Source organism: Salmo salar, chromosome 05 (assembly GCF_965601325.2).
Source record: "Salmo salar chromosome 05, fSalSal1, whole genome shotgun sequence".
NCBI classification, from domain to species: Eukaryota; Metazoa; Chordata; class Actinopteri; order Salmoniformes; family Salmonidae; genus Salmo; species Salmo salar.
Genome location: NC_138295.1, coordinates 69,141,083 through 69,212,723, shown reverse-complemented (window position 1 = coordinate 69,212,723; position 71,641 = coordinate 69,141,083). Strand labels below are relative to the sequence as shown.

The following is a 71,641-nucleotide window of genomic DNA, read 5'->3' as shown; positions in this document are numbered from 1 at the left end:
CCAAAGATCATCCTTGAGAGGTTTCTACAACTTGATTTCTACAACTTTACCTATGGTAAATTCAATTGATTGTACATAATTTGGAAAGGCACAAGCCTGTCTATACAAAATCCCACAGTTGACAGTGCATGTCAGAGCAAAAACCAAGCCATGAGATCGAAGGAATTGTTTGTAGAACTCCAAGACAGGATTGTGTCGAGGCACCGATCTGGGGAAGGGTACCAAAACGTTTCTGCAGTATTGAAGGTCCCCAAGAGCACAGTGGCCTCCATCATTCTTAAATGGAAGAAGTTTGGAACCACCAAGACTCTTCCTAGAGCTGGCCTCCCAGCCAAACTAAAAAATCGCGGGGAGAAGGGCCTTGGTCAGGGAGGTGACCAACAACCCGATGGTCACTCTGACAGAGATCCAGAGTTCCTCTGTGGCGTATGGAGAACCTTCCAGAAGGACAACCATCTCTGCAGCACTCCACCAATCAGGTCTTTATGGTAGAGGCCAGACGAAAGCCACTCCTCAGTAAAAGGTGCATGACAACCCGCCTGGAGCTTGCCAAAAGCCACCTAAAGGACTCTCAGACAATGAGAAACAAGATTCTCTAGTCTGATGAAACCAAGATTGAACTCTTTGGCCTGAATGCCAAGAGTAAAATCTGGAGGAAACCTGGCACCATCCATACGGTGAAGCATGGTAGTGGCAGCATCATGCTATGGTGATGTTTTTGAGCGCTGAGACTGGGAGACTAGTCAGGGTTGAGGAAAAGTTGAACTGAGCAAAGTACAGAGAGATCCTTGATGAAAACCTGCTCCAGAGTGCTCAGAAACTCAGACTGGGGTGAAGGTTCACATTCCAATAGGATAATGACCCTAAGCACACAGCCAAGACAATGTAGGAGTGGCTTCGGGACAAGTCTCTGAATGTCCTTGAGTGGCCCAGCCCGAGCTCAGACTTGAACCTGATCGATCATCTCTGGAGAGACCTGAAAATAGCTGTGCAGCGATGCTCCCCATCCAACCTGACAGAGCTTGAGAGGATCTGCAGAGAAGAATTGGACAAACTCCCCAAATACAGGTGTGCCAAGCTTGTAGTGTCATACCCAAGAAGACTCGAGGCTGTAATCACTGCCAATGGTGCTTCAACATAGTACTGAGTAAAGGGTCTGAATACTTATGTAAATGTGATATTCCAGTTCTTTATTTTTTATAAATTTGCTAAAAAATATAAACAGTTTTTGCTTTGTCATTATGGTATATTGTATGTAGATTGGAGAGGGAAAAAATGATTTAATCCATTTTAGATTAAGGCTGTAATGTAACAAAATGTGGAAAATATTTTCAGAAGGCACTGTATATGTCTTGTATTGTACTTGTAATGTACAGTATGTGTCTCAGGTGTGTCCATGAGCGTCCATTGCTTGTGCATGCTTCTATCTTGGTAAGACCTCTTAAGGATCAAACCCTTTTTAAATATTTTCATCTGAAATGACATACACAAATCTACCTGCCTGTAGCTCAGGACCTGAAGCAAGGATATGCATATTCTTGATACCATTTGAAAGGAAACACTTTGCAGTTTGTGGAAATGTGAAATTAATGTAGGAGAATATAACACTTTAGAAAGGCCATTTTCTGACTTAGGACTCTAGGCGCAATTAAGATTTTGGCCACTAGATGGCAGAAGTGTATGTGCAAAGTTTTAGACTGATCCAGCAAACTGAACAGAACTGTAAAGTCCTGTTCAAAATGTTCAAATGTCTGCCCAAATATGCCTAATTGGTCAATATATACATTTTATGGTACATAGCTGTGCGCTCTCTTCAAACAATAGCATGGGATGTTTTCACTGTAATAGCTACTGTAAATTGGACAGTGCAGTTAGATTAGCAATAATTTAAGCTTTCTGCCCATATAAGATATGTCTATGTCTGGGAAATGTTCTTTTTACTTACAAAGTCATGCTAATCACATTAGCGCACGTTAGCTCAACGGTCCCGAGGGTGGGACACCGATCTGTAGAGATCTTTAAGAGGTTTTAAATGAATGATTGATCCTGAAATTTCATTGGATGACAGTTTCTTTTTTTTGTTTGAGGTGCAGCCGCTGGGAGAAGGTGCTTGTAAAAGGGAAGTGGCCATGTGACTGGTTAAGTTTGTAACTATCTGACTAAGTTTGAGAGAATATTGTTAATTTATCTTGAATTGTAGTTGAATAAAATATTTTGTTAGATCTTCCCTCGACTGCACCAGAACCTGTAATTTTGGTTGTTTAGTTAGTTGGTTTTATTAATTATGTACTGTTATGACCTCCTTTTTTACCAGGCTGAGAGGGTCTCAGTAATCCAGTTTGTATTCACTAATGAAGGGGAATTATTATTTTTTGAACTTGCAACCTGTTGTTGACTTCTTTATTTTGCTACTCAACCCAAACTTGAAGAACCTGTGTATAATTTGTGATAGGCTTCCGAGTGGCGCAGCCGTCTAAGGCACTGCATCTCAGTGCAAAAGGTGTCACTACAGTCTCTGGTTTGAATCCAGGCTGAATCACATCAGGCTGTGATTGTGAGTCCCATAGGGCGGCGCACAGTTGGCCCAGCATCGTCCGGGTTTGGCTGGGGTAGACTGTCATTGTAAATATGTCATTGTTCCACCACTGGCCTGCTGGCCCCCCTACCTCTGAGGAAGCACAGTTCCCGCTCAGCCCAGTCAAAACTGTTCGCTGCTCTGGCACCCCAATGGTGGAACAAGCTCCCTCACGACGCCAGGACAGCGGAGTCAATCACCACCTTCCGGAGACACCTGAAACCCCACCTCTTTAAGGAATACCTAGGATAGGATAAAGTAATCCTTCTAACCCCCCCCCCCCCTTAAAAGATTTAGATGCACTATTGTAAAGTGGTTGTTCCACTGGATATCATAAGGTGAATGCACCATTTTGTAAGTCGCTCTGGATAAGAGCGTCTGCTAAATGACTTAAATGTAAATGTAAATGTAATGTAAATAAGAATTTGTTCTTAACTGACTTGCCTGGTTAAAAAAATTGCTTACACATCTCTTGTCTACTTTCAGATAATTCCAGTGAAGTACCAGTGTCCCTCAGTCCTGCTGGTGATGTTGTTGAGGGCAGCTCAGTGACGTTATACTGCTGTAGTACTGCCCACACTCCAGCGGAAAGCCCAATAAGACATACCAGACAGATAACAGGACAGGGCACATCAGATGATTTCTCTATTCCTGTTTTAAATGGAAATACACTGGAATGTCTATCCATATGTTTTGTTGTGTTTGTAGTGGTGGTTGTCTGGGCATTGATGTCAATCAAAGGACGATTCCATACTGACAGTCAAGACCATGTGGATTTAAAGGATTTAAAGTACAATAACTTCTTAGTACAATAGAGCTCTCAATGTTGTTGTCAACAGCTGGTACTGTACATACAAATATCAATATCACTGTCACTATTACTCAGAGTCTTTCACTAAGTTAACAGTTGATGTTGAGATGTGTCTGTTACTTCAACTCTGTGAAGCATTTATTTGGGCTGCAATTTCTGAGGCTGGTAACTGTAATTAACTTATCCTCTGCAGAAAAAGTAACTCTGGGTCTTCCTTCCCTGTGGCAGTCCTCATGAGAGCCAGTTTCATCATAGAGCTTGATGGTTTTTGCGACTGCACTTGAAGAAACGTTCAAAGTTCTTGAAACTTTCCGGATTGACTGACCTTCCTGTCTTAAAGTAATGATGGACTGTCGTTTCTCTTTGCTTATTTGAACTGTTCTTGCCATAATATGGACTTGGTCTTTTACCAAATAGGGCTATCTTCTGTACCACCCCTACCTTGTCACAACACAACTGATTGACTCCAACACAATAAGAAGGAAATAAATTCCCCAAATTAACTTTTAACAATGCACACCTGTTAATTGAAATGCATTCCAGGTGACTACCTCATGAAGCTGGTTGAGAAAATGCCAAGAGTGTGCAAACCTGTCATCAAGGCTGGCTACTTTGAAGAATCTCAAATATAAAATATATGTTTATGTTTAACATGATTCCATATGTGTTATTTCATAGTTTTGATGTTTTCACTATTATTCTACAATGTAGAAAATGGTAAACATAAAGAAAAACCCTTGAATGAATAGGTGTGTCCAAACTTTTGACTGGTACTGTACATTTAGTGTGTAACTATTTGACCTAAGAGAATAGGAGAGCTGTTGAAGTTGTGGTCAGCTTCCAGCTTGTCTTCACAGAGATCAGGTCTGACCACAAACCTCAGAGGTTCCACTGAAATTAATGTCACCGTAATTTCTGAGTCACTCTGAGAGGAGCCATTGCTTCCTCATTTCAGTATTATCACATGATTCAGAGAGACTCTCATAGTGTTCTTACACTTCCCCAGAAAGTGTGTCAATGTCTCAATAATTACTAATTTTCTCATTAATGAGCGAGCTAGGATGGACGTAGTCAATATAACTATTTGTTCAGCACTTTTGAAATGTACAGCGACAGAATTCAGAACATTGGCAGTATACATATCTCCCTGGCATATTACATCATTTATGCAGCAGCATACAATACATTTCTGAGCTCACCTTGTTGTGCTGTGCTCACTTGAACAGGAAGGTGGCGCGGCGGTCCTTCGTGGGCAAATTTTGTCATCGAACTTTGTCATCAAAGTCTGACATTCTCTGGATTTAAGGTGCTTTCAAGACAACTGTGTATGTAGTTCTGTCCTTGAGCTGTTCTTGTCTATTAATGTTAATGTATTATGTCATGTTTCAGGTTTTTTGTGGACCCCAGGAAGAGTAGCTGCTGCTTTTGCAACAGCTATTGAGATCTTAATAAAATACAGAAAATTCCAACTGGGATCTTAACAACAACAAAAAAGTTGAATCATGATGAGGTCAGTGATCTTCAGGTCGTAGCTCTAGAAAGAGGACCGAGTTCCGGATTTACAAAGCACAGAGCTAGGCCGAAACACCTGCATTTTGGAGCTGCCTTACTCAAGAAACACATGGTGTTTGTATGAGGCTTTTTGTCACGTCCTGACCAGTAGAGGGTGTAGTTGGGTCAGGACGTGGCATGTTTGTGTTGGTTAAATGTTGGGTGGATGATTGGGACTTCCAATTGAAGGCAGGTGTGTATAGTTGCCTTTGATTGGAAGTCCTATATAGGTGTGTGTGTTTTTCTTTGGGGTTGTGGGTGGTTGTTTTTGCACTGCGTTTCTAGCCTGCAGAACTGTAGCTGTTGTCACTTTGTTTGCATTGTTAAGTGGATGCTTTACTTCTTTATTTTAATTAAAGATGAGTATTCACATACCTGCTGCGCCTTGGTCCATTTCTACAGAAGACAGCCGTTACACTTTATTAACTCAATGCGGCTTTATTAACTCGCCACTGGTCAGTTGCTATCTACATATAATCATTGACCACAAGACATATTTACACAAAATACATGTAAAAAAAAACAACATATAATAAGCACTGTGGTCTTACCTGCCACTAGCAGGGTTACTCCAGGCTGTCCAGGAGGCTTCTCCACTGGGTGGTTGGTGATAAAATAGAAGACGTATGTCCCGCTTTCAGACCTCCTCAGATCAGAGATCCTCAGGGAGCAGTTCCTGGTTCCTTCCTTCCCCAGGTACTCCACTCTGCCCTGGGAGGCTGGCTCAGGGAAGATGCCCTGGCTATGGTACACGTACCTGGGGGTGATGCAGTGGCTCTGGTCCCGGCACCACATCTCAGACAACACCCTGGAGGGCTGAGGGTAGTTATAGGAGCAGAGGAGAACCACAGACGAGACGGCCACGGCACACAGGGGAGCGGAGGGGACACGCACAGCCCAGTCACTACATAGGACACCCACACAGCAGCCTGGGATACAAGGAATGCATGAATATGATTTACAATACAATACTTTGTATGTCTATCCACATACCATACTAAAAGTGTGTTCCGTATGATAATGATGAATATGATGTCAGTCTTACCTTGCAGGATAAGTGAGAGCAGCCTCCTCCAGCCAGTCTGGAAGACTCCCAAAGCCATCTCTGACGCTCCCCCACTCCCTATACACCTCGACAGTGTCTGTCTTTCCATCTGTCACTCACTTCTCTTTTTCCTAACTAGGAACTGGTCAAGGATATTGAGAAACAAAAATAGATGTGTAGAAAAGCATTGCCATTATAAGCCTGCAACAAAAAGCCAAGGCTCGATTGCTGGCTTATAATGTCACTAACAAGCCAGAGCCTGTTTTTGGTTCTGTCTATTGAGACCTTGTTTACAATGAGCATCCATTATATGCAGATCTATGCCTTCACCTCTGACCGTTCTGCCTACCGACCTGTCTAGTTCCAATCTTATCCCAACCCCCTGTTTGTACCCTATTGTTTAGACAATAATGTTGCACGGTCCATTAATAACGTTGCAAGGTCCGTTAAGCTCCTGTGGCATGGTTTAAGCCTAGGACTGGCCAACTCATGCCTCAACTTCAATGCACTTTGGTCTATTGCACCTGGAACATTACCTGAACTTAACACATAAATGTAAAACTAGGGAACGGTAAATCAATTGAAGGGGTTGTTAACAGTTACACTTGATTAGCCATGGTCTGAAAAAACAAAAGGGCTTTAAGCCTGTGCTCTGCTCTGCAGGTGCCATTTGAACGATAGCTCATGACGTCACCTGTACACTACCTTGACGGTTTCTAAAAGGCTATGAGCGCAGAACCGAGAGTTGAACAAGTCGAACTGCTGAGCAGTCTTGTTTTTACAGAAAAAAACAACTGTGTAAATACGTTGGTAGCTACACGTTTTATCTATAGGAAATTATATTTTATTTTCAGTTTTGAACGGAAAACTGTTTTCGTTCGCAGAAGGGGAGAAAGTGGGGAACGTTTTCTTTTCGTACTCTTTGTAGCCATCAACCACTTGTCGAAGTATTGGGAATATCCATGGTGGAGTTTACAGCCTATTCATACTGCTACCCCGGAGGGAACTACGAGCCTCGAGAGTAAACGCCGAGATTGTAACTTCATTTTTTTCCAGGCTTGACTTGACAAGCAGTCATACACCTGTTGCAAAAGAGAGGTGAGTGCTCTGAGAATGGTGTGGATTTTGAGTAACCTACTACTCTGTAATTTTAAAGCATTGAGTTGTTTTTGATCATGAACATAGCTATGGAAAAGTAACAGTTACATTCTGTCCAGTGTTCACATCTGAGGGTGATTGTTATGAGTTTCTCGATATAAAAGGTATGTAGGCCTAATCATTCTATGCTGGATGGTAGGCCTATTGGTAGCTAGCTAGTATGCATACTGGGGAGAAACAGCATATCCTAATTATGTGGTAAATTACAATATAGCTACCACTCATCAGTAGAGACATGTTTATTACACATTTATTCCATATAAACATAATTTCCCCTTCAGCCTAGTCTATTAGTCAAATCTGCTAAAAACAACTCACTTTGCCCTTTGGTTTATTTAACTTGTTTAACCCACCTCTCTCCAGCCAAAAAGTGTATTAACGTTTATGTTCTGTGCTGTCTATTTATACAGGCTGGGAATAAGACTGGGTGGCAAGTTGACCATCACAGGAGCTGTGAAGCAGGGCCACTCTGAACTTCAGCTACCTCTTTTCATTTTCTACTTTTGAGCGAGAAAAAATGACTGAGAAAAAGAATGGTGAGTGTTCCGCACACGTCCAGACATTGTGCTTGCCACATTTTTTCCCTCTGTATTTGAAATCAGAAGAACTGTGTTAAAGATTAATAGAACTGGCCACCGCTTGATGTTTGATGGGGTAAACTACCTTTTGTGGTGTCGAGTTTGTGATCTAGATTAGGAACCTTTTAAAAAAAAAATGTTTTTCTTCGTACAGTCTTGCAAAGAATTGAGCTTTTATTAAAGTACACACACACTTAGAAAAAATTGTGCTGTCCCCATAGGAGAACCCTTTGAAAAAAGTGTTCTACTTGGAACCAAAAAGGGTTCTACCTGGAACCAACAGTAGAAGGGTTATCCTATCAGGACAGCCAAAGAACCCTTTAGGAACCCATTTTTCTAAGAGTTCAGTGATACTTTATCCATGCATCTTTGATTCTGTTTAGAATTTTTTTTTGCATTTACAGTTGAAGTCGGACGTTTGCATACACTTAGGTTGGAGTCATTAAAAATAGTTTTTCAACCACTCCACAAATTTCTTGTTAACAAACTATAGTTTTGGCAAGTCAGTTAGGACATCTACTTTGTTCATGACTCAAGTAATTTTTCCAACAATTGTTTACAGACAGATTATTTCACTTATAATTCATTGTGTCACAATTCCAGTGGGTCAGAAGTTTACATACACTTAGTTGACTGTGCCTTCAAACAGCTTGGAAAATTCCAGAAAATGATGTCATGGCTTTAGAAGCTTCTGATAGGCGAATTTACATAATTTGAGTCAATTGGAGGTGTACCTGTGGATGAATTTCAAGGCCTACCTTCAAACTCAGTGCCTCTTTGCTTGACATCATGGGAATATCAAAAGAAATCAGCCAAGACCTCAGAAAAAAAATTGTAGACCTCCACAAGTCTGGTTCATCCTTGGGAGCAATTTCCAAACGCTTGAAGGTACCACATTCATCTGTACAAACAATAGTGAGCAAGTATAAACACCATGGGACCACGCAGCCGTCATACCGTTCAGGAAGGAGATGCGTTCTGTCTCTTAGAGATGAACGTACTTTGGTGCGAAAAGTGCAAATCAATCCTAGAAGAACAGCAAAGGACCTTGTGAAGTTGCTGGAGGAAACGGGTACAAAAATATCAAGATCCACAGTAAAACGAGTCCTATATCGACATAACCTGAAAGGCCGCTCAGCAAGGAAGAAGCCACTGCTCCAAAACCGCCATAAAAAAGCCAGACTACAGTTTGCAACTGCACATGGGGACAAAGATCATACTTTTTGGAGAAATGTCCTTTGGTCTGATGAAACAAAAATAGAACCTTTTGGCCATAATGACCATCATTGTGTTTGGAGGAAAAAGGGGGGAGGCTTGCAAGCCGAAGAACACCATCCCAACCGTGAAGCACAGGGGTGGCAGCATCATGTTGTGGTGGTGCTTTGCTGCAGGAGGGACTGGTGCACTTCACAAAATAGATGGCACCATGAGGAAGGAAAATTATGTGGATATATTGAAGCAACATCTCAAGACATCAGTCAGGAAGTTAAAGCTTGGTCGCAAATTGGTCTTCCAAAGGGACAATGACCCCAAGCATACTTCCAAAGATTAAGGACAACAAAGTCAAGGTATTGGAGTGGCCATCACAAAGCCCTGACCTCAATCCTATAGAAAATGTGTGGGCAGAACTGAAAAAGCATGTGCAACCAAGGAGGCCTACAATCCTGACTCAGTTACAGCAGCTCTGTCAGGAGGAATGGGCTGAAATTCACCCAACTTATTGTGGGAAGCTTGTGGAAGGCTACCCGAAACGTTTGACCCAAGTTAAACAATTTAAAGGCAATGTTACCAAATACTAATTAAGTGTATGTAAACTTCTGACCCACTGGGAATGTGATGAAAGAAATAAAAGCTGAACTAAATCATTCTCTCTGCTATTATTCTGACATTTCACATTCTTCAAATAAAGTGGTGATCCTAACTGATCTAAGACAGAGAATTTTTACTAGGATTAAATGTCAGGAATTGTGAAAAACTGAGTTTAAATGTATTTAGCTAAGGTGTATGAAAATTCCGACTTCAACTGTATTTTATCTTTAACACAAGGAACCTCTTTTATTATCTAATTGGGGCGTCCAGAGTTATTTCTGAACAGAGAACATTACCCTTCATCATTATCACTCATTTAACAATGTTTACTAAATCCATTGTGTTCTTGCATTCACTTCTCAGCTGTCTCTTCTTCAGTTGTAGTGGCAGACCATACACCTTATTTAACTGCTCTCTATTTATCTTTATGACACTGTAATGTCTTGTGTGATTATGTTCATGGAATGACAGATAAGATAAAGGCCCAAGTGTGCCTGGCTTGGAACCTCATCATCCTTGTGAAATGTTTTTTGACTGCTCATATCAGTATTTCTTTGTTATCTAATTATCACTAGTAGTAGGTGGTCCCAATCATGATCTTGACGCAATATTTGGAAAGCTATACCTGTATGTACTGGCAAATAATCAAAACAGTGGTAATAACAAGGGTACAGTAATCTTGAGTTTAACATATTTTTTAGACCACAGTTATACTGTTTGCTTTTTACCAGACATAGCATCATTTATTGGGTGGCTTTTAATTTTGAGAATTAAAAGTACTCCTAAGTTCTCAAGCATGGACACTTCCGTGTGTCTTGTAGAGAGATGCTCACCAGGACTCTCTGACAGATTCTATGTTTCAACGTAAAGCCATTGGCAAACCTGAGTCACAATCCAATGAACAACATCTCAGTCTCCTTCTGAGTTGATCCTGTACAGTGTAGCTGAAACAGTTACAGCATGACTGGTGATTGTTGTGTTGTCTGTTTTTTTTTTTGGTCTGGGTTGAGGTGTACAACACTGTGGTCTCTATCTGTGGTTTAGTTGCTGAAACTGCTGATCTGTGGCATTCCATGACTCATTGATTGTTGTGTGAGACATTTTAGTCACAGTTCTCAAACAGATGTAGCTTTATGAAATGATCTTTCTATTGTGAAATGAGGCAGAATGCAATCTTCCTGAGAGAGACACAAGGTAACTAGGCCTTTCACCTTATAGAAGTATGTATCTCTCTTCAGCAAAGGAGATGTGTATTTCCCACACACCGGGTGTACTCAAGTAGAGGCTAAAACAATAGCAGGGCTTGTTCTCCAGCTCCAGGCCTGTGACTCCAGGATCCACTGGAGTGGGTTTAGGAAATGTGGGGCTGGAATACTGGAAGGGAGACTGGCCTGAGATAAAGTCAGCCCTTAGACAAGATCTGGTTATGTCAATAGGATCTGTGGTCCCTTCCTCAGCCCTGTCATTACAGAGAGTCCTGGGCAGGAACAATAACACATTAATCTACTGATACGGCCTCACAGGACATACTGTAGGTGGATGGGTTAGGGATGGGTGTTGTGGTTGGAGAACGTTTTTGTTCGAAGTAGAATGTCTCCTGAAAGTCAACAAGGTTGAGAATCGCTTTTGTACAGAGAAGGAATGTTCTAATTTAAATCTGTAGTGCAGGGTTCTGCAATGCGACTGGGTATGAAGGGTTCTGCTCTCTAGACCGTACCTGTTTCAAACAATCAACTAATCATGGTCTTCATGCGAGTTAGTGCTGGGTTGGAACAAAAGCCAGCACACCCACGAGACAGAGAATCTTATGGCTCCAAACTGATATCTGGAAAAGCCCTTGTATCAGCAGCCTATAACTTGTGCTGAGTCAGGGTTCTCTGGGGTTGCCATAGGTGACTGCACCAAAACATCTGTTATTGTTTGAAAAGAGTCCATTTTATTATATAATGTACAGTCATCACACTACCAGAGCTTCACTGTATGTTATTACATTTACATTACATTTAAGTCATTTAGCAGACGCTCTTATCCAGAGCGACTTACAAAATGGTGCATTCACCTTATGATATCCAGTGGAACAACCACTTTACAATAGTGCATCTAAATCTTTTAAGGGGGGGGGGGGGGTTAGAAGGATTACTTTATCCTATCCTAGGTATTCCTTAAAGAGGTGGGGTTTCAGGTGTCTCCGGAAGGTGGTGATTGACTCCGCTGTCCTGGCGTCGTGAGGGAGCTTGTTCCACCATTGGGGTGCCAGAGCAGCGAACAGTTTTGACTGGGCTGAGCGGGAACTGTGCTTCCTCAGAGGTAGGGGGGCCAGCAGGCCAGTGGTGGATGAACGCAGTGCCCTTGTTTGGGTGTAGGGCCTGATCAGAGCCTGAAGGTATGGAGGTGCCGTTCCCTTCACAGCTCCGTAGGCAATCACCATGGTCTTGTAGCGAATGCGAGCTTCAACTGGAAGCCAGTGGAGAGAGCGGAGGAGCGGGGTGACGTGAGAGAACTTGGGAAGGTTGAACACCAGACGGGCTGCGGCGTTCTGGATGAGTTGTAGGGGTATAATGGCACAGGCAGGGAGCCCAGCCAACAGCGAGTTGCAGTAATCCAGATGGGAGATGACAAGTGCCTGGATTAGGACCTGCGCCGCTTCCTGTGTGAGGCAGGGTCGTACTCTGCGAATGTTGTAGAGCATGAACCTACAGGATCGGGTCACCGCCTTGATGTTAGTGGAGAACGACAGGGTGTTGTCCAGGATCACGCCAAGGTTCTTAGCACTCTGGGAGGAGGACACAAGGGAGTTGTCAACCGTGATGGCGAGATCATGGAACGGGCAGTCCTTCCCCGGGAGGAAGAGCAGCTCCGTCTTGCCGAGGTTCAGCTTGAGGTGGTGATCCGTCATCCACACTGATATGTCTGACAGACATGCAGAGATGCGATTCGCCGCCTGGTTATCAGAAGGGGGAAAGGAGAAGATTAATTGTGTGTCGTCTGCATAGCAATGATAGGAGAGACCATGTGAGGATATGACAGAGCCAAGTGACTTGGTGTATAGCGAGAATAGGAGAGGGCCTAGAACAGAGCCCTGGGGGACACCAGTGGTGAGAGCGCATGGTGCGGAGACAGATTCTCGCCACGCCACCTGGTAGGAGCGACCTGTCAGGTAGGACGCAATCCAAGCGTGGGCCGCGCCGGAGATGCCCAACTCGGAGAGGGTGGAGAGGAGGATCTGATGGTTCACAGTATCAAAGGCAGCAGATAGGTCTAGAAGGATGAGAGCAGAGGAGAGAGAGTTAGCTTTAGCAGTGCGGAGAGCCTCCGTGACACAGAGAAGAGCAGTCTCAGTTGAATGCCCAGTCTTGAAACCTGACTGATTAGGATCAAGAAGGTCATTCTGAGAGAGATAGCAGGAGAGCTGGCCAAGGACGGCACGTTCAAGAGTTTTGGAGAGAAAAGAAAGAAGGGATACTGGTCTGTAGTTGTTGACATCGGAGGGATCGAGTGTAGGTTTTTTCAGAAGGGGTGCAACTCTCGCTCTCTTGAAGACGGAAGGGACGTAGCCAGCGGTCAAGGATGAGTTGATGAGCGAGGTGAGGAAGGGGAGAAGGTCTCCGGAAATGGTCTGGAGAAGAGAGGAGGGGATAGGGTCAAGTGGGCAGGTTGTTGGGCGGCCGGCCGTCACAAGACGCGAGATTTCATCTGGAGAGAGAGGGGAGAAAGAGGTCAAAGCACAGGGTAGGGCAGTGTGAGCAGGACCAGCGGTGTCGTTTGACTTAGCAAACGAGGATCGGATATCGTCAACCTTCTTTTCAAAATGGTTGACGAAGTCATCCGCAGAGAGGGAGGGGGGGGGAGGGGGAGGAGGATTCAGGAGGGAGGAGAAGGTAGCAAAGAGCTTCCTAGGGTTAGAGGCAGATGCTTGGAATTTAGAGTGGTAGAAAGTGGCTTTAGCAGCAGAGACAGAAGAGGAGAATGTAGAGAGGAGTGAGTGAAAGGATGCCAGGTCCGCAGGGAGGCGAGTTTTCCTCCATTTCCGCTCGGCTGCCCGGAGCCTTGTTCTGTGAGCTCGTAGTGAGTCGTCGAGCCACGGAGCAGGAGGGGAGGACCGAGCCGGCCTGGAGGATAGGGGACAGAGAAAATCAAAGGATGCAGAAAGGGAGGAGAGGAGGGTTGAGGAGGCAGAATCAGGAGATAGGTTGGAGAAGGTTTGAGCAGAGGGAAGAGATGATAGGATGGAAGAGGAGAGAGTAGCGGGAGAGAGAGAGCGAAGGTTGGGACGGCGCAATACCATCCGAGTAGGGGCAGAGTGAGAAGTGTTGGATGAGAGCAAGAGGGAAAAGGATACAAGGTAGTGGTCGGAGATTTGGAGGGGAGTTGCAATGAGATTAGTGGAAGAACAGCATCTAGTAAAGATGAGGTCAAGCGTATTGCCTGCCTTGTGAGTAGGGGGGGAAGGTGAGAGGGTGAGGTCAAAAGAGGAGAGGAGTGGAAAGAAGGAGGCAGAGAGGAATGAGTCAAAGGTAGACGTGGGGAGGTTAAAGTCACCCAGAACTGTGAGAGGTGAGCCATCCTCAGGAAAGGAACTTATCAAGGCGTCAAGCTCATTGATGAACTCTCCAAGGGAACCTGGAGGGCGATAAATGATAAGGATGTTAAGCTTGAAAGGGCTGGTAACTGTGACAGCATGGAATTCAAATGAGGAGATAGACAGATGGGTCAGGGGAGAAAGAGAGAATGTCCACTTGGGAGAGATGAGGATTCCAGTGCCACCACCCCGCTGGCTCGATGCTCTAGGGGTATGCGAGAACACGTGGGCAGACGAAGAGAGAGCAGTAGGAGTAGCAGTGTTATCTGTGGTAATCCATGTTATGTAGGTCAACTGTGTGTTTTAAAAACCGCACATTATACAAAAGCCTTCAAATACATTTGTACATCTTAATTTTCACTGTGTTATAGAGCAACAGTATTTGATGTTTTTCTTTTAATGCCCTCTCAGTAGAAACCCATGTATCTTATTGTTGATGCATGGTCCACACTGATTGACAGTGGTGAGTAAGGGAGAAAGAAGTGGAGGATTTCCCCATCACTCTCTGAAGAGCCATCAGCTGCCTGTCAACTGTGCCCATATCCTGAGGTAATGAGTACAGACGGCAGACCCCATGGCCTTACAGGACCCCAGTGTTTTCTCACTGAATTCCAGTCTCCCTCCTTTGTGTGCGATGTTGATTTTCCTCTCTTTTAATTGGCTGAGTATCAGGTTGATGCTCGTTTCCCTGCATAAGGCACAATGGGAAACAGTGTTATGTTGTTGATAATAGACATGCTCATCCGGCAGACTCTACTTGTACAGGCAGCTAGGGTGATCCAGGTAGTGGGTGGCAGGTAGCCTAGCGGTTAAGAGCGTTGGTAACCAAAAGGTCGCTAGTTCGAATCCCCGAGCCGACTAAGTAATACATCTGTCTGTGTCTTTGAGCAAGGCATTTAACCCTAATTGCTCCTGTAAGTTGCTCTGGATAAGAGCGGCTGCTAAATGACTAAAATGTGAAATATAGTGCAACTGTTTGTGTTGTTGGTGTCGAATGGTTGAATGATGTCCTCACTATCGGGCATGTATTGATGCCCAATAGGAGATTGTTCCTAAGTGCCCACATGACCAGATCAGTAAAACGTCATGGCCCTATAGCATACATAAAGACTTGTGAATACCTACACAGTAATAACAGACTTATAGACCTGTGTATTACCTACAGAGCATTCTTATAGACCTGTGTTAGACCTGCGTTGGATCCACACACAGTGTGTTTGTTTGCACTGAGTCAGGAGCTTATCATGCCTTGCAGTCAGTCAGTGTCTCTGCTGGTCTGCTCTGCTGGTTTGGTCTGGTGTGTGGCATGTCTCCACACATGCTGAAGCTGGCTGGCTAGCCTGCAAGGTTAATGATCACTCCAGAGCTCCACTCTCTGCGCCTCAGATTAGAGGTTGACCGATTATGATTTTTTTAATGCCGATACCGATTATTGGAGGACCAAAAAAGCCGATACCGATTAATTGGCCGTTTTTTTTATATATATTTATTTATTTTTAATAATGGCAATTACAACAATACTGAATGAACACTTTTATTTTAACTTAATATAATACATCAATCAAATCAATTTAGCCTCAAATAAATAATGAAACATGTTCAATTTGGATTAAATAATGCAAAAACAAAGTGTTGGAGAAGAAAGTAAAAGTGCAATATGTGCCATGTAAAAAAGCTAACGTTTAAGTTCCTTGCTCAGAACATATGAAAGCTGGTGGTTCCTTTTAACATGAATCTTCAATATTCCCAGGTAAGAAGTTTTAGGTTGAGGTTATTATAGGAATTATAGGACTATTTCTCACTATACCATTTGTATTTCATATACCTTTGACTATTGGATGTTTTTATAGGCACTATAGTATTGCTACCTGGGCTCGAACCAGGAACACATCGAAAACAGCCACCTTTGAAGCATCGTTACTCATCGCTCCACAAAAGCCGCGGCCCTTGCAGAGCAAGGGGAACAACTACTCCAAGTCTCAGAGCGAGTGATGTTTGAAACGCTATTAGCGTGCACCCCGCTAACTAGCTAGCCATTTCACATCGATTACACCAGCCTAATCTCGGGAGTTGATAGGCTTGAAGTCATAAACAGAGCTGTGCTTGAAGCATTGCGAAGAGCTGCTGGCATGAAAGTGCTGTTTGAATGAATGCTTATGAGCCTGCTGCTGCCTACCACCGCTCAGTCAGACTGCTCTATCAAATATCAAATCATAGACTTAATTATAACATAATAACACACAGAAATACGAGCCTTAGGTCATTAATATGGTCAAATCCGGAAACTATCATTTAGAAAATAAAACGTTTATTTTTTCAGTGAAATATCAAACCGTTCCGTATTTTATCTAACGAGTGGCATCCATAAGTCTAAGTATTCCTGTTACATTGCACAACCTTCAATGTTATGTCATAATTACGTAAAATTCTGGCAAATTAGTTCGTAACGAGCCAGGTGGCCCAAACTGTTGCATATACCCGGACTCTGCGTGCAATGAATGCAAGAGAAGTGACACAATTTCCCTAGTTTAATATTGCCTGCTAACATGAATTTCTTTTAACTAAATATGCAGGTTTAAAAAAATATACTTCTGTGTATTGATTTTAAGAAAGGCATTGATGTTTATGGTTAGGTACATTCGTGCAACGATTGTGCTTTTTTTCGCAAATGCGCTTTTGTTAAATCATCCCCCGTTTGGCGAAGTAGGCTGTCTTTGTTAGGAAGAAATAGTCTTCACAGTTCGCAACGAGTCAGGCGGCCCAAACTGCTGCATATACCCTGACTCTGTTGCACAGAACGCAAGAGAAGTGACACAATTTCCCTAGTTAAAATAAATTAATGTTAGCAGGCAATATTAACTAAATATGCAGGTTTAAAAATATATACTTGTGTATTGATTTTAAGAAAGGCGCTTTTTTCGCGAATGCGCTTGTTACATCACCCGTTTGGCGAAGTAGGCTATGATTCAATGATAAATTAACAGGCACCGCATCAATTATATGCAATGCAGAACAAGCTAGATAAACTAGTAATATCATCAACCATGTGTAGTTAACTAGTGATTATGTTAAGATTGATTGTTTTTTATAAGATAAGTTTAATGCTAGCTAGCACCTTACCATGGCTCCTTGCTGCACTTGCATAACAGGTAGTCAGCCTGCCACGCAGTCTCCTCGTGGAGTGCAATGTAATTGGCCATGATCGGTGTCCAAAAATGGCGATCACCGATTGTTATGAAAACTTGAAATCGGCCCTAATTAATCGGCTATTCCGATTAATCGGTCAACCTCTACCTCAGATACCTGTCTGCAAACACAGCAGATATACTCATGCTACCTGTGTGTGTGTGTGTGTGGTTTGGTTTTGCTATCCTTGTGGGGACTAGAAGTCCTCACAAGGATAGTAAAACAAGTGTGTGTTTGTGTGTGTGTGTGCGGCGCGTAAGTGTGTCTCACACGTGTGACTTAAGTTGTAAACAGTGCTTATAATCAAGTGTGGCTTTGTTTTGGTTCAACCAAACTTTAACAGTTAGTGACTGGTCAGTTCATGGACCTTTCATCATCATCAGCAATTCATTTAATGTAATGAAATGACCTCTCATTCTGCCCAACTTTGTGTTCTAGCTAGGGACACAGTGACAATTTTTTGGGGCTTGAGATGGCACTGAAATCAAGCTTGCAGTTTGTTTTAGCTCTATGGAAATGGAGCAGACTTTGGACTATTGATCCTATTCATTTGTACTTTTTCAATGTGCCAGTGTGTTATTATGGCACTCTCTCTTCCTTTTTACCTATCTGATTAAAACACTTTCACTTCTTCAAGATGTTCAAACGTTCATAAATGACCAGCAGGGTCAAATAATAATCACAGTAGTTATAGAGACTGCAACAGGTCAACACATCAAGAGTAAATGTCAATCAATCAATCACATTTATTTATAAAGCCCTTTTTACAACAGCAGTTATAAATTGCTTATACAGAATCCGAGTCTAAAACCCCAGAGAGCAAGCAATGCAGATGTAAAAGCATGGTGGCTGGGAAAAACTCCCTAGAAAGGAAGGAACCTAGGAAGAAACCTAGAAAGGAACTAGGCTGTGAGGGGTGGCCTGTCCTCTTCTCGCTGTGCCTGGTGGAGATTATAAGAGTACATGGCCATTAAGGCCAGATTGTTCTGCAAGATGTTCAAACGTTCATAGATGACCAGCATGGTCAGTTGTCTTTTCATAGCCGAGCATTGTCGAGACAGCAGGTGTGGTAGAGAGAGAGAGAGAGAGAGAGAGAGAGAGAGAGAGAGAGAGAGAGCAAGAAGGGGGGGAGAGAGAGAGGGAGAACGAGGGTGGAAACAGCAGGTCTGGGACAAGGTAGCACGACCAGTGAACAGATCAGATAACCACAGGCAGAACAGCAGAAACTGGATCAGCAGCACGACCAGGTGGAATGGGGACGGGGAAAGCCAGGAGTCATCAGGACCGGTAGTCCTGAGGCATGGGGCTCAGGTCCTCCGGATGGGGAGAGAGAGAGATTGAAGAATTAGAGGAAGCATACTTAAGATCACACAGGACACTAGATAAGACAGGATAATTACACCAGATAGGACAGACAGACCACTGAAAAAAGCCTGGCACAACGTGATGCACCCCTCCTAGGGACGGAATGGGAGAGCGCGTGCAAGCCAATGACTCAGCCACCGTAATAAGGTCAGAGGTGGTGAATCCCAGTGAAGAGAGGGGAGCCGGCAAGGCAGACAGCAAGGGTGGTTTGTCATTCCTGTGCCTTGCTGTTCACCTTCACACTCCTGGGCCAGACTACCTTCAGTGTGACGTTGAACGTAATGGTATGTTTTTGTTGTGTGTGTTGTTTTTGTTGTGTGTGTTGTCTTTTACAGGAGGCGCGGGGGTGACCTTCCTGACCCCATGTCGCGTGGCGGGCATGTGTCTGACCGTGGTGCTACTTGGGGGGATTGGAGCTGCTGTCTGGGCTGTAGGTGAGAGACCTCTGCATCTGCTCTCACATAGTAGTGATGTGTACCTTTTGGCAATGAGCAGTGCTTTGTGGGCAATGTAGTTTTAGTTTTTTCATAGTACAGACAGAGACGAAAGAGGAAGCGAGACATCCCACTCCCTCATTTTTTTTTTTTTTGGAATGGAAGTCAATTAACTAAGTACACCAGAACCAGTTGCTATCACATTGGTGTCTATGGGAGAGCCACCCCCTTAAGTAGACAGAAACTGACTATTCTTTTCAATGGTAAACGGCCTGAGTGAACTATCTTAATTCATCCTCCCATCTTTGGTACAGATATTACCAACATTGTGTGATTGCAGTCAGTGGATTTGTTTGCCGGCTCTGTGAGGTTTGCTGTTTCATCAACAGAGTGTGTATGCACTTTACAGTTTTATATTACATGTTGTTGACTTTTGTTTGTTTGTTTGTTTTTCAAATCCTAGTAACGTTTTGTATCAGAGAAGAAGACACAGGATTATATGATGGTAAGTGAGAGGGAAACCACTCCACCAAAGCCAACCTCATATCGTATCTGAATCGATAGAAGGGTTTGTTTGATCCAGTATTTCATTGCTCCAACCCAGTCCAGGTGAACTCCAATCCAAGCTCGGATCTACGTCTCCGGGTGTTTGACTCGGCCGAGCGACGGTGGAGACACCTCTGTTCCTCAGAGGCCAACCAGCTCCTGGCCAACATCAGCTGTGAGGAGATGGGCTTTGTCAGGTGAGGAGATTGATGGATTGTGATATGAAAGGCTTTAGATTAAATCCAAAAGTGGGAGTCACTATCTACAGCATCATAAAAGGAAAGGGAAAGGGGGATACCTAGTCAGTAGTACAACTTAATGCATTCAACTGAAATGTGTCTTCCGCATTTAACCCAACCCATCTGAATCAGAGAGGTGTGGGGGGCTGATACCACTATGCCTTGCAAGAAGTCTGCACAGAAATTGCTCCACCCTTGTTTGGTTGCTAAAATTCTAATGGTTTGCCTAATTTCAGTTTATGGCCACAAAGCAAGCAATGTATAATTTAGAGAATCTAAACAGCTGTGAAATATATTTTCAAAAACAAAAAATATAGTATTTTCAGCTGGTGTACAAAGCTGAAAATAAAAAGAGGCGAAAACTAAACTTAAGGACAGGAAGCATAAAAATAGTGCATATAGAATGGATCTACCGCTTCTCAGATTTCCTTTCAATGAGAATGACAGATCTTTACCTCACATTGCTATGTGAATTTGGTCGGGTCGCCCAAAAAGTTATACAACTTCATCGTGTTTAGGCCAGGGATCTTTCAACTGATCTGTCAGTGATAGAAGTCTCTGTAATAAAGAGATGCATGCCTTATGTCCCCTCCAGCGTGGTGAATTACTCTGTGTCCAGTATCCCTGAAGGCAGTAACGACCGTGAGGAGTTCTTCTGTGTCAAAGAGAAGGAGCTGACCTATGGCAAGAAGATCAAAGAGTCTCTATATCCCTGGTAAGACATTCTTATAACACTCTTATATCTCCTAGATGAAGGAGGTGTTTATTAAAGCAGCAGTGGGCTGAAAAGTAGAGAAGAGCAGGAATGTAGAGTTCCAGGCTGCTGTGTCTGACTCTTGTTGTTTTGTTTTGCAGTGACTGTGAAACTGGCCAGGTCCTAAGTCTGCTTTGTCAAGGTAGGTTCAGCTGAGAGCTTTGGTTTGGTCCTGACACCGTGATACACTTTTTACACAAAGTGTAAAACACAATGAAAAACAACCTGAGAGTTGTACAGGATGGCTTAACTCTCTCCTGCATCCCCCCTGTTACCTCTCTCTTTTCTCCTCCCTATCTCTCTTTCTCTCCTCCTGTACCTCTCCCTCTCTTACCTCTCTCTTTACTCCTCCCTCCCTATCTCTCTCTGTCTCCTTCTCCCTCCCCATCCATATCTCTTTCTCCTCCCTATCCCTCCCTCCCCTCTCTTTCTGTCTGTCTAGACTGTGGCAGGCGTAGTCTGACAGAGGACCGTATAGTGGGTGGTGTAGATGCTAGGCAGGGTAGCTGGCCCTGGCAGGTCAGTCTGCAGTATGACGGGGTGCACCAGTGTGGAGGATCCATCATCTCAGACCGCTGGATCGTCAGCGCAGCCCACTGCTTCCCAGAGTAAGCCCTGAATCTTTCTCTCTCTCTCTCTCTCTCTCTCTCTCTCTCTCTCTCTCTCTCTCTCTCTCTCTCTCACACATTGTCTCTCTTGCGCTCTCTCCCTCTCTCTCTCTCTCTCTCTCTCTCTCTCGCTTACACACACTTCTTCTCATGGATTCTGTTTGTCCTCTCTCAGGAGGAACCGTCAGGTGTCTCGATGGAGGGTGTTACTGGGCTCCATCTACAACAAGCTCACTCATAAGAATGTTCGAGTTCTTGAGGTAAAGACTGTGGTGTACCACAGCAGCTACCTGCCCTTCGTAGACCCCAACATAGACGACAACAGCAGAGACATCGCTGTCCTGGCTCTGGCCCAGCCTCTGCACTTCACAGGTAAACACATTCTGGCCCATATTGTTATATTCTTATTATACTGTGATGATTTGTTGTTCTTTTTCAAGGCACATCAGACGAAGCCACAGTGTGCTTAGAGGTAGAATAGGGAGAGAGAGAGGGAGGGAGAGAGGGAGAGAGAGGGAGGGAGAGAGGGAGAGAGAGAGTGAGAGAGAGAGAGAGAGAGAGAGAGAAGGGGAATAGAGAGAAGTGATAAAGCGAGATAGAGATGAGGGACGAGTCACTATGGTAATTCCCTTCCTCAGAGTTCAGGTTTCCAGTCAGACTACCAAACAAAGGCCCTCTTTACTGCCTGCCTGCTGTCGCCTGGACAAAAGACAATGATATCAGAACCGGACAGAATAGTTTGCCCTCTGTTTTACTGTATTTTTCCTGGAATCGCTGGACGTACATAGAAAAACATTACATTGTTATAATGTGAGAGAGAAAACTCTAGGACAGCTTTTCCCAATCTTGATCCTCAGGACCCCAAGGGGTGCACGTTTTGGCTTTTGCCTTAACACTATACAGCTGATTCAAATTATGAAAGCTTGATGATTAGTTGATTATTTGAATCAGCTGTGCAGTGCTAGGGCATTAAACAAAACGTGCATCCCCGATTTTGGGAAACTGTTCTAGGATGTAGTTGTTATGCAGTGAACTTCCTGTTGTTTATCAAGGACAGATGTTTTGGGCCTTGTCTGACATCTAGTGGTTGGACTCAGAATTGCAGCTATTCTCATGATATAATAACTCACTGGTGGGGAAATTGAGAACATGCAACATCAGCCGACAAGATGAACATTGTCCACAGTGAATACAACACACAAGCCACATTTAAGTACAATTCAATCTCATCTCTCTCTCCCTCCTCTTCACCTTATCTTAACCGCCATCGATAAGAGACAATACTGTGCAGCTGTAATCATCGACCTGCCCAAGGCTTTCGACCCTGTCAATCACCACATTCTTATTGGCAGACTCAACAGCCTTGGTTTCTCAAATAACTGCCTCGCCTGGTTCACCAACTACTGCTCAGACAGAGTTCAGTGTGTCAAATCGGAGGGCCTGTTGTCCGGAACTCTGGCAGTCTCTATGGGGGTGCCTCAGGGTTCATCCTCGGGCCGACTCTTTTCTCTGTATATATCAATGATGTCACTCTTGCTGCTGGTGACTCTCTGATCCACCTCTACGCAGACACCATTCTGTATACTTCTGGCCATTCTTTGGACACTGTGATAACTAACCTCCAGACTAGCTTCAATGCCATACAACTCTCCTTCCATGGCCTCCAACTGCTCTTAAACGCAAGTAAAGCTAAATGCATGCTCTTCAACCGATCGCTGCCCACACCTGCCCGCCCGCCCAGCATCACTACTCTGGACGGTTCTGACTTAGAATAGGTGGACAACTACAAATACCTAGGTGTCTGGTTAGACTGTAAACTCTCCTTCCAGACTCACATTAAGCATCTCCAATCCAAAATTAAATCTAGAATCAGCTTCCTATTTCGCAACAAAGCATCCTTCACTCATGCTGCCAAACATACCCTCGTAAAACTGACTATCCTACCGATCCTTGACTTCGGTTATGTCATTTACAAAATAGCCTCCAACACTCTACTCAGCAAATTGGATGCAGTCTATCACAGTGCCATCCGTTTAGTCACCAAAGCCCCATATACTACCCACCATTGCGACCTGTATGATCTCGTTGGCTGGCCCTCGCTTCATATTCATCGCCAAACCCACTAGCTCCAGGTCACCTATAATTCTTTGCTAGGTAAAGCCCCGCCTTATCTCAGCTCACTGGTCACCATAGCAGCACCCACCCGTAGCACGCGTTCCAGCAGGTATATTTCACTGGTCACCCCCAAAGCCAATTCCTCCTTCGGCCGCCTTTCCTTCCAGTTCTCTGCTGCCAATGACTGGAACGAACTGCAAATATCACTGAAGCTGGAGACTCATATCTCCCTCACTAGCTTTAAGCACCAGCTGTCAGAGCAGCTCATAGATCACTGCACCTGTACATAGCCCATCTGTAAATAGCCCATCCAACTACCTCATCACCATACTGTTATCTATTTTATTTATTTTGCTCCTTTGCACCCCAGTATCTCTACTTGTACACTCATCTTCTGCACATCTATCACTCAAGTGTATATAAAATGGTGCCAGAAGAAATGGCAGCAGTTTTAAGGGAGCCCAAACAATTGTGCTATTATGTGGGGGGTTTTCGCGTTATTTGTAACTTATTTTGTACATAATGTTTCTGCAACCGTATCTTACGGCAAAAAAGAGCTTCTGGATATCAGGACAGCGATCACTCACCTCGGATTAAGACAAAGATTTTTTCTACAACAAAGACGACGCACAAGACATTCTCCAAACACCCCACAGGACCGACATCCCCATTATTTGCAAGAGGAAGCAACGCAGGTGCAGAGCACAAAGAGCCGGATGCCTGGTCAGGACCCGGAGAAGGCGACTGGGAAAGCTGCCGTTACCATCAATACTACTCGCCAACGTGCAATCATTGGACAATAAATTAGACGAGGTACGATCACGAATATCCTACCAACGGGACATAAAAAACTGTAATATCCTATGTTTCACGGCATCGTGACTGAATGACGACATGGATATTCAGCTAGCGGGATATACGCTGCACCGGCAAGATAGAACACCACACTCCGGTAGACGAGGGTGGGCGGTCTGTGCATATTTGTAAACAACAGCTGGTGCACAAAATCTATGGAAGTCTCTAGATTTTGCTTGCCTGAAGTAGAGTATATTGTGATAAATTGCAGGCCACACTACTTGCCTAGAGAGTTTTCAGCTATACTTTTCATGGCTGTTTATTTACCACCACAGACAGATGCTGGCACTAAGACCGCACTCAGTCAGCTGTATAAGGAAATAAGCAAACAGGAAACCACTCACCCAGAGGCAGCGCTCCTAGTGGCTGGAGACTTTAATGCAGGGAAACTTAAATCAGTTCTACCAAATTTCTATCAACATGTTAAATGTGCAACCAGAGGGGAAAAAATTCTAGATCACCTATACTCCACACAAAGAGACGCGTACAAAGCTCTCCCTTGCCCTCCATTTGGTAAATCCAACCACAACTCTATCCTCCTGATTCCTGCTTACAAGCAAAAATGAAAGCAGGAAGCACCAGTGACTCAGTCTATAAAAAAGTGGTCAGATGAAGCAGATGCTAAACTACAGGACTGTTTTGCTATCACAGACTGGAACATGTTCCAGGATTCTTCCGATGGCATTGAGGAGTACACCACATCAGTCACTGGTTTTATCAATAAGTGCATCGAGGACGTCATCCCCACAGTGACTGTACATACATACCCCAACCAGAAGCCATGGATTACAGGCAACATTCGCACTGAGCTAAATCGTAGAGCTGCTGCTTTCAAGGTGCGGTACTCTAACCTGGAAGCTTACAAGAAATCCTGCTATGCCCTGCGACGAACCATCAAACAGGCAAAGCGTCAATACAGGGCTAAGATTGAATCATACTACACCGGCTCCGATGCTTGTTTTCTGTGGCAGGGCTTGCAAACTATTACAGCCTACAAAGGGATGCACAGCTGCGAGCTGCCCAGTGACACGAGCCTACCAGACTAGCTAAATCACTTCTATGCTCGCTTCGAGGCAAGCAACACTGAGGCATGAATGAGAGCATCAGCTGTTCCGGACGACTGTGTAATCACGCTCTCCGTAGCCGATGTCAGTAAGACCTTTAAACAGGTCAACATACACAAGGCTGCGGGGCCAGACGGATTACCAGGACGTGTGCTCCGGGCATGTGCTGACCAACTGGCAGGTGTCTTCCCTGACATTTTCAACATGTCCCTGATTGAGTCTGTAATACCAACATGTTTCAAGCAGACCACCAAAGTCCCTGTGCCCAAGAACACAAAGGCAACCTGTCTAAATCACTACAGACCCGTAGCACTCACGTCCGTAGCCATGAAGTGCTTTGAAATGTTGGTAATGGCTCACATCAACACCATTATCCCAGAAACCCTAGACCCACTCTAATTTGTATACCGCCCAAACAGATCCACAGATGATGCAATCTCTATTGCACTCCACACTGCCCTTTCCCACCAGGACAAAAGGAACACTTATGTGAGAATGCTTTTCATTGATTACAGCTCAGCGTTCAACACCATAGTACCCTCAAAGCTCATCACTAAGCTAAGGATCCTGGAACTAAACACCTCCCTCTGCAACTGGATCCTGGACTTCCTGACGGGCCGCCCCCAGGTGGTGAGGATAGGTAGCAACACATCTGCCACGCTGATCCTCAACACTGGAGCTCCACAGGGGTGCGTGCTCAGTCCCCTCCTGTACTCCCTGTTCACCCACGACTGCATGGCCAGGCACGACTCCAACACCATCATTAAGTTTGCAGATGACACAACAGGCCTGATCACAGACAACGACAAGACAGCCTATAGGGAGGAGGTCAGAGACCTTGCCGTTTGGTGCCAGAATAACAACCTATCCCTCAACATAACCAAGACTAAGGAGATGATTGTGGACTACAGGAAAAGGAGGACAGAGCACGCCCCCATTCTCATCGACGGGGCTGTAGTGGAGCAGGTTAAGAGCTTCAAGGTCCTCGGTGTCCACATCAACAACAAACTAGAATGGTCCAAACACACCAAGACAGTCTTGAAGAGGGCACGACAAAGCCTATTCCCCCTCAGGAAACTAAAAAGATTTGGCATGGGTCCTGAGATCCTCAAAAGGTTCTACAGCTGCAACATCGAGAGCATCCTGACTGGTTGTGTCACTGCCTGGTACGGCAATTGCTCAACCTCTGACCGCAAGGCACTACAGAGGGTAGTGCGTATGGCCCAGTACATCACTGGGGCTAAGCTGCCTGCCATCCAGGACCTCTACACTAGGTTGTGTCAGAGGAAGGCCCTAAAAATTGTCAAAGACCCCAGCCACCCCAGTCATAGACTGTTCTCTCTACTACCGCATGGCAAGCGGTACCGGAGTGCCAAGTCTAGGACAAAAAGGCTTCTCAACAGTTTTTACCCCCATGCCATAAGACTCCTGAACAGGTAATCAAATGGCTACCAAGGACTATTTGCATTGTGTGCCCCCCCAACCCCCCCAAACCCTCTTTTTACGCTGCTGCTACTCTCTGTTTAACATATACAGTGAGGGAAAAAAGTATTTGATCCCCTGCTGATTTTGTACGTTTGCACACTGACAAAGAAAGGATCCGTCTATCATTTTAATGGTAGGTTTATTTGAACAGTGAGAGACAGAATAACAACAAAAAAATCCACAAAAAAGCATGTCAAAAATGTTATAAATTGATTTGCATTTTAATGAGGGAAATAAGTATTTGACCCCCTCTCAATCAGAAAGATTTCTGGCTCCCAGGTGTCTTTTATACAGGTAACGAGCTGAGATTAGGAGCACACTCTTAAAGGGAGTGCTCCTAATCTCAGTTTGTTATCTGTATAAAAGACACCTGTCCACAGAAGCAATCAATCAATCAGATTCCAAACTCTCCACCATGGCCAAGAACAAAGAGCTCTCCAAGGATGTCAGGGATAAGATTGTAGACCTACACAAGGCTGGAATGGGCTACAAGACCATCACCAAGCAGCTTGGTGAGAAGGTGACAACAGTTGGAGTGATTATTCGCAAATGGAAGAAACACAAAAGAACTGTCAATCTCCCTCGGCCTGGGGCTCCATACAAGATCTCACCTCGTGGAGTTGCAATGATCATGAGAACGGTGAGGAATCAGCCCAGAACTACACAGGAGGATCTTGTCAATGATCTCAAGGCAGCTGGGACCATAGTCACCAAGAAAACAATTGGTAACACACTACGCCGTGAAGGACTGAAATCCTGCAGCGCCCGCAAGGTCCCCCTGCTCAAGAAAGCACATATACATGCCCGTCTGAAGTTTGCCAATGAACATCTGAATGATTCAGAGGACAACTGGGTGAAAGTGTTGTGGTCAGATGAGACCAAAATGGAGCTCTTTGGCATCAACTCAACTCGCCGTGTTTGGAGGAGGAGGAATGCTGCCTATGTCCCCAAGAACACCATCCCCACCGTCAAACATGGAGGTGGAAACATTATGCTTTGGGGGTGTTTTTCTGCTAAGGGGACAGGACAACTTCACCGCATCAAAGGGACGATGGACGGGGCCATGTACCGTCAAATCTTGGGTGAGAACCTCCTTCCCTCAGCCAGGGCATTGAAAATGGGTCGTGGATGGGTATTCCAGCATGACAATGACCCAAAACACACGGCCAAGGCAACAAAGGAGTGGCTCATGAAGAAGCACATTAAGGTCCTGGAGTGGCCTAGCCAGTCTCCAGACCTCAATCCCATAGAAAATCTGTGGAGGGAGCTGAAGGTTCGAGTTGCCAAACGTCAGCCTCAAAACCTTAATGACTTGGAGAAGATCTGCAAAGAGGAGTGGGACAAAATCCCTCCTGAGATGTGTGCAAACCTGGTGGCCAACTACAAGAAACATCTGACCTCTGTGATTGCCAACAAGGGTTTTGCCACCAAGTTCTTAGTCATGTTTTGCAGAGGAGTCAAATACTTATTTCCCTCATTACAATGCAAATCATTTTATAACATTTTTGACATGCGTTTTTCAGAATTTTGTTGTTGTTATTCTGTCTCTCACTGTTCAAATAAACCTACAATTAAATTTATAGACTGATCATTTCTTTGTCAGTGGGCAAACATACAAAATCAGTAGGGGGTCAAATACTTTTTTCCCTTACTGTATGCATAGTCACTTTAACTATACATTCATGTACATACTACCTCAATTGGGCCGACCAACCAGTGCTCCTGCACAGTGGCTAACCGGGCTATCTGCATTGACTGTGGAACTGATCAGCGCACGTGACAAATAAACTTTGATTTGATTTGAGTGTTTAATTGCTATATTGTAATTATTTCGCCACTATGGCCTATTTATTACCTATTGACTGCGTGTTTGTTTATTTCATGTGTTGTTGTTTGTGCTGCACTGCTTTGCTATATCTTGGCCAGGTCGCAGTTGTAAATGAGAACTTGTTCTCAACTAGCCTACCTGGTTAAATAAAGCTGAAAAAAATAAAAAAAATAAACCTTCTGTTTTCTGCAGACTACATCCAGCCGGTGTGCTTACCCCACTACGGCCAGCGCCTGATTGACGGCCAGATGGGGACAGTGACAGGCTGGGGAAATGTAGGTTACTATGGTGAGTGACTGTGTAGGCTTCTACATCCTTAAACTTACATCTGGTCCCAGAGCCAGATACTGTAGGAGTTGGGTTTAAAACATCATCTGGTCCCAGAGACAGATACTGTAGGAGCTGGGTTTAAAACATAATCTGGTCCCAGAGACAGATAATGTGGGAGCTGGGTTTAAAACATAATCTGTTCCCAGAGACAGATACTGTAGGAGCTGGGTTTAAAACATAATCTGGTCCCAGAGACTGATACTGTAGGAGCTGGGTTTAAAACATAATCTGGTCCCAGAGACTGATACTGTAGGAGTTGGGTTTAAAACATAATCTGGTCCCAGAGACAGATACTGTAGGAGTTGGGTTTAAAACATCATCTGGTCCCAGAGACAGATACTGTAGGAGCTGGGTTTAAAACATAATCTGGTCCCAGAGACTGATACTGTAGGAGCTGGGTTTAAAACATCATCTGGTCCCAGAGACAGATACTGTAGGAGCTGGGTTTAAAACATCATCTGGTCCCAGAGACAGATACTGTAGGAGCTGGGTTTAAAACATAATCTGTTCCCAGAGACAGATACTGTAGGAGTTGGGTTTAAAACATAATCTGGTCCCAGAGACAGATAATGTGGGAGCTGGGTTTAAAACATAATCTGGTCCCAGAGACAGATAATGTGGGAGCTGGGTTTAAAACATAATCTGGTCCCAGAGACAGATAATGTGGGAGCTGGGTTTAAAACATAATCTGGTCCCAGAGACAGATAATGTGGGAGCTGGGTTTAAACCGGCCAGGCGTTGGGGAGCTGGGCCTCGGAACCATGGAGAGACAGAATAGGTGTATCATTGTTGTCATTGGACAAGACAGCCTCTCCCTATCTCTTTCTTTCTCTCCCTCCTCTCTCTCTCTGTATGAGCTTTGAGTATGTAAACAGGGTCAGTGTCATAGTGTGCAGATGTCGCTTTCTCTCTCTTTCTATCCCTCTCTCTCGTTCTCTCTCTATATCTCTCACTCTCTTTCTCTCTTAGGTACTCTTGCTGACGTTCTTCAGGAGGCTAACGTGCCGATCATCAACGACGCTGTCTGTAACGCCCCTGATTACTATGACAACCAGATCACCACCAGCATGTTCTGTGCTGGCTTTGAGAAGGGTGGTACCGATGCCTGTCAGGTAACCAGCTATAGTGACATCTAATTTCCCTGCTCTGGCAGTCAATTAGCTAAGTGACACACCCTGCTCGGCAGCACGAACAAAATGTCACCTTCCATCCATATTCTGTCTTCCACTTACAGAAATGTGAATTATTTACGTCATCTATTGACATCTGAATGTGCCGGATATGAGCAAGGCTGTACCGTTGCTCTCTATCCAGATTCTAGCTTTTACATGAGAAATTGTTAATATTTATATAATCCATTCACCAAAATGAGACTGATTTTGTAATGTACTGTATGTGAGTGGTTGACTTGTTTATCTCAGGGGGACAGCGGGGGCCCGTTTGTGGCTGAGGACTCCCTGTCCAAGGCCAGCCGCTACCGCCTGCTGGGGGTGGTGAGCTGGGGAACAGGCTGTGCCATGGCCAAGAAGCCTGGCGTCTACACCAGAGTGTCCCGCTTCCTACCCTGGATCTCCTCAGCCATGAGGGTGAGTACAGTACACAGACATACACACATGTACGCATGCACACACGCACACACACACACACACACACACACACACACACACACACACACACACACCACACACACACACACACACACACACACACACACACACACACACACACACACACACACACACGTACACAGATGCACACAGGTGGAAGTATAATCTTCTTTTCCTGTCTTATCTTCACAGACGTATCACAATTCACCAGGAGTGCACAAAATGGCGCGTACATGGGAGCACTAACCATACCTTTAAGGGATCAGAAATGACCAAAATATTATCCATTCAGACTTACTGCACTTCACCTGTCCAAAAAACCCCGTCCTATTAGGGGAACCTTGTGCAAAAATTGGATGTATAGGTAGATTCAGCTAGATTACCTGAGGAAACCCTTGAAGTGGTAGCTTGACCAAATAATAATCAATACGTGTATGGTCTTGTGAAATGAGAAAGCGTCAAATGAAAATACTTATGGGACATGCATGACAAAGTCATAGAAAATCACTCTGCCAGCCAATGTGCAGATTGTACTGTCGTATGGAGATTATTTGTATGTCATTAAAGGGTTAATTTTTGTATTCAGGGTTTTCTTACAGTTTGACTGTTTTCAGGTGCAACCAACTTATGATACACAACAAGTCTGTGTATCAAAACGCTCAAACAGATGTTAAAAAAAACCCATTCTGGCTGGTTTTGCCGTGAAGTTTCTCCTTTATATTATTCCCTTGAACAAATAATGCCAAAGTTACTGAAGAGATTTTAACATAGACAACATGTAGCTGAAGTTCCCTAAGACCTAAAATGTTTGTAACAAATAAAAACATTACTGTCAGATATTCAGCTCTTGAATTGTCTCTCTATCCTTTGTTTGTATCACAGACTGCAGTTCAGAGTGACTGTTAGGTTCTATAATGACACATGATGTTTCTTCGTTTTGTTTTTGGTGGGGACATGAATTTAGGGACAAGTAAACAGGTGCAATGTAAACAATATTTCTATAGCCTTTGTAGATTAGAAATTGAGCTATAGAACGTATGAGATATTCATAGTTAAATCAGTGTTGTATTTGTTTGGCTTTATTGTAAATATTAGTAACAGATTTTTTTTGAAAATGGATGTTTATTTGTAAGTGATCCATGGATTTCAATCTCAAATGTGCAATAACAACCTGAATGAAGTTCTTATTAGCCATTTCAGCTTCACAAGTTACTAAGGAATTGCGGTTAGCAACACCAAGTCATATTACATATTCATCACAGAATGATGCACTACGCTACAGAGATCATACTCAGCTGTGTGTTGTCAGTTAAGGGCCTATTACCTGCTGAGAACCACAACTACCTTATTGGTAGAGAATTAGCTACACAGCAACACGAGAAAAACTCTGTATTGTCTGTTGATCATCATGACTCAATTTGCTGTAGTTTAGTGTGATGTAGTTTATCAAGCTTATTTGATGGTCTTTATGCTTTCATTTCCTCGTTTTATATTATTTGAAGTCTAGTCTCTATGCAGATGACTTCAACAGATGTGAATGTATATATATGTTCTGTGAAGAAATTATGAAATTCTTAGTAAGAATGTTATTGTTACTGATTTAAACTCTGTTCCTTCTGTAAATGTAAATTGTTCTGTTGAGTATTGTATTGAAATAAAGATTTAATTTAACAAACTAGATGATGTATGTCAAATGTCATCTACAGATATATGATCTTAATTTGAGCCAGTTTGCTACAGAAGGACAATAGTCCTGAAGCAACAGGAAATGTGAATTGTTATGTGGATTATAATTAATGGATATTTTTGTAGTAGTAGATACATTTTCTGTAAGGGAAAATCAAGTCTGAAATTTCAAAGTGGAAATTACAAACTCCAGAAGCCTTTTTAAAGTTGTACATTTCCTTCAACAGGGTGATCAAATTAAGATCCTACATCTGTACCAGTATTATATTTTGCGGCTAAAGCCTCAGTAAAAAGCCCGTCATTTCCGCAACACATAGCACTTTGTAACTGGACACAGTTGTGGAACTGGTTTTATGGAATCTAAACATTCCTGGTTTACAGGAACTGAACTATTCAGACATCCTGAAGGTGATACTATAAATGGCTCACTATATGATCAGTTCTACAGTCAATGTGATCTAAAGTATCATTAAATCATTGGATAACTCTGCATGACTGCTCTGCATGACCCCTGCCAGGCAACCCCATTTGCCTGTGTATTTTCCCAGACCCAAATGTGCTATAGACTTATGTCCACTGGCCATGCAAATACATCTGTTGATAGTAAACCTAAAGGGTACCTAAAGTACATAGCAGCTTTTCAACCTAAAGGCTTTAGCATTACTCGAATGTGAACTTTATAGTGTGTGGTATAGAGAGATATAGTCTCTTTTTCCCTTGGAAAAAAAGAGGACAATATTGGGTGTCTGCTTTGGAAGTGAAATGTCTTTACTCAAATCACAGGTGTGCTCTGAGAAGGAATGAGAGAGAGACACAGAGAGAGAAAGAGAGAGAGAAAGGAAAGGAAATAACCTTATCGCTTTCTTTGCTAAATGCGGCGCAGCCCTGCTCAACCTGTTGTCATTATTTTCATTCCCAGGAATCTTTCTTGCAAATCAGTCCAGGGAGTTCCTTCATTTGTTTTTCACCATAGATAAAGTTGTTAGTTCATTTGTTTAGGTCATAGCTCAAGGAGAGTTGTATGTCCTCTCTCTCTCTCTCTCTCTGCGTTTTCAGGCTGGAATCATTGGCAGCAGCTAGAGTCTCAGGACATGAATGTCTTCTGAAGCGGATGTCTTGGAGGGGTTGGTAGAAAGTTGTTTTGTTGATAAAGAGAAGAATAATGTCTGTATGTGGGATGACGGGACCAGGGCTTGGTTTGTCTGTGTTCCTGTTGGCTCTGCTTCATCTTCAATGCTCAGGTAGGACTGACTTGGTTGACCTTTGGTTCTGTCTTGCGAATAATACATGTAAAGGTAGCTACTGTAAAGCTACCATATTGTGTTGATTTTAGCCAAGATTGGTTGGGCTCAAGAGCAGCCATCCAGATCTAGAATGTAGACAAAGAGCAATATTTGCAGTGGTGCCTTGGTTTCACTGATGTCCCTTATATCAGGAAAATATACTGCTCAAAAAAATAAAGGGAACACTTATACAACACATCCTAGATCTGAATGAAAGAAAAAATCTTATTAAATATTTTTTTCTTTACATAGTTGAATGTGCTGACAACAAAATCACACACAAATAATCAATGGAAATCCAATTTATCAACCCATGGAGGTCTGGATTTGGAGTCACACTCAAAATTAAAGTGGAAAAACCACACTACAGGCTGATCCAACTTTGATGTAATTGCCTTAAAACAAGTCAAAATGAGGCTCAGTAGTGTGTGTGGCCTCCATGTGCCTGTATGACCTCCCTACAACGCCTGGGCATGCTCCTGATGAGGTGGCGGATGGTCCCCTGAGGGATCTCCTCCCAGACCTGGACTAAAGCATCCGCCAACTTCTGGACAGTCTGTGGTGCAACGTGGCGTTGGTGGATGGAGCGAGACATGATGTCCCAGATGTGCTCAATTGGATTCAGGTCTGGGGAACGGGCGGGCCAGTCCATAGCATCAATGCCTTCCTCTTGCAGGAACTGCTGACACACTCCAGCCACATGAGGTCTAGCATTGTCTTGCATTAGGAGGAACCCAGGGCCAACCGCACCAGCATATGGTCTCATAAGGGGTCTGAGGATCTCATCTCGGTACCTAATGGCAGTCAGGCTACCTCTGGCGAGCACATGGAGGGCTGTGCGGCCCCCCAAAGAATTGCCACCCCACACCATGACTGACCCACCGCCAAACCGGTCATGCTAGAGGATGTTGCAGGCAGCAGAACGTTCTCCACGGCGTCTCCAGACTCTGTCACGTCTGTCACGTGCTCAGTGTGAACCTGCTTTCATCTGTGAAGAGCACAGGGCGCCAGTGGCGAATTTGCCAATCTTGGTGTTCTCTGGCAAATGCCAAACGTCCTGCACGGTGTTGGGCTGTAAGCACAACCCCCACCTGTGGACGTCGGGCCCTCATACCACCCTCATGGAGTCTGTTTCTGACCGTTTGAGCAGACACATGCACATTTGTGGCCTGCTGGAGGTCATTTTGCAGGGCTCTGGCAGTGCTTCTCCTGCTCCTCCTTGCACAAAGGCGGAGGTAGCGGTCCTGCTGCTGGGTTGTTGCCCTCCTACGGCCTCCTCCACGTCTCCTGATATACTGGCCTGTCTCCTGGTAGCGCCTCCATGCTCTGGACACTACGCTGACAGACACAGCAAACCTTCTTGCCACAGCTCGCATTGATGTGCCATCCTGGATGAGCTGCACTACCTGAGCCACTTGTGTGGGTTGTAGACTCCGTCTCTTGCTACCACTAGAGTGAAAGCACCGCCAGCAGTCAAAAGTGACCAAAACATCAGCCAGGAAGCATAGGAACTGAGAAGTGGTCTGTGGTCCCCACCTGCAGAACCACTCCTTTATTGGGGGTGTCTTGCTAATTGCCTATAATTTCCACCTGTTGTCTATTCCATTTGCACAACAGCATGTGAAATGTATTGTCAATCAGTGTTACTTCCTAAGTGGACAGTTTGATTTCACAGAAGTGTGGTTGACTTGGAGTTACATTGTGTTGTTTAAGTGTTCCCTTTATTTTTTTGAGCAGTGTACAATCTCAGACCAATTCACATTGGAATAGTCAAACAGTCAAACAACCCTTTCCATGAGAACTAGTACACTTTGCCTCCTAGGCAAATGAGGATTAGGCTGTGTCACAAGCTATGACTGATTATGTTGCGTTTCTCTCCTTACTGTCTCTTCTCTTCTCCCCTCCCATTTCTCTCATTCACTGTACCCATCTCTTCCTAATACCCCCTCATCATCCATCCTCCAGCCCAGAACAACTACACTACGCTCCCAAATAACGTATCAGTGGCTGTTGGCAAGCCTGCTGCATTCCAGTGTGGTGTGTCCCCTCCTAGACAACTCAACTTCACTCTCTATGGTAGCCATAGAAACATAACCCTCATCTGCCCAGGAGACCACACTGAGTACCTGGCTGCCCAGGTGAGTGGCACAGCCTTCGCTTATATTATACCAACCATCCAGGTTACAGGTATTTGCTCTGTACAGGCCTGGATGACGCAGTTGACCTAATTGGCATGACCATTGGTACGGCTGACATCACTGAGAAATCCATACAGTAGCTCAATTCAGCAGGCCTGTTGGAGTGCAAAACAATTACTTTCATTGCCTCTTTAGCGCTTGCTAATTGGAGTCTTTATGCATCACCAGATGAGATAAGATATAATCTCTCTCTCTCTCTCCCTCTCTCTCTCTCTCTCTCTCTCTCTCTCTCTCTCTCTCTCTCTCTCTCTCTCTCTCTCTCTCTCTCTCTCTCTCTCCTCCCAGTCAATAAAAGGGTACTGTGATAACACAGGTAAGGAGCTCTTTGCAATATGGCTTATCAGCGGGACGTCCCGCTCTGACAACAACACACGTGTAGTATGTGAGAGCTCAGGACGACCACTAGTGGATGGATACCTCTGGGTGTACGGTAAATACATCTCTCTAATATACCTTCCCTGAGCATATGGTATTTGACGTTGTCATCATTAGCTAACCCTAATCTATCTATCTGTCTGTCTGTCTGTCTGTCCTGTCTATCCTGTTTGTCTATCCTGTCTGTCTCTCTATCCTGTTTGTCTGTCTGTCTGTCCTCTTCGGATACATTTTCAGAGGACGGCAGTTACTTTGCCACCCTCATTGGCTGTGTCATTGGTGGTTTCTTTGGTATCCTCATCATCTTTGGTCTGTCATACACTGTGCTCAGGAGATCTGAGAGGCTCCAGCTCTGTTTCAGTAAGTACCTCTCTCCTTCAGCCCTAACAGAGGATGGACCAGAGAATGATGCCCCGCGACGTTCATATGGTTCTCTTCTCTTTTCTGTGTTTGTGTCAACAGGGGGAAAAGATCGTGAGAATGACGTCACCACAATGGTGACAAAGGATTAAACACACACCTTTCAATACTCTTGGATTTACTTATTCAACTTCTTAAAGGTGGCACTTTGTGGGGGGTTTTTGCATATGCAGAATTTTGATTGTAATTTCTATTTTGTTTTACTGTTCTATTATTTGCTTATCTAGCAGTATGCAGTATCTGATACTTGCATCAGTTTCCTGTGTTTTTTATCTTATTAAATGTAGCTAAACATAGGAAGTTAAACTAAATGTTGCATTTTGAAAACTTCTTACCAAAGTCCCATATATCATATTCTCTCCCATAAGCTTTTAGATTTTTTTGGCCTTGGTTTGTTCAGTCGCAGTTCTAGTATTTGACCAACAGAGAGCAGCCATGACAGTACAGAAACTGAACTTCAATGATGCTGGGATACTACTAAAGCATTTGATCATGTACTATAATTGTGTGTCTCTGACTTTTCCTCTACTCCGGAATACTGAAGTTAATGTTCCATTTTTATACTGCGTTTTATAGCTCCATTAATTGTTTTACAGTTATGCTGGTAGCCAGCTAACACCTGTTTTCACTGCATAAACAATAGAGAGCAGGACATCTGAGTAGCTGTCTAAAGTGTTCCAGTGGAGGATCAGTAGAGGTGGTGCGATGTTGACTCAGCTGGCCTGCTATGCTCTGGTATGACTCTGACACAGACACAACTCACATCACTTCAAATCCCACAATATGCATTGGTCATTTGTTTAGAATTACATACATTCTTTGAGATGTATTTATATTTTTTATGCATGCTCCCCATCTTCAGAGTGGCTTGTCAGAGGATATGGTAAAATGCGCAAAGACCCTTAGATGGTTTGTTTAGTGACAAATATGCCTTCTAACAAGTAAGAGTAGTGTATGTTTTGAGTGTTCCAGGATGAGCGTGCTTGTGTCAGTGCATGCAGGCGTGCTTACATACCACTCTTTTATTTAAGTCTAAGCTATGCACCAGAGATGTGTCAGTGATAATGCATTCATATATTATTACAGTGTGTTCCAAATGTATTGGGGCAGTGAAACTTTTTGTTGTTTTGGCTCTGTACTCCAGCACTTTGGATTTGAAATGATTCAATGACTATGATGTTAAAGTGCAGACTGTCAGCTTTAATTTGAGGTTATTTTCATCCATATCAGGTGAACCGTTTAGAAATGACAGCACTTTTTGTACATAGCCCCCCCTCATTTGGACAAATGCACTTATATGTGTGTTAAAGTAGTAGAAAGTTAAGTATTTGGTCCCATATTCATAGCACACAATGACTACACCAAGCTTGTGACTCTACAAATTTGTTGGATGCATTTGTTGTTTGTCTTGGTTGTGTTTCAGATTATGTTGTGCCCAATATAAATGAATGGTAAATAATGTATTGTGTCATTTTGGAGTCACTTTAATTGTAAATAAGAATAAAATATGTTTCTAAACATTTCTGCATTAATGTGGATGCTACCATGATTACGGATAATCCTGAATGAATCGTGAATAATGATGAATGAGAAAGTTACAGACACACAAGTTACAGACACAATCCATTACTTACCATTCCTATGTATTGGGCACAAAATAATCTGAAACACAACCAAAACAAACAGCAAATGCATCCAACAAATTTGTAGAGTCACAAGATTGATGTGGTCATTGCGTGCTATGAATATGGGACCAAATACTTAACTTTTTACTACTTTAATACACATACAAGTAAATATGTCCTAATACTTTTGGTGCCTTAAAATGGGGGAACTATGTACAAAAAGTGCTGTAATTTCTAAATGGTTCACCCGATATGGATAAAAATATCCTCAAATTAAATATGACAGTCTGTACTTCATCCTCACAGTCATGATATCATTTCAAATCCAAAGTGCTGGAGTACAGAGCCAAAACAACAAAAATTGTGTCACTGTCTCAATACTATTTTAAAGAGTTGTTGCAAAGAAGAGAGCAGGGTTTTTGTGGAGGGAATTTCTTATGTTTGTGTTGTACCTGTGTGTCAGCTTTACCCTTTGGATAGCCCATCCTGACTGTCTCTTGTGTGAGCCTTTGACAACCCTTTCACTGTGGCCACTGGTTCTGTAGACTTTGTAGCTGAGTTATGGGTAAAGTACCCAATTGTCATACTTGAGTAAAAGTAAAGATACCTTAATATAAAATGACTCAAGTAAAAGTGAGTCACCCAGTAAAATCCTACTTGAGTAAAAGTCTAAAAGTATTTGGTTTTAAATATACTTAAGTATCAAAAGTCAATGTAATCTCTAAAATGTACTTAAGTATCAAAAGTAAAAGTATAAATAATTTCAAATTCCTTTTATAAAGCAAACCAGACGGCACTCATACTTTTATTATATATATTTTTAACAGATAGCCAGGAGCACCCTCTTACACTCAGACGTCCTTACAAACAAAGCATTTTTGTTTAGTCAGTCTGCCAGATCAGAGGCAGCACATATGACCAGGGATGTTCTCTTGATAAGTGCATGACTTGGACCATTTTCCTGTACTGCTAAGCATTCAAAATGTAATGAGTACTTTTGAGTGTCAGGGAAAATGTATGGAGTAAAAAGTACATGATTTTCTTTAGGAATGTAGTGAAGTAAAAGTATACATTGTCAAAAAATATACATAAATAGTAAAGTACAGCTATAAAAGAAAAAACTATGTAGGTAGTACTTGAAAGTATTTTACATCACTGGGTATGCAGTTATGCAGTCTTCCAATCAATTAGTTTGCACTATATGGTCAGTTTTGAACATTGTGGAAAAGTTGTGTTATCATCAGTAATAAATGTCTTAAAACTATTCTGCTTGCATGGAATGCTGTTATGCTTGAAAGTACAACAATGGAACACACATATGTTGGCCCCAATACACACACAGACTTGGACAGCACAGAATGGACTTTATCTCACAGTGTTATCAGTCCTTCATGGTGGTAATCACCTCAGTCTCATGTCAGGTCTTCATATGTCACTGATGGTCCCTCTAACTAGGATATAGCCACTCACATTATTGTATTATCACTCGTGAAGAACTGGATACATATTCCTCCGCAGATGCCGCGGGGATATAAATAGTGTCAGATAACAGCACGTCACCATGCCGATAATGTGCAGAGGTTCAGTCATGTGTCCCCTCTGAGGAGCCACCATAGAGGTGTGAGATTTAGGTTCTTGACTCTGTGGTTCAGTTCACTGTGTTAGCCTTTTTCAAGGCTTTGTGTTTTCATTTACTTTCCACACTACTCCACATGAGAAGCACAGACAGACAGGCAGGCAGGCAGGCAGGCAGGCAGGCAGGCAGGAAGACAAACCTGTTTTTTACGAAGCATGTGACAAATACATTTGTATTTTATTTGTTTTGAGACAGACAGACAGACAGACAGACAGACAGACAGACAGACAGACAGACAGACAGACAGACAGACAGACAGACAGACAGGCAGGCAGGCAGACAGGCAGGCAGGCAGGCAGGCAGGCAGGCAGGCAGGCAGGCAGGCAGGCAGGCAGGCAGACAGACAGACAGACAGACAGACAGACAGACAGACAGACAGACAGACAGACAGACAGACAGACAGACAGACAGACAGACAGACAGACAGACAGAGTGCTACTGATATCACCAGTAGTGAGTTCTGATCTCTGAGCTATGATAGCTGTCTCTGTGAGTTGGGAATAGAGGTGGAATATTCCAAAGCATTATATTGTATTTAAGGCACCTCCCTCTCTGTGAGGTGAGCATGATCTCAATCTGATGGTTGTCATGCTTCTCTTCACTCCAAAACTGGCTTGGGAGGGACAGTTTTTTATCTCCACTTATAGATCTGTGTGTGATTTTCTATACAGTTGTCATTTATTTATAACAATAGAGCCATATGGACAAGGTGCACTATATATACTAAAGTACATGGACACCCCTTCAAATTTGTGGATTCGGCTATTTCAGCCACAGGTGTATAAAATCTCCATACACAAACATTGGCAGTAGAATGGTCTTACTGAAGAGCTCAGTGACTTTTAGCATGGCACCATCAAAGGATGCCGCCTTTCCAAAAAGTCAATTTGTCAAATTTCTGCCCTGCTAGAGCTGCCCCGGTCAACTATAAGTGCTGTTATTGTGAAGTGGAAATGTATAGGATAAACAAAGGCTCAGCCTCGAAGTGGTAGGTCACACAAGCTCCCAGAACAAGCCCGCCGAGTGCTGAAGTGTGTAAAAATTGGCTGTCCTTGGTTGCAACACTCATTACTGAGTTCCAAACTGCCTCTCAAAGCAATGTCAGCACAAGAACTCTTCGCTGGGAGCTTCATGAAATGGGTTTCCATGGCCGAGCAGCCACACACAAGCCTAACATCACCGTGTGCAATGCCAAGCGTTAGTTGGAGTGGTGTAAAGCTCGCCGCCATTGGACTCTGGAGCAGTGAAAACACGTCCTCGGCAGAGAATAATCACGCTTCACCATCTGGCAGTCCGACGGACGAATCTGGGCTTGGCGGCTGCCAGGAGAACGCTACCTGCCCCAATGCATAGAGCCAACTGTAAAGTTTGGTGGAGGAGGAATAATGGGCTGTTTTTCATGGTTCGGGCTAGGCCCCTTTGTTCCAGTGAAGGGAAATCTTAACACTACAGCATACAATGACATTCTAGATGATTCTGTGCTTCCAACTTTGTGGCAACAGTTTGAGGAAGGCCCTTTCCTGTTTCACCATGACAATGCCCCTGTGCACAAAGCGAGGTCCTTACAAAAATGGTTTGTCGAGATCGATGTTGAAGAACTTGACTGGCCTGCATAGAGCCCTGACCTCAACCCCATTGAACACCTTTAGGATGAATTGGAATGCCGACTGCGAGCCAGGCCTAATCGCCCAACATCAGTGCTCAACCTCACTAATGCTCTTGTGGCTGAATGGAAGCAAGTCCCCACAGCAATGTTCCAACATCTAGTGGAAAGCCTTCCCAGAAGAGTGGAGGCTGTTATAACAGCAAAGAAGTGTTGCAAGGTATACTGGTACCACGGTAATATTATGAAACTCATAATACCAACACTTTTGAATACTGTAGTACTATTTCATATGATACTACTGACTTTTTAAACCTACCGATATAAAAAACCTGCTGGCACCTGTTATGAAATGTTTATGAAGTCAGTTTTGTTTATAAACTCAGTTGAATTTAAGCAACTAGTCTCTTGTATGTTCAGGTCCAATAATATCCACTTCCCTTTCATGCGCATATCAGCGGGGATGCAGACCCAGACCCCGATGAGTGTTCTCTTGTTAGATGTGTTACATTGGTGCTGCGCACAAAGCGAGCAATATTAATATATTGTATAATTTCATTGCCTGTTATGACCAAGGGCACAGACCAGTCTGAGTAGACTTTGCAAGTTCACTGTCATGCAGCCTCTGAGTGTCAGAGAGGGGAAATTGAGCATGCGACAGGCATGTTTGCAGCGTTACAGCAAAGAAAACGGCTTGTCTCTAGCCGAAACTGTTAAAAGAATATGCCTTTTTTAAATATAATTTAACAAACTAATCCCGGGTCACTAATTATTAGTTTGATAACAAATGACGTTGTTCAGTCATGTTACCTAGCTAGCTAACAACCTGCTAACTTGCCAGTCGGTTTAGGCAAATTTGACTGGCAAAGGAAGAAAGGCAAAGGGTCTGCTACTCATGAGATGTGCTTCAAAAGGTAGGGTTCGTATAGGCCTAACGGAAGCCTAAACTATATACAAAATCACTTTATTTTTGGTGCTCCTTAAATGCTGTTTGGTGCCTAATGTTTTAAAAGTTGAGAGCAGTGTGCCTACAGTGCATTCAGAAAGTATTCAGACCCTTTCACTTTTTCCACATTTTGTTACATTACAGCCTTATTCTAAAATGGATTACATAAAACATTTTCCTAATACATCTACACACAATACACCATAATGCAAATGTATACAAAATAAAACACAGAAATACCTTATTTGCTTAAGTATTCAGACCCTTTGTTATGAGACTCGAAATTGAGCTCAGATACTGTACATCCTGTTTCCGTTGATCATCCTTGAGATGTCTCTACAACTTGATTGGATTCCACCTGTGGTAAGTTCAATTGATTGGACATGATTTGGAAAGGCACCTGTCTATATACAGGTCCCACAGTTGACAGTGCAGTCAGGTCAAAAACTAAGCTATGAGGTGGAAGGAATTGTCCGTAGAGCTCCGAGACAGGATTGTGTTGAGGCACAGATCTGGGGAAGGGTACTAAAACATTTCTGCAGCATTGAAGGTCCCCAAGAACACAGTGGCCCCCATCATTCTTAAATAGAAGAAGTTTGGAAGCGCCAGGATTCTTCTTAGAGCTGGCCATCCAGCCAAACTGAGCAATCGGGGAAGAAGGGCCTTGGTCAGGTAGGTGACCAAGAGCCCGATGGTCACTCTGACAGAGCTCCAGAGTTCCTCTGTGGAGATGGGAGAACCAGAAGGACAACCATCTCTGCAGCACTCCACCAATCAGGTCTTTATGGTAGAGAGGCCAGACAGAAGCCACTCCTCAATAAAATACACATGACAGCCTGCTTGGAGTTTGCCAAAAGGCACCTAAAGGACTCTCAGACCATGAGAAACAAGATTGTCTGGTCCGATGTAACCAAGATTGAACACTTTGGCCTGAATGACAACCGTCACATCTGGAGGAAACCAGGCACCGCTCATCCCCCCGGCCAATATCATCCCTACGGTGAAGCATGGTGGTGGCAGCATCATGCTGTGGGGATATTTTTCAGCGGCAGGGACTGGGAGACTAGTCAGGATTGAGTCAGGATCGAGGGAAAGACAAATGGAGCAAAGTACAGAGAGGTCCTTGATGAAAACCTGCTCCTCAGACTGGGGCGAATGTTCACCTTCCAACATGATAATGACCCTAAGCACAAAGTGCAGACAACGCAGGAGTCGCTTCGGGACAAGTCTCTGAATGTCCTTGAGTGGCCCAGCCAAAGCCCGGACTTGAACCCGATCGAACATCTCTGGAGAGACCTGAAAATAGCTGTGCAGCGATGCTCCCCATCCAACCTGACAGAGCTTGAGAGGATCTGCAGAGAAGAATGGGACAAACTCCCCAAATACAGGTGTGCCAAGCTCGTAGTGTCATACCCAAGAAGACTCGAGAAGGTAATCACTGCCTAAGGTGCTTTAGCAAAGTACTGAGTAAAGGGTCTGAACACTTATGTAAATATGACATTTCAGTTTTTCATTTGTAATACATTTGCACACAAAAAATACCTGTTTTTTCTATGTCATTATGGGGTATTCTGTGTAGATTGATGAGGGGGAAAAAACTATTTAATCAATTTTAGAATATGGCTGTAATATACAGTAACAAAATGTGGAAAAAGTGAAGGGGTCTGAATACTGCGCTGTATGTGTGTTTGTGGGAGAGAGAGTGATGTGTATGTGTGTGTGTTTATGAGAGTGAGGGAGACAGAGTGTGTGAGGAAGGGAGGGAGAGTGTGTGTGTCTGTTAACTGAAGAGTAAAGGTTTCATGTAGTGTTTTCACCTTACTGCCTCTGACATACAGATCATTATGCATGTATATTCCTTCCTCCCTTTCCTGCAGCCAAATCACAGGTAGGGCTTTGTGAATATGAGTAAATGAGCCATTCTATGCAGTATTCTATTATACACTAAAAAGTGTGAAGTTAAATTCAATGTTTTGTATTGAGTAGAAGTGTGAATTTCAGTGACAGGTTTTTGGAGAACGTTTAGAAAACGTGAACAAGTGTCCGGGGGACGGTGCAAAAAGGATGCTAGGCCACAGATTTTATATATATATATATATATATATATATATATATATATATATATATATATATATATATATATATATATAAATACCACAGTGGAAAAAAATCTAAGAAGACAATCTAAAAGGACACCGAGAGACATTATGTACCGTCCCAAATTTTAGCTTTGGCTGAAATAGGAGTGAGAAAAATCAAAATATTTTTGTAGTCTCATTGATAAACGGATGTTAAAAAAATGCTATATGGGTAATACAAAAGGCCAACACACAACACAGTATTAACAGGAGTAGCCATTAGCCAGAATGTATTGAATCAATACAGTCGAATAGGTTCCCTCGAAAAGAGATACACTACATGACCAAAAGTATGTGGACACCTGCTTGTTGAACATCTCATTCCAAAATCATGGGCATTAACTTGGAGTTGGTCCCCCCTTTGCTGTAGGCTCGTCACGATACCAACATTTTACAAACGATACGATACCAGGCCAAGTATCACGATGCCACTTGGGCTCCAAGGCCTAGCATCCTTTTTGCACCGTCCCCCGGACATTTGTTCACGTTTTCTAAACGTTCTCCAAAAACCTGTCACTGAAATTCACACTTCTACTCAATACAAAACATTGAATTTAACTTCACACTTTTTAGTGTATAATAGAATACTGCATAGAATGGCTCATTTACTCATATTCACAAAGCCCTACCTGTGATTTGGCTGGAGGAATGGGAGGAAGGAATATACATGCATAATGATCTGCTTGTCAGAGGCAGTAAGGTGAAAACACCATCTTGAATTAACCCTTGTTATTCCTAGCTGAAGAGGGATAATACTGTATGATTATACTCGTATGATCAATAATGAACTAATGTATATAATAATGAACTATATATATATATACTGCTCAAAAAAATAAAGGGAACACTTAAACAACACAATGTAACTCCAAGTCAATCACACTTCTGTGAAATCAAACTGTCCACTTAGGAAGCAACACTGATTGACAATACAGTTCACATGCTGTTGTGCAAATGGAATAGACAACAGGTGGAAATGATAGGCAATTAGCAAGACACCCCCAATAAAGGAGTGGTTCTGCAGGTGGGGACCACAGACCACTTCTCAGTTCCTATGCTTCCTGGCTGATGTTTTGGTCACTTTTGAATGCTGGCGGTGCTTTCACTCTAGTGGTAGCATGAGACGGAGTCTACAACCCACACAAGTGGCTCAGGTAGTGCAGCTCATCCAGGATGGCACATCAATGCGAGCTGTGGCAAGAAGGTTTGCTGTGTCTGTCAGCGTAGTGTCCAGAGCATGGGGGCGCTACCAGGAGACAGGCCAGTACATGTGGAGGAGGCCGTAGGAGGGCAACAACCCAGCAGCAGGACCGCTACCTCCGCCTTTGTGCAAGGAGGAGCAGGAGGAGCACTGCCAGAGCCCTGCAAAATGACCTCCAGCAGGCCACAAATGTGCATGTGTCTGCTCAAACAGTCAGAAACAGACTCCATGAGGGTGGTATGAGGGCCCGACGTCCACAGGTGGGGGTTGTGCTTACAGCCCAACACCGTGCAGGACGTTTGGCATTTGCCAGAGAACACCAAGATTGGCAAATTCGCCACTGGCGCCTGTGCTCTTCACAGATGAAAGCAGGTTCACACTGAGCACGTGACAGACGTGACAGAGTCTGGAGACGCCGTGGAGAACGTTCTGCTGCCTGCAACATCCTCCAGCATGACCGGTTTGGTGGTGGGTCAGTCATGGTGTGGGGTGGCATTTCTTTGGGGGGCTGCACAGCCCTCCATGTGCTCGCCAGAGCTAGCCTGACTGCCATTAGGTACCGAGATGAGATCCTCAGACCCCTTGTGAGACCATATGCTGGTGCGGTTGGCCCTGGGTTCCTCCTAATGCAAGACAATGCTAGACCTCATGTGGCTGGAGTGTGTCAACAGTTCCTGCAAGAGGAAGGCATTGATGCTATGGACTGGCCCGCCCGTTCCCCAGACCTGAATCCAATTGAGCACATCTGGGACATCATGTCTCGCTCCATCCACCAACGCCACGTTGCACCACAGACTGTCCAGGAGTTGGCGGATGCTTTAGTCCTTTATTTTTTTGAGCAGTGTATATATATATACTAACCTTTATTTAACTAGGCAAGTCAGTTCAGAATAAATTCTTGTTTACAATGACGGCCTACACCGGCCAAACCCGGACTATATTTTTTTTGAACTGACTTGCCTAGTTAAAGAAAGGTTAAATAAAATAAAATAAATAGATTGTGCGCCACTCTATGGGACTCCCAATCACGGACAGTTGTGATAAAGCCTGGATTCCAACCAGGGTGTCTTTATTGATGGCTCTAGCACTGAGATGCTAGGCCTTGGAGCCCGAGTGGCATCGTGATACTTGGCCTGGTATCGTATCGTTTGTAAAATGTTGGTATCGTGACGAGCCTACAGCAAAGGGGGGACCAACTCCAAGTTAATGCCCATTATTTTGGAATGAGATGTTCAACAAGCAGGTGTCCACATACTTTTGGTCATGTAGTGTATCTCTATTCGAGGGAACCTATTCGACTGTATTCATTCAATACATTCTGGCCAATGGCTACTCCTGTTAATACTGTGTTGTGTGTTGGCCTTTTGTATTACCCATATAGCATTTTTTTTAACATCCGTTTATCAATGAGACTACAAAAATATTTTGATTTTTCTCACTCCTATTTCAGCCAAAGCTAAAATTTGGGACGGTACATAATGTCTCTCTGTGTCCTTTTAGATTGTCTTCTTAGAATGTCCTCTTAGAATGTCTCAGAATGACATTGAAAGGTTCTTGGCTGACAGGATGGTTACTGGACTGGAAGGAAACTTCCTGGATTAATGTATCTCACTGTGGCGTAATCATGGAGATTGATTGTAAGGCATTCAAATATTTCAAGGATGCCCCAAATCCATTTCTCTCCAGCTCAAACTATATGCTTCTCTACCATTCATTCTGCTTATCAGTAGGACATGCACAAAGTCTAATATAACTGACCATAAAGCGAATCCACCGAAAGAGATTCAATGAAATAGTGATCAGTATGAGAGCTCAGTAGGTCTTGGTATGGCAACTCAGTACCTCGTCCCACCCAGTGTTTTTAACCCTAAACAGAAGGGCACAGGCCTGTGTTTGGGGCACAACAGTGCACCTAGACGCACCACACACGTTCTGCACACGGGATCTCCATCGTCCTATAGTGTGTTTAAGGTGACAACAAAAAGGAGTGGCTATTCCTCAAGGTAAAAGGAAAGAGAAAAGACCAAGTGTGTGAAGTCAGCAGGACGACCTGAGCTACCCAGCAGACATACCCGGACCCCTTGCCAAGACAGACCTCGTTCTCAGGTAAGAAGAGGTTTCACTGGCTTTCCCAGGCCCTGTTTTACAACCATCTGTGTGGTTATGATCACTTACACATCCATGTTGCTATAACACCATTAGGTTCTGAAGATTGTATGGATGTAATGGTGATTTTTGTATATATTTGGACGGTCAATATAAATTCACTTTGTAAAGTCAATATATTCTTAGTAGGTTGAGCTAGGTTGGTGTGTTCCCTGCGAAAGGCAGTTGTCAGGTAGTAAATATATTGATAGGTATCCTTGACCTTGAGGGATGACATGCTGATCAGCATGGTGACCTTCACTACTATTAGTCTGCAACAGGGAAAATGGCATTCTGGGCATATTGGAATATGATAATACAATGCAATCGGAAATATTCTGTTTCCCTCTATAAGTTCAAATGTATGTGTTATGTTTCAGTGTATGAATGCTCTAAGTGAATGCTCTAAGTTAATGCTCTGATGTGAACTATACACAATATAGTATTTCGATGTAGGACTAATTCCCATCATTGTCAGTTGGAGTTGAGAGATAGAGTCATCTACGACCACATCTTACTGTGTATGAGGGCATTAGAAAACTAGAAAACTCATTCTAAAAAATCTAATAGGAAAAGTTGGATTACTAGCATTGACCTGGTCTTCAAATGGTGGAATTGTCCATTGTAAAACAAACTCGTTTTTACCAGAATGAAGGAGATAGGTGTCGTATTTCTATATTTCCAAAACATTGCAGTGTAAACCCCAGTGAGCGACCAAGGTCGAGCCAAGGGTGTCCTGAGGCCTGTGGCGTCCGCCCCACATTTCCTCCCTCAGCTGTTTTCTGTCCAAACACCCACAATGCCCTCCTGCTGCGTCCCGGTGTCTGTCTCACACCACAAGGACATTTTACCCCTTTATCCTCACTGTGTTTGGGAACAAGGATGGGACTGTGCAGGAGGGCAACATAGACACAATGGTTTTAATGACATTAGTTCATTATTGATCATACAAGTATAATCATACAGTATTATCCCTCTTCAGCTAGGAATAACAAGGGTTAATTCAAGATGGTGTTAAATTCTAGGAATGACCCCAATGGTCAAATCAAATCTTATTTGTCACATGCGTCGATTACAACAGGTGAAATGAAATTACAGTGAAATGCTTACTTACAAGCCCTTAACCAATAATGCAGTTTTAAGAAAAATACCTAAAAAAGTAACAAATAAAAGTAACAAATAATTAAAGAGCAGCAGTAAAACAACAATAGCGAGGCTGTATACAGGGTGTACTGGTACAGAGTTAATGTGCGGGGGCACCGGTTAGTCAAGGTAATTGAGGTAATAGTTACATTTAGGTAGAGTTATTAAAGTGACTGTGCATAGATAATAACAGAGAGTAGTAGCAACATAAAATAGGGGCGGTGAGGGGCAATGCAAATAGTCTGGGTAGCCATTTGATTAGATATTCAGGAGTCTTATGGCTTGGGGGTAGAAGCTGTTTAGAAGCCTCTTGGACCTAGACTTGTGAGACGTTATGCTGTTATAATAGATGCCTTTTCTCGTCTTGCTCCCAGTCAGGTTGTGTGCAAGATGGGCCAATTCTCAGTTCTGGTTTTGCTGACAGGTAAATCAGACATTTTCATGATAAAGATGTATGGGGTAATGCAACAGATGAATTCTGCAAAATAAAATCATATTTATGAAAGATTTTATGGACATTAGAATGGAAAGCTACAGTGGGAACCACAAATCAGTGATACAACAGACTGCTTAGCCTTAGAAGAATGTTGCAGGATTGTTTTAATGCACTTGACATTGACCTTTTGTGTCCTTACAGGAAATGACAGTTGACCTTGACCCTTAACATGATCAAAACTACATATAAACTTAGATCCATCCACCAAATGACAAATGTTTTAAAAACGTTTCTTCTTGTTCTCTCCTAGTTCTCTGTGCATTCTTCGAGGAAACTGAAGCAAGTAAGACACATCTGATTTAGTGTTGTCTCCAGTTGTCTGACGGGTTGCGCTTTGTCAGACTCATCTGTTTTTCATGAGGTTCTTGTTTTCATGTGACTGTGAATGAGAACTAACTATTGTCAGCAGATTTGATCACTGTCACTTAAACCAGAGTCACACACTGTGCAGGCAGTCAGAGCAACATGTGTTTTATTTGCTTGAGGTTCATTTTCTGTTCTCCCTTTCTCTCCCCCCTCTGCAGATCCATTTGTTTACAGTAAGTAGCTCATTCCTCTACACTCGTTCAAATGGAACTGATAAATCACCACCACCAAACAAAATGAACATAGTGGTATGTAAGTGACCATATTCTTATTGGATATGAAATGACATGAGCACATCAGAAATATGCTTCTGACGTTGGATGAATCATTGCAGCTGTGTGATTCTTAGCTGTTGAATGTTGAATTTCCCAGACTATGAGAGACTACGAATTGGAGGCCTGATCATTGCAGGCTTGCTTGTAGCAGGTGGATTGTTTGTCCTACTTAGTAAGTACACATAGTCCAATTACTAATGAGTTCTTACATTATGAATGTAACTCAAGAGGATAGGCCCAGACTTTGTCAGTGTTTGTCGTAACATCTCATTATTCTCTCTTCAGATCCCAAATGCACTAGAAAGAACAAGTAAGAGCCTATTTTATATCCATGTGTTTATAAACCCTTTACTAGGCCTACATAAATGTTTCGCAAATAATGTATACTGTAAAAGAAATGTCCTTTCATATGATTGTTACATTGTACTGTTGTACTGTGTGTGTAAACATTTTTTTTAATCTTGTTTCAATCTCCATGTTTTATTTTCTTTCTCCAACAACAAAAGAAAATCTGAAGATGACACAAGTGAACTCTAAGCGTCTCTAAAGGATGGAATCTAACTAAGTGGTCGCTGATGTTCTAATGATGAAGATTCGGGGGTGGGAATGGGGCAGGGCTCTGGCCATGACAATGTAATGACACCTGAATGGATGTGAGAGCGGATGGAGGGTGGGTGGACCACAATACATCTATTTATTGTTTTGCTTCTTTATTGGCTCAAATATATGAGTTTATTTTCAGGTGTTTTACGGTGGTAGTGAGATGTATGATCGAACAACTGAAATACATTTAATTTAGCTATAGGCCCTAGGCATTATGGTCAAACAGAGTTGTATTGAGCTAAAACGATTAGCCTTCAATTGTTTGTGCAAATTCTTATTAATGAAAAGCCAAATAAATACCATTGAACACCATTGTTAGAAGTAAACAACATGCAAAACTGTTTGTATTCAGAGATGTGCACTGTGCATGCTCTCAATATAGAATATGTAACCAAAACAGGTACTGTACACAACTATTTTGAATATATTGATGTGATAATGTTCGATTTGGTACCTTCCATATCACAGATTTTACATGTTGTTGCTATATGTGTTATAGCAACAACAGGTCATTGAAAGCAACCAATGACAAACAAATAATAAAATCCTCCTCCTCTCCAACGCCTGCAACTTCAATTTAAACTCAGCCTATTTTCAAGCTGAGCAAACCTGTTGAGCGTCAGTGAAAAAGGGTGTTGGCGTCTGTCTGACTCAACTCAAGAGTACGTTCGTCTATTGTGTGTCGCTCTATGCCCGACATTTCCTGTTTTTTCCCCCTACACACATCTCCATTTGGGTTTAACGCGTGTCGGAGGTAAGTTTGAATTTTCTAACAATTCGAGTTCGAGTGAATGCTCAGCTGTAGTTTCATCAAAAGTATGAGTATGTTAACCGTTATGTATTCTATTAATTTCAAGACAACAATAGGCGAATCTTGTTTCAAGTAATTTCTAAAATGTTTGCTTAGCGCATCTTTGACCAAGACAAACTTATCACTCTATATGTTCTAGTAGTAGTAGCCTATCCGTAGTAAGAAGGAATATCCTTTTCTTTATAGGCATATCCTTTTCTTTCCTGGCAAGAGTTGTTCAGATTTGGGAAAAAGTTGAGTAGCCTAACTAAAATACTCCAAAGGGTACAATCTTTATTAGGCTATTAAGTATGTTTATAGAACAAAGATCGAACCTGCATGTAATGTAGTTTCAGTTTGTAGCCTAGAGTATAGGCCTATGCGAGACAGACAGAACGAGCGCATATGAGCTAGAGCCATGTGCCAGTATTATAAATATTAATGTTTCTGCATCACGCAGACGTATTTGTTAACCTGCTTTTATGAATTCAGTTATTTACTCGGGTTGTTCTACAACAGTGTTCTGGATGTTGTTTGTAATATCCAAACAAAAAGTCCATAACCTATAGGCCTAAAGCAACATTTTGATCATCGGCAACTTTTATTCTCCTTTCTATTCCGTTTAGCACTGGTGTCCAGGCAGTCTTCTAAAAGAGGGTGGTCCAGCCATGCTTTGATGGGTGGAGGGGTGGCCAGGCTTAATGATGCTATACTAATGTTACATGTCCTCTCCCATTAGCAAATATATATTTTTTACTGGATCAGAATATTCAGTATTTGATCAAATTAATGTCGCAAGATAATACGTTTGGGACTGGTAGGCTAGTTGGTGTGCTGTCCTTTTGTAATGGAAAATGCATCAGTGTACATGCCGCTGTGTGTGGGGAATTACATTTGAATGACCAATTCTGTTCAACAGCTTGGTGGTACCCTTCACACATTATTGTGCCAACCCAAACCATAGGCTACCGTGCTGGCTTGGATATTTTATTTGCACATGGTCCTTTTCAGCATGGCTCCTGCAACTATGGTGATGCGTAACCATGCCAACACAGTACAACATGGCTCAGTTATGTTCTGCTCACTAGTGTGACATGGGTAAGCTAATAGACATTTTGAAATGGAATGAATGATTGATTAGTAGACAGACATGTTATTATGAAATTGCTGTTCTATTCCAAGTCTCCTGTAGGCTATGCTTATGGGTCAGTGATAACAGGGATTTGGGATTCTGGTACAGTGCTAACAGCTCAGCTGATAAGAAGCCTGATAAAGCTGTTATCCTGGACTGATCTTTATTCACTGTGGTTACTCCAGCACAGGGCTGTTGCTAAGGTGATTGATACTGACAGACGGACTTAAAACGGACATATAAATGTTATCTCACACGCAAAAGCTAAACGTGTTCTACTGCCTTCAGTGGGTCGCCTACTGCTGGCTCTAATCATTCACAATGTTTGCCTAGACCTCAAATACGGATGAGCAACGTTCAAAAGTGAGGACCTCGGAGAGACTGCCTCATTAAAAATGAGAGATTCAGTGTGATCACAGAGTGTGATGCTTATTTATTCTGTGAGACATTACAAAACACAAGAGATGATAGGTAAGCCATGGTTCTATTTTTCCTCACTTTAAGGCTCATTTGACTCAGATTCAGATAATTAGGGTTCATCACACATTCACCATAGCAACACCATCACTCTTTACTTCAGATATATGAAAAGCTTATTTCAAGGCCTCACTGCCTCAGAAGCACAGCAAAGCAACAGCAAGGTCTTTCCCTTGAAGGGAAGGCCGCATGGCTTCTTTAACCAGTGGAATTGCTGTTGCTGCTATTGTTGACCTTGTGGCAGTGGGTAGGAGGGATGAGTCATGGCAATAGTATGCCACATCCCCCCTCTCCATTGAGCAGCCAGAGGAACACATTGCCCTGCTTTGCTCCTGCAGCTACTTCTTCATCAGACACTAACAACAAGGAGTGGCTTCAATAGCCATCTATGGCTGACTAACAGAAATACAACACTGTATGAGCAAATATCGACTACAGTTTACCCAGCTAACTTAAAACGTTCACGGAAATGTCTGGTACTCGTTTCTGTCTGGTTCGGTTTTGGTTGAGACAGCGTGGAAGAATGGACCCATAACATTTTTTATCAACAATTCTGTCAGCATGAAAGAAATAGGTTAAATATCAGATGATCTTTATTCCAGATGTAATATGAATACATAAATGCAATACTGTATTGCTCTATCACAGTCCCTTACCACATTAGAATGGTTTCCCAGTGTGTGTGTGTTCCTATTATACCTCAAAGGGTGCTGCCTATTCTCAGCGGCATGTTTTGTTCCTAAATTAGCTGTACGCTAGATTCCTGTGTCCAGGCACCACATCCTTTATGAGCCAGCCCATGGCCAGATCCCAGATCCTCTCTATGGGGGAGCAAAGAGTGAACCTGTATGAGTATGGAGAGGTGCCTGGGTCATAGTGGGAGTTGTACACACATAGACAAACAGACATACACATCTAGACTCACACACACACACACACACACACACACACACACACACACACACACACACACACACACACACACCACACACACACACACACACACACACACACACACACACACACACACACACAGCTGTCATTGAAGCTTTGCTCCTCATCCTGACAATCTTTCAGTGGTATTTTTATATTTATTTTTATTTAACTAGGCAAGTCAGTTAAGAACAAATTCTTATTTACAATGAGGGCCTACCCCAGCCAAACCCTAACCCGGATGATGCTGGGCCAATTGTGCGCCACCCTATGGGAATCCCAATCACGGCCAGTTGTGATACAGCCTGGAATCGAACCAGGGTCTGTAATGACGCCTCTAGCACTGAGATGCAGTGCCTTAGACCGCTGCACCACTCGGGAGCCCGTATTGTGTGATTTGAAAAGACAAACTTGCCTGTTCCGAGGCCTCATGGAACTCTTAGATTAGTCATATGGCAGTGGACACTGCTGTTACTCAAACCTTTACCCAACTGGCATTACGTCTCTCTGCCTCTGTAGTGGGGGAAACTTGATCTCCAGTCCTTGGTCTCCAATCCTCCTCATGTTGGTAGGCAGAGTGAATAGAGGGAGAAGAGAGTAATAGAAGAGACTTCACAAACACAAAGAAAACCAAAAAATCCTAGATTTGATCCATTTCACAAGTACCTTTATAAGTAACTTTACACAAGTAATTTCCCCCTTATGTGATTATTCTTACTCCTAATAAACGTAGCTAGTCCTAGGACGACCTTTTGAATAATTTGTTATAAAACCACACATTACAGAAGGGAGAATCTCATTTGAAAGCTTCCAGTGATCCACCATTACAATGAGAACTACAACATGGTAATGTGTTTACCTTATAAATGAATGGCCTTTTCAGGCAGGGCCAGGAGTCTATGAGTAGCTGCATCGTTAGCTCCTTTTATCCCTGTGGGTGATTTGAAGAAAAATGACCACAGGTTCTTTGAAGCCCTCAGATCTAACGTTTTAGGCATCTAGGCTTCCTCAGAAATAACTGTGAATTCAGGCTGTACCAATGTGACAGACATTCTGGAATATATCTCCTGGGATTCTTAATGATACTGCAGATGGCGGGATCTGGACCCGCTGTAGAGTAATGGGTGTGTCGTGACTGACTGAGATGGCCAGATGGAATGACAGGGAGTTAGGAAAAAAGAAAGGGAGTGAGTGTGAATAAGGGAGTAAGCACAGGTGTAGTGAGTGAATGTGGGGGGGACTGGTGTGGGTGGGTACTCATCGTAAGTTTAGACAAGACCCTATTGAGAATGAGCAGGTTAGTGAGTGAAGTGGGATAAGGAGGGCAGTTCAAGGCGAAGAGAGAGGGGTGAACCGAGTCGTACTGTTACCACACAAACGGACGATTCTTCCTTTGCTTCAGGCATTCAGTGGCAGGGAGGCCAGCGTGACCCATGTTAGAACACTAATCCCATTATGACCAGGCCTGGTCTCCAGGGTGAATCTGCCTGGTGGGGAACTGAGGGGATGGCTAAGCACGATCCGCAGCGCTGCCTAGAATTGTCTTGAACAGACAACCAACAACCCTAAACGTTGCTACATGAATCTCACAAGGTCGGCCGCCTCCACCCTTTGCTAACATTTACTCTGTAATATGATTCCCAACTTGAAAACGTGGAAAGAAAGAACCCCGGGAGAGTCTACCTCTCTCTCTCCCTGTATTGAATCGTAAACCATCCACGACCGATTTTTGGAGGGCTTCCCGCTTCTTGCATTCCCTCTCCCTCACCAACATTGCTGGGGAGAGGGAGGGTGCGCATGGAAAGAAACCAGGGAGGGATTTTTCCCCTGCTTGCTGCCAAATGCTAAATAGTATGAGTCGCCATACACTGCTATAAGATAGAGGGAGGATCTCTGTTTTAGCTGTGTGTTATCGTAAAAGCTGTAGTGTTGTTATATGAGCTGTAGTGTTGTTGTAGGAGCTGTAGTGTTGTTATAGGAGCTGTAGTGTTGTTATAGGAGCTGTAGTGTTGTTATAGGATCTGTAGTGTTGTTATAAAAGCTGTAGTGTTGTTATAGGAGCTGTAGTGTTGTTATAGGAGCTGTAGTGTTGTTATGGGAGCTGTAGTGTTGTTATAGGAGCTGTAGTGTTGTTATGGGAGCTGTAGTGTTGTTATATGAGCTGTAGTGTTGTTATAGGAGCTGTAGTGTTGTTAAAGGATCTGTAGTGTTATGGGAGCTGTAGTGTTGTTATATGAGCTGTAGTGTTGTTATATGAGCTGTAGTGTTGTTATAGGATCTGTAGTGTTGTTATAGGAGCTGTAGTATTGTTAAAGGATCTGTAGTGTTATATGAGCTGTAGTGTTGTTATAAAAGCTGTAGTGTTGTTATATGAGCTGTAGTGTTGTTATAGGAGCTGTAGTGTTGTTATATGAGCTGTAGTGTTGTTATATGAGCTGTAGTGTTGTTATAGGAGCTGTAGTGTTGTTATGGGAGCTGTAGTGTTATAGGAGCTGTAGTGTTGTTATATGAGCTGTAGTGTTGTTATATGAGCTGTAGTGTTGTTATATGAGCTGTAGTGTTGTTATAGGAGCTGTAGTGTTGTTATATGAGCTGTAGTGTTGTTATATGAGCTGTAGTGTTGTTATAGGAGCTGTAGTGTTGTTAAAGGATCTGTAGTGTTATAAAAGCTGTAGTGTTGTTATATGAGCTGTAGTGTTGTTATAGGATCTGTAGTGTTGTTATAGGAGCTGTAGTGTTGTTATAAAAGCTGTAGTGTTGTTATATGAGCTGTAGTGTTGTTATAAAAGCTGTAGTGTTGTTATATGAGCTGTAGTGTTGTTATAGGAGCTGTAGTGTTATGGGAGCTGTAGTGTTATATGAGCTGTAGTGTTGTTATAAAAGCTGTAGTGTTGTTATATGAGCTGTAGTGTTGTTATAAAAGCTGTAGTGTTGTTATATGAGCTGTAGTGTTGTTATGGGAGCTGTAGTGTTGTTATAGGATCTGTAGTGTTGTTATAGGAGCTGTAGTGTTATAGGAGCTGTAGTGTTGTTATATGAGCTGTAGTGTTGTTATAGGAGCTGTAGTATTGTTAAAGGATCTGTAGTGTTATAAAAGCTGTAGTGTTGTTATATGAGCTGTAGTGTTGTTATAAAAGCTGTAGTGTTGTTATATGAGCTGTAGTGTTGTTATAGGAGCTGTAGTGTTGTTATAGGAGCTGTAGTGTTGTTATAGGAGCTGTAGTGTTGTTATGGGAGCTGTAGTGTTGTTATAAAAGCTGTAGTGTTGTTATATGAGCTGTAGTGTTGTTATAGGATCTGTAGTGTTGTTACAGGAGCTGTAGTTTTGTTATAGGAGTTATAGTGTTGCTATAGGAGTTATAGTGTTGTTATAGGAGCTGTAGTGTTGTTATACAAGCTGTAGTGTTATACAAGCTGTAGGGTTGTAGGGTCCCATAACAACACTGTAGGAGCTGTAGTGTTGTTATGGGATGTCCTGTGTTGTTATAGGAACTGGGCATGACAGTTGTTATATAAGCTGTAGTATTGTTATAGGATATGTAGTGTTGTTACAGAAGCTGTAGTGTTGTTATAGCATCTGTAGTGTAGTTATGGGAGCTGTAGTGTTGTTATAGGATATGTAGTGTTGTTATAGGAGTTGTAGTGTTGTTATAGGAGCTGTAGTGTTGTTATAGCATCTGTAGTGTAGTTATGGGAGCTGTAGTGTTATAGGAGCTGTAGTGTTGTTATAGGAGCTGTAGTGTTGTTACAGAAGCTGTAGTGTTGTTATAGGAGCTGTAGTGTAGTTATGGGAGCTGTAGTGTTGTTACAGAAGCTGTAGTGTTGTTATAGCATCTGTAGTGTAGTTATGGGAGCTGTAGTGTTGTTATAGCATCTGTAGTGTAGTTATGGGAGCTGTAGTGTTGTTATAGGAGCTGTAGTGTTGTTATAGGAGCTGTAGTGTTGTTATAGGAGCTGTAGTGTTGTTATTGGAGCTGTAGTGTTGTTATAGGAGCTGTAGTGTTGTAATAGGAGCTGCCTTTTACAAAACTTTACCATGGTATACAATGAAAAAATTGTATTTGTAGTTTTTTCATTATACTACCATGGCAGGAAAATACCAAGTGACCAAAAACATAGTAATTTATGGTACTCACGTAATGTAACATTTACTACTCGCTATCCAATGACAAAGTGTAGGCCTATTACACTCTTAAACCCCTTTTAGCTCCTAGTGAAAAACCACAACACACATGGTCTAGTAGTGTAGTGTACCCTCTTAAACGTTGGAACCTGGATAGGATATAGTGAGAAAGAAAAAAGGGAGTCTTAATCCTTGAAGATTGTATCTGGTGCTTGTCCAGTATGTGTCTGGTGGCGTACACCACATGACGGAAAATAAATGTAGCCTTATCATGAGCAGAAACAAAAGGGGAGCGTGAGACAGTTGTGACATAAGGGATTTAGCTACCAAATCTCCTCGAGACTCCATTCCTGTCCAAATCAGTACCCAGCCCTTCCAGAAGCATCATGTTAGGCAGAGTATGATCAAAGAAGGCCAAACCTTGGAACTCTGTTCAAGCCCCAGCATGTTTGTTATGTGGTTCCCATTGTCTCTCTTTCCCTCATGGATACTTTAGAAACCTGAGGGTGGGTGGTTGTAACTGTGTGGTTGCTGATGGGTGAGGTGATTTCCTCTCTTTGTCTTTTATTCATAAGGTGTGATGGAAAATCACTGGAGTCTAGTTACTTTACGTTTTGGCGCTGGAGCCATGCTCAATAATCCAGCATTTTTTCCCTTGTGGATTTTCTACTCCTTTATGTCATTTGACAGTTATATGATTATAAAGACATTATAACCCAAAATATATATTGAACAAGGAATAGCTGAAACATAATTGGGTTTGAATGTTTGGCATGAGATGAAGCAAAGCACTCTGGGCAACATTCAAGATCACATGGTTTACGCTGCTCAGAAGCCATTTTGTACAAATCTAAATCAAATATGGGACTCCAGGGGAAAGCTAAACGTTGTGTCAGGTTTCTGTTGACATTGGAACTGGTGTGAGCCAGTTTTGGGCACTGTATGAGCTGCCATTAGCTTCCCGGGTTTGAAAAGGTATAATCAAGTCAAATAGGTAATGGGACAAGGGTAATTTAATTCTAACAAGTGGAGCCTTGATCAGACAATCAAGCGGGTACATTGTTTTTCTTCATTTTGAGCAGCAGAGCTCTTGCTTATGTGGGTGTGAAAAGGGCAGGGAGGTTGAGTGCCAATTTGCTAGGGTGCACTGCAGTCATAATGGTCAGCTACTTTATCATATAAAGTCAGCCTAATATTATATGATCATATTATTATGCCATTACTTTGTTTCACTCAATTGTTTATGTTCTGTCTTCTCCAGGTGAAAGAGAGTTTGAAGATGGCAAATATCTCTGCTTTGCTTTTATTGACATGTGAGTGGCAGGTCTTAAAGACCAATCATACACAGCTATTAATACCACTTCCTCCTTAGGTTTCCCCAAAGCTACCATCTCTGTTCATCTTGTTTTGCCCAGTCTTCACTCACAACTCTGGCTCAATATTCAGCACAGTAGATACTACTGTATGTTTTGAGTGAGAGAGAGAATATGTTTATGTAATGTTATGAAATACATAGGGTTATGGATATGAATAGTATACCAATCTAGAACTAAATAGAGGAAGGATAGATTCATTGACCTTTTCCAGTGCTATTCAAGGTGAAAGCCATTGAGAGACCACTAAAGTTACAAGTGCACTTGTCACAGGGACGGAAAGCTGACTTGTTTGGGACATTGTTGGGATGCCATGTTGTCAACGCATTATGCGGTGTGCTTACCATTGTGTCTCTTCTGTTAGCAGTTACGTCCCTTGTGTTCGCAGAGGAGCAGAAAGAAAGTATGTAACTGGCAATTGTTTATCATAATAGCGTTCCATAGTTTTATTACTCTAAATCTTTTGACATGCAATAATATGGTCTCCAGATAAATCATTGATTCATAAACTAAAGTAGGCTATTTGCCCATTTTGAGGTTGGGTGCATTCCAGTTCTTTGTATTATTTTTGAAGGTGTCTAGATGCTGTATAAACTGACCGTTGTCATGTTTTTCCCCCTACAGTGGAGGAGGAGGATCCATTTACCTTTGGTGAGCAGAGAGATACATCTTTTAGAACACTCAACAACTCTCAACATTCCTGGCTTACTGTGTATGATTAATGCTTTTTTCCTTTCACTCTATCTCTCCCATTCTTCTCTCTCCTGCACTCTCTCCTGCTCTCTCTCTTGCTCTCTCCTGCACTCTCTCCTGCTCTCTCCCCGGCTCTCTCTCGCTCTCTCTCTCTCTCTCTGTTCAGATTATCACAGGCTACGTGTTGGGGGGTTGATCCTGGCAGCAGTTCTCTGTCTGATCGGCATCACCATCCTCTTCAGTAAGACTCCATCACATAAACACATACATACTCACACACAATGACCCAGTCATAGCATGTATTTACACATGCTCATATTAACATAGGACACAGATTAACTTGTGACCCTTCTTCTTATAACAGGCGGACACTGCAGATGCAAGTTCAACCAGGACAAAAGGTAAATTATCTATCATATCAGTGCATGCTCAGTTCAGTCCAGATCAGGGCACACTCTTTGTGTGAAACTGTACGTTTCAGGTAGGTGTATGTGTGTGTGTTATGTAGCTACAGTGGGGGAAAAAAGTATTTGATCCCCTGCTGATTTTGTACGTTTGCCCACTGACAAAGAAAGGATCAGTCTATAATTTTAATGGTAGATTTATTTGAACAGTGAGAGACAGAAAAACAACAAAAATATCCAGAAAAACACATGCCAGAAATGTTATAAATTGATTTGCGTTTTAATGAGGGAAATAAGTATTTGACCCCTCTCAATCAGAAAGATTTTTGGCTCCCAGGTGTCTTTTATACAGGTAACGAGCTGAGATTAGGAGCACACTCTTAAAGGGAGTGCTCCTAACCGCAGCTTGTTACCTATAAAAAAGACACCTGTACACAGAAGCAATCAATCAATCAGATTCCAAACTCTCCACCATGGCCAAGACCAAAGAGCTCTCCAAGGATGTCAGGGACAAGATTGTAGACCTACATAAGGCTGGAATGGGCTACAAGACCATCGCCAAGCAGCTTGGTGAGAAGGTGACAACATTTGGTGCGATTATTCGCAAATGGAAGAAACACAAAAGAACTGTCAATATCCCTCGGCCTGGGGCTCCATGCAAGATCTCACCTCGTGGAGTTGCAATGATCATGAGAACGGTGAGGAATCAGCCCAGAACTACACGGGATGATCTTGTCAATGATCTCAAGGCAGCTGGGACCATAGTCACCAAGAAAACAATTGGTAACACACTACGCCGTGAAGGACTGAAATCCTGCAGCGCCCGCAAGGTCCCCCTGCTCAAGAATACATATACATGCCCGTCTGAAGTTTGCCAATGAACATCTGAATGACTCAGAGGACAACTGGTGAAAGTGTTGTGGTCAGATGAGACCAAAATGGAGCTCTTTGACATCAACTCAACTCGCCGTGTTTGGAGGAGGAGGAATGCTGCCTATGACCCCAAGAACACCATCTCCACCGTCAAACATGGAGGTGGAAACATTATGCTTTGGGGGTGTTTTTCTGCTAAGGGGACAGGACAACTTCACCGCATCAAAGGGACAATGGACGGGCCATGTACCGTCAAATCTTGGGTGAGAACCTCCTTCCCTCAGCCAGGGCATTGAAAATGGGTCGTGGATGGGTATTCCAGCATGACAATGACCCAAAACACACGGCCAAGGCAACAAAGGAGTGGCTCAAGAAGAAGCACATTAAGGTCCTGGAGTGGCCTAGCCAGTCTCCAGACCTTAATCCCATAGAAAATCTGTGGATTTCGTTCGAGTTGCCAAACGTCAGCCTTGAAACCTTAATGACTTGGAGAAGATTTGCAAAGAGGAGTGGGACAAAATCCCTCCTGAGATGTGTGCAAACCTGGTGGCCAACTACAAGAAACGTCTGACCTCTGTGATTGCCAACAAGGGTTTTGCCACCAAGTTCTAAGTCATGTTTTGCAGAGGGGTCAAATAGTTATTTCCCTCATTAAAATGTAAATCATTTTATAACATTTTTGACATGCGTTTTTCTGGATTTTTTTTTTGTTATTCTGTTTCTCACTGTTCAAATAAACCTACTATTAAAATGATAGACTGATAATTTCTTTGTAAGTGGGCAAACGTACAAAATCAGCAGGGGATCAAATACTTTTTTCCCCCCACTGTCGGTGTCGTAATGTATAGTGGAATGTAGTGTGAGTTGACACGCTGGTTTTCTCTCTGCAGGAGGAGGTCAGGAAGCAATGCCGCCCAGCCACTCAACGACCAAGGTCTGTTCCCCTGACCTCTCAATCTCCTCTCTGATTGGCCCACACTTTACACTGGATGATTCCTAGCCATCTGGATGCTTAAGTCTTGGCTAGGAATATAATGAACATATATTACTGACTGGCATGTTTGAGTGATCATTACAAAATATCCTCTTCAGGAAAAAGGATTAGAAATCCGTTAACCTATTCAGCGTCTCACAAAGACACGTAGTTGGAACCAAAAATTTCATATTTGGACTCATCAGACCAAAGGACAGATTTCCACCAGTCTAATGTCCATTGCTCATGTTTCTTGGCCCAAGCAATAGTATTTTTCTTATTGGTGTCCTTTAGTAGTGGTTTCTTTGCAGTAATTCGACCATGAAGGCCTGATTCACGCAGTCTCCTCTGAACATTTGATGTTGATGTTACTTGAACTCTGTGAAGCATTTATTTGGGCTGGAATTTCTGAGGCTGGTAATTCTAATGAACTTATGGGTCTTCCTTTCCTGTGGCGGTCCTCATGAGAGCCAGTTTCATCATAGCTCTTGATGGTTTTTGCGACTGCACTTGAAGAAACTTTCAAAGTTCTTGAAATGTTCCGTATTGACAGACACATACAAGCTCAGAGAGAGCGAGAGAGTAGCACAATCACCAGATGGTGCTGCATGGTTTTGACAAAATAGTATTGGTTGCACCTTCATCACTCAGTCACGTCATTGCCATTGTTATCAGTGTTCCACAGATGCCGGAGCCACATTGGTGTCCAAAAGTAGAACGGGGGCAAATGACTTTGAACGGGAGCTAATGACTGTTTTGCTCAGTGATGTAGTCGAGTCACTAAACCTTGAGTCCGAATCGAGTCCCCTGTGCTCGCTTCCGAGTCCAAGTCTGAGTCACCAATGGTCGAGTCACGAGTCCCTATGGCTGAAGTCCTAGTCCCAGTGCTCGAGTCCTAGTCCAAGTGCTCAAGTGAGTCACTGGGTCCACATTAACTCAAAATTAAGTAATTTACCCAGTCAAATATAGTGTAGTGGGAAGAGGAATTTGTCAATAAATTGTTTTCTATTCCTTTACCTTTCTTTCTGTGTCACCAAATGTCTGCATATACTGTAGGCTAATTGTAATGTTACCAGTGCCACGTTCAGTTGCAAAACGTTCTCGAATGTTGCAGATAGAAATTTCATGAATAGAGCCAACGTTATTCCTTATTCAACATGTCAGAGGCATGTTTGTTCTACATAGCATATTTCTATCTGAAAATTCCAAAATGTTGCCTTCTGCTGAATGCGCCCCAGATTGTCCATCAATGCATGACAGAAAGAAAAAACCGTAGCGCCGGGATTATGGGTCATATCTTTTGAACGATAAGGGCTAGAATCAAGCCGTTTCTCTGAGGTAAAAAGGGAGATTTGGCTTCGTTGGCTACAGAACCTGGCTATGAAATGCAGTGGGGAAAGTGGGAGACTACAAATTCAAAGACAGCCTACTTTTCTATACTCAAGGGAGAGAATAACATAGCTGTTGTTTTACTATTAAAACATAGCTAGACTGTTGTTTTACTATTAAAACATAGCTAGACTGTTGTTTTACTATTAAAACATAGCTAGACTGTTGTTTTACTATTAAAACATAGCTACACTGTTGTTTTACTATTAAAACATAGCTAGACTGTTGTTTTACTATTAAAACATAGCTAGACTGTTGTTTTACTATTAAAACATAGCTAGACTGTTGTTTTACTATTAAAACATAGCTAGACTGTTGTTTTACTATTAAAACATAGCTAGACTGTTGTTTTACTATTAAAACATAGCTACACTGTTGTTTTACTATTAAAACATAGCTAGACTGTTGTTTTACTATTAAAACATAGCTACACTGTTGTTTTACTATTAAAACATAGCTACACTGTTGTTTTACTATTAAATTCAACGCTGCTATTGTTTTTAATTTTGCAAAGCAGCTTGTGTTTCTTACCAGGCAAAGGGTAGCTAACTATAAGTGGTGGTGACTGGCTAGCTACGGGGAAGCAAGAGAGTCGCCTGTAGGGTTGAGCGCTATCCAGATTTTCATATCGTCAATCCGTCCTTCTTTCATCCCGGGATTTACGGTATTACCGGCTTAGTAAACAAGGGGCCATTAAAACGCAACAACAACAAAAAATACACAAGTAATAGTAATTTCCATGGAGGTTGATATGCTAGATATGCTAATGAGTGCAAGCAAAAATAAACTAAAAGCAAAGACAGGCAACCCAGTTCATGAATTTATACATATATAGGTAGTAGCTACTGAATGTCCTTTTTGGTGAGTTTGGACATTTACAAGCAAATGTCAACAAGAGAAATTGTGCAAATGAATTCAGTTTTGCCACTTTCTCAAGAGCAGCATATGTACACGCTGTGTCTGTGTGGAGTCGTTAGGGCAACGGCCTGTCTGCCTGCTTTGCTCAGAGAAAAGGGCAGAGGAGCAGACTGAGGCTGCTGAGAACAGAGAGGAGAACACATGCAAGGAAATCAAGATAGCAGTGACAGCTGTATAGATAACTCATCCAAAGCGCTTTGACTTCTCAAACACAGTAGAAAGCTAGCACTATATGATGCCCCGTCTCCTTGTTAATTCAGCCAGTTACTTAGCTAACTAGCAAGTTAAACCAAATACACAGCTGGACTCACCTGCTCCCGCTTTCTCCCGTTGTGCTATTTACAAACAAACACGTGACTGGCTCATCTGTTCTGGTGGACTACGGTAAGCTTCATAATGTAAAATAATATGACACGTGAAATGAAGAACGCGATCTGCTTTATCTCCTAATGTATTTCACAAGTTGACTGCAGGTATTTACTTAAAAAGTAGCTACAAATATTACAATTCATTGAAAAACTTGTTTAGGCAGAGCTGGAGCGGAGCATGTCCGCTTATCTGCCCACACTCATCGCTTGCTCCCCTGTAGCTCACCAGCTGATGTAGGCTGGGTGTGGCACATCCTTCCCACTGCTGAACAGAACTGCACTGTGCATCTGTGCTGCTAATATTAATTGTGCTTATCATCAAAAAAACTCTTAATCTCTCAAAAAACTCTTGTCCAGTCCAGAACTATAGCCATGGCTGTCACTGTTTTGCCTGTGATCTGGGGACATGGAGGACATGATCATTATGGCTGCCCAACAGAAAGCTGTATGTCGGTGTTATCTCACATGGCTTGGTAATGAATGGCTTTTAATGATTACAGATATAAAGTCATCTTTCTTTCTGTCCACAGCTCGGGCCAGTGAGTGCTAGGAACCAAACGCCCACCTAGCAGCAGGTCAAATCGACTTCATGGTTCTGCATCAATCAAGAGATAAAAATTGATGGGTGGAGTTGGCCTGTTTTCTGTCAAATGGAGGTTGTTTTTTTAGAGAGTGGTGCTGTCTTCCCAAGAGGGAGGTGGTACTGTGCCATTGGAGATCAGAGGTGTGCTGCTTTTACCTGTCTTGCTGTTCTCCCTTCCGCCCATTACTCCTGTTTCTGCTCCGCCCAATACTCACACTGTAACTCGCCACCAGCGAGCACACACAGACAGACAAAGCAGGACACAATTTTCCCCCATGTTCTTTGTATTTAAACAGATAACCAAAAGATGCTGTGTGTCGACTCACTCATTATTTCATTGCAATGTTTTTTACCTTTAGTGACTCCACCTGTATGTGGAAAATATGCGGTAGATTTGACTGTTTGTGTGTGTTTTGAATTGCCATACTGTCCCCTAATAATCTTACATGCATATACATTACTGTAAAATAGGTACCGGTAGCCATAAACTATTATAATGTCAATAACTATTCACACACCTTTATCTTGATTATTCCTATATTAACTTTTTAGTTGAATGTAGAAAAGTGCACTGGTCTATGCAGTAGAATCTGTTGTATGATAAATGCAATGTTTTTTTAATAGTACAGAATGTTAAAATTATTTCAATAAGAGGATGATATAGTTTTGATTGAGAGTGTTTTTTCCACCAAAACAACATTAATGTTATTTTAGTTTGTTAGATACCACACAAACAATTACAGTCCCTGAAGAGGGTTTTCTCCCCAATTGGCTTATAGTGAGTCACGGTCTACATTGAGATGTTTCTTGGCAAATGAGTAGATGGTGTCTATGTTTGTAATTCAAATTAAAAGAGTTACCTTTTATGACTGTGTCCAATGTTACATTACATTATACTAACAGATGCTGAATCTCTAAATAAAATAAGTCTCTGATAGGCTTCTCAAATGTAAATACTGCAAATACTTTTCTCTTTTTGATGTAAGGCCCATGTCCTGAGTGGTTCTAAATTATTTCTACATCGCCATCTACTGGATTACATGAGACATTGCAAAAAGACTGGTACAGTGTTTCTCAAACGCATACAAGCATTTTTAAAAATATATATTTTTCAAAACAGTGTTCACAAGACACTAAACTCGGTGTCCTTTGCAAAACAGTAAAATCATTTTTAAAATGTAGTTGCCTTCTCAAAACATTAATACATTCATCAAAACTACACTGACTGTACAAAACATTAGGAATACCTGCTCTTTCCATGAAATAGACTGACCAGGTGAAAGCTATGATCCCTTATTGATGTCGCTTGTTAAATCCACCTCAATCAGGGGAGGATACAGGTTAAATAACCATTTTTAAGCCTTGAGACAATTGAGACATGGATTGTGTATGTTTTCCATTCAGAGGGTGAATGAGCCAGACATAATATGTAAGTGCTTTTGAACGGGGTATGGTAGTAAGTGCCAGGTACACCGGCTTGTATCAAGGACTGCAACGTTGCTGGGTTTTTCATGTTCAACCGTTTCCCATGTGTATCAAGAATGATTCACCACCCAAAGGACACCCAGCCAACTTGACACAACTGTCGGAAGCATTGGAGTCAACATGGGCCAACATCCTTGTGGAATGCTTTCGACACCTTTTAGAGTCCATGCCCCCAATGAGTTGAGCCTGTACTGAGGGCAAAAGGGAGTGGGAGGTGAAACTCAATATTAGGAAAGTATTGTTAATGTTTTGTACACTCAGTGTAGATACATTTCAACACAGATCCCAAAATTGCTTTTATGCAATTGTGAAAAACTAAGATGATCTGGACTGCATGTGGAAACAGTCCTTTACAGTATGAACCATACGGTCTATGGTATGAACACCATCTTATGTCATTATTTTAAAAGTGAAAGTGTGTCAAGGTCATAAATATCCTCCAGCATAATTAAGTATGTCCTTGCCAGTTTCCGAGCTACAGTCCAAATCCAAAACTCTACTCAGGCATTCTACCTTGAATAGAGTATGGCAATGATAACAAAATCACCTTATCATGGGTTACAGTGTATTCAAAAGTGGTCATGGCAGGTCATGAGTTGCCATGGTAACTGAGATATGAGAGTCAGCTGATACGGGCTGTGGAATCAAATTTGTGGAGAGTGTATCATTGTATGATACAACCAGAAGGTCACAGAGGGTTTGTGAGTTAGACAAGAAGAAACAAGCTGAAGAAGAGCATTAGACCTTCAAATTTTTGTGCAAGAGTAGTTTACCCGGACCCATATTGAGCATTCTCCTGGACTGAATACGCACTTTGGAAACTCAGTTGACCATGCTGTTTAGTCCAGAAGTAGACTTAATTTGGGTCCGGGAGACAGGCCCTGCATGTATTATTTGTATTTCCAATGCTCAATTCCATTTCTTCAAACAATGTGATAAGAATGAGTCAATACAGTCACATACACTATATTTACAAAAGTATGTGGACACCCCTTTAAATTAGTTGATTTGGCTATTTTAGCCACACCCTTTGCTGACCGGTGTATAAAATCGAGCACACAGCCATGCAATCTCCATACACAAACATTGGCAGTCGAATGACCTTTCTGAAGAGCTCAGTGACTTTCAACATGGCACCGTTACAGGATTCACCTTTCCAACAAGTCAGTTCATCAAATTTTGGCCCTGCTAGAGCTGCCCCGGTCAACTGTAAGTGCTGTTATTGTGAAGTGGAAATGTCTAGGAGAAACAATGGCTCAGCTGCGAAGTGATAGGCCACACAAGCTCACAGAACAGGATGCCGAGTGCTGAACCTCGAAGCGCGTAAAAATGTCCTTGCTTGCATCACTCACTACCGAGTTCAAAACTGCCTCTGGAAGCAACGTCTGCACAATAACTGTTTGTCGGGAACTTCATGAAATGCGTCGGCTGGAGTGGTGTGAAGCTCGCCGCCATTGGACTCTGGAGCAGTGGAAACGTGTTCTCTGGAGTGATGAATCACGCTTCACCATCTGGCAGTCTGACGGACAAATCTGGGCTTGGCGGATGCCAGGAGAACGCTACCTGCCTCAATGAATAGTGCCAACTGTAAAGTTTGGTGATGGAGGAATAATGGTCTGGGGCTGTTTTTCATGGTCCGGGCTAGGCCCCTTAGTTCCAGTGAGGGGAAATCTTAACGCTACAGCATACAATGACATTCTAGACGATTCTGTGCTTCCAACTTTGTGGCAACAGTTTGGGGAAGGCCCTTTCCTGTTTCATCATGAGAATGGCCCTGTGCACAAAGAAATGGTTTGTCGAGATCAGCATGGAAGAACTTGACTGGCCTGCACAGAGCCCTTACCTCAACCCCATCGAACACCTTTGGGAAGGATTGGAACGCCGACTGTGAGCCTGGCCTAATCCCCCAACATCAGTGCCCAACCTCATTAATGCTCTTGTGGCTGAATGGAAGCAAGTCCCAGCAGCAATGTTCCAACATCTAGTGGAAAGCCTGTTACAGAAGCAAAGGCTGTTATAGCAGCAAAGGGGGGACCAACTCCAAATTAATGCCCATGATTTGGAATGAGATGTTTGACAATTAGGCGTCCACATACTTTTGGTCATGTAGTGTATTTCTGACTTATTATTATCATTTGTTAGAGCGCTACTGCTCAAACTGTTTACAATAGAAACGTAATCCGAACTTTAAAAAATGAAACAGGGCCACACTTGAGTAAAGCTAGATGGACACCTTAATCAAGCACACAGTTTTCTTCAGGTAAATTACCCTTTCTAGTTCTTCTATTGTCATCGTGACAAACCAAATAAAGCAGACGACTTACCACCTAAGTCGTTATCTGATCAAGACTTTATCTGATCACGACTGCTTTCAACATCTGAATTAAAGCATTAAGATGTTGAAAGCAGTCGTGATCAGATAAAGTCTTGATCAGATGACGACTAAGGTGGTAAGTCGTCTGCTCTATTTGGTTTGTCACGATGACAATGGCAGTACGCCCAGAGCTTACAGAGCAAGGGGAACAACTACTTCAAGGTCTCAGAGCGAGTGACGCCACCGATTGAAACGCTGTTAGCGCGCACCCCGCTAACTAGCTAGCCATTTCACACCGGTTACATAAACAGGTACAGTATGTGTAGTGTCATACCGTTGCAACATGCATTATCATCATGAAAGCATAATATGCTGCCCTTGAAAGAAATTAAATGATGAATTTCAGAAAATAATGTATTGCTCTGTGTAGGTATTTAAGGCTGTAGGTATGGGTGTGCTCGGAGGCGTGGGCCTAGCCACAGGTGCCATTTGTCTGCAAGCCTATTTTGAGAGAGCTGGCATTGTTTTGCTGTGTGCCAGAGGGATGTTAGTCCTCTTTTCTCACCCAAACAACTGTTTGGTGGTATAATAGACACTGAACAGTTCAGAGACATCCTTTTTACTTGGACCTTTACCTTTTTCAGTTGGATTGTGACTTTGCATCCAGATTCCATTGGGATTTACTTTTAGTTAGATTTTTAGGGTTCTTTCCATTGGATTACAAATATTTATATGGATTTGGATTTGGACTTCCATTCAAGGACTGAAAGAATCAACCAGAGGTTCTGGTAGGAGTAAGGTTTTCTTATGCTTACTGTTGGCTCTGACAGGTCTATTCATGTGTTGCTGATTATTGTACTTTGCTTTTGTTGTTTATGTTGAAACCCATATTATTCCTATCGATACACCATTGCACTGAATAGCTTTCCTAATATTTATTTCTGACCAGGTTGTGTGGTTTATGCAAGTCTGTTACAGAAAATGGCAACCACGAAGGGACAGTGAGAGATATAATTCTCTGTGTTGTTGACAGGATAATTGCTTATCCATGTGGCTGCTTTTACAACTCTTGTGGATATCCATCATGAGAGGGAGGATTCTCCCCTTGAGCAGGAAGAGGGGCTTCTTTTAGATTTCACGGCTGGTCCCTTTGTGATCAGACAAAGCCCAGTACGCAATCTAACAGCAACTAAATGCACTCACTGTATGTGGGAGATTCTCAGGATGAAGAAGGGATTACTGATGGACCACCTCTTGGCCCAGGCCTGAGGCAACTGATCCATAATGATGATGAGGAAGATGATGAATACAATTGTTTGACTTCACACTTAAAAGCTGTGGAAAGAGATATTCAGGCGTTCCATTACAATGCTGTAAGGCAAGATGTTCTCCGGTACTATATTGACCATAAATAACAACGCTTGCAAAATGCTTTTCATGCTCTATGACAGAAATCAGGCAGTCAATGGTTGATTGTTTGGCGTGGAGAGACAGACAGTTGGATACATTACTCAAGGACCTTTCTAGGAAAGTGGCAGCTCCATGCATGATGAAGCTCCGTCTGTCCATTTCTCAGTGTCTGGGACAAGGAGAGCTACTGGGTCTGCAGCAAGAAGAGATGCTGGGTTTGTACAGAGAAGAGACACGGTGTGGTTGAGGACAGGAAGGGAGCCTACTGGGGCAACAGAGAATACAATTGGAGGCCGATGCTGGGAAGAGAGTGGCGTTGCTGTTCACAGATACAAACTACCAGTGAAGGTCAAGTTTCCCAGCTTTGGAGGACGGTAGGATGATGAAGATCCTTTGACCTATCGGGAGAAATGTGAAGAATTTCTGGCTCTTCATCCTTTAACACATGAGGGGGTGTTGGTAACTATAAATACTGTTCTACAGGGCACATCCAAAGACTGGTGGCACAGGTTGATACCTAGTTGATACCTTCGTCAGGGAATTTCTCTCTGAAGACTGAGGCAGAGAAGAGACTTCGAGACAGGATTCAAGGCCAAAAAGAGAGCATCCGAGACTTCGTTTTTCAGTACAGAACTCTTTCTATGCTATGGAAGCCTGGTCACACTGAAAAAGAAATGATCAATCTGATACTCGGAAATTGTAAGCTGAAATTGTCCAGCAGTCTCAAAGGGACAGCCCACAC

At 42.8% G+C, this 71,641-nt stretch overlaps 4 protein-coding genes across 7 annotated transcripts; all 4 read left to right on the top strand.

Annotated features, from left to right (window-relative positions):
* Positions 1 to 6,664: 6,664 nt before the first annotated feature.
* Positions 6,665 to 31,374, top strand: hpn (hepsin). The gene is made up of 13 exons (XM_014201488.3): positions 6,665 to 7,080; positions 7,551 to 7,676; positions 18,993 to 19,091; positions 19,555 to 19,596; positions 19,696 to 19,834; positions 20,472 to 20,591; positions 20,732 to 20,772; positions 21,073 to 21,238; positions 21,414 to 21,610; positions 28,778 to 28,873; positions 29,885 to 30,027; positions 30,337 to 30,501; positions 30,715 to 31,374. Exons 2-13 carry the CDS (start codon positions 7,658 to 7,660, stop codon positions 30,766 to 30,768), a joined length of 1,281 nt encoding a protein of 426 aa, XP_014056963.1. The 5' UTR covers positions 6,665 to 7,080; positions 7,551 to 7,657; the 3' UTR covers positions 30,769 to 31,374.
* Positions 31,375 to 33,186: 1,812 nt separating this feature from the next.
* LOC123743145 (uncharacterized) lies at positions 33,187 to 36,987 on the top strand. Its single transcript, XM_045718649.2, has 5 exons — positions 33,187 to 33,449; positions 35,457 to 35,629; positions 35,975 to 36,119; positions 36,302 to 36,424; positions 36,527 to 36,987. The coding sequence occupies exons 1-5, from the start codon at positions 33,371 to 33,373 to the stop codon at positions 36,574 to 36,576; spliced, it is 570 nt and encodes a 189-aa protein (XP_045574605.1). The 5' UTR covers positions 33,187 to 33,370; the 3' UTR covers positions 36,577 to 36,987.
* A 10,679-nt stretch (positions 36,988 to 47,666) lies between these two features.
* Positions 47,667 to 51,104, top strand: fxyd11 (FXYD domain containing ion transport regulator 11). Its single transcript, NM_001123729.2, is given in 7 exon segments — positions 47,667 to 47,739; positions 49,296 to 49,345; positions 49,668 to 49,700; positions 49,942 to 49,956; positions 50,156 to 50,230; positions 50,344 to 50,368; positions 50,565 to 51,104. Coding segments are annotated over 6 exon segments (213 nt in total). The 5' UTR covers positions 47,667 to 47,739; positions 49,296 to 49,311; the 3' UTR covers positions 50,596 to 51,104.
* Positions 51,105 to 51,252: 148 nt separating this feature from the next.
* fxyd3 (FXYD domain containing ion transport regulator 3) lies at positions 51,253 to 66,556 on the top strand. Of its 4 annotated transcripts, none has more exons than XM_014201372.3 (9): positions 51,261 to 51,415; positions 52,371 to 52,549; positions 59,378 to 59,429; positions 59,854 to 59,892; positions 60,114 to 60,140; positions 60,349 to 60,423; positions 60,547 to 60,583; positions 62,350 to 62,393; positions 65,638 to 66,556. In XM_014201372.3, exons 3-9 carry the CDS (start codon positions 59,396 to 59,398, stop codon positions 65,655 to 65,657), a joined length of 276 nt encoding a protein of 91 aa, XP_014056847.1. In that variant the 5' UTR covers positions 51,261 to 51,415; positions 52,371 to 52,549; positions 59,378 to 59,395; the 3' UTR covers positions 65,658 to 66,556.
* Positions 66,557 to 71,641: the final 5,085 nt, after the last annotated feature.

Excerpts from the sequence above, each read along its gene's own strand:
- fxyd3 (XM_082974866.1), top strand. The coding sequence starts at position 59,396 with ATGGCAAATATCTCTGCTTTGCTTTTATTGACAT. Across the intron at positions 59,893-60,113 it reads CGCAGAGGAGCAGAAAGAAA|TGGAGGAGGAGGATCCATTT; the intron begins GTATGTAACTGG and ends TTCCCCCTACAG. Across the intron at positions 60,141-60,348 it reads GGAGGATCCATTTACCTTTG|ATTATCACAGGCTACGTGTT; the intron begins GTGAGCAGAGAG and ends CTCTCTGTTCAG.
- hpn (XM_014201488.3), top strand. Across the intron at positions 19,597-19,695 it reads AGACACAGGATTATATGATG|TCCAGGTGAACTCCAATCCA; the intron begins GTAAGTGAGAGG and ends GCTCCAACCCAG. Across the intron at positions 19,835-20,471 it reads GAGGAGATGGGCTTTGTCAG|CGTGGTGAATTACTCTGTGT; the intron begins GTGAGGAGATTG and ends TGTCCCCTCCAG.
- LOC123743145 (XM_045718649.2), top strand. The coding sequence starts at position 33,371 with ATGTCTGTATGTGGGATGACGGGACCAGGGCTTGGTTTGTCTGTGTTC. Across the intron at positions 35,630-35,974 it reads CTGAGTACCTGGCTGCCCAG|TCAATAAAAGGGTACTGTGA; the intron begins GTGAGTGGCACA and ends CTCTCCTCCCAG. Across the intron at positions 36,120-36,301 it reads TGGATACCTCTGGGTGTACG|AGGACGGCAGTTACTTTGCC; the intron begins GTAAATACATCT and ends ATACATTTTCAG.